This window comes from Armigeres subalbatus, chromosome 2, assembly GCF_024139115.2.
Source record: "Armigeres subalbatus isolate Guangzhou_Male chromosome 2, GZ_Asu_2, whole genome shotgun sequence".
Lineage (NCBI taxonomy): Eukaryota > Metazoa > Arthropoda > Insecta > Diptera > Culicidae > Armigeres > Armigeres subalbatus.
In genome coordinates, this window is record NC_085140.1 from 464947307 (window position 1) to 465019395 (window position 72089).

Sequence of the window (72089 nt, forward strand, 5' to 3'; positions counted from 1 at the left end):
CCCACCTTTGGGTTTCCGCGCCGAGCACTCAGCACCAGACTCGGCGACAAGGAGATAGTGGTCAAGTTGGTACTCCTGATTTTTTGACAACTGATGTCGATTGGTTGTGTGAGTGCATCGGTGTCAAAAAATAGAGCTTTTAGCTGAAAATTTAATTGTCAAATGCACATTTTGACAGCAATATAGATGTATGAGTGAATAAAATGTGCAAATGCTCTATCGCGGAAGCAGTCAGACAAGTGTTAATGGTTTCAGTGACGAAACGAAAAGTTTCAATGCAAAAAGCAATAATACAGAAAATAAATTGTGATCCGAGTGCTCCAATAGAAGCTGTTCCGCATACAGGAAAATGCTTGCGGCGCGTTAGAAAATATTGATTCAATTTCTTTTGAGTCAAAAATAATTGCAAGCATTAGCTAGTTTTTCGCAAGATTTTTTATCCATAGTTGCCAGCATCCAGGTGCTAACATATATGCGTGGAAATCATTGTTTAGTTTTTAGTAAACCACCAGAAATTTGCATCACATGCGGGTGTTCTAAACAGTTCTTACTTTTCTCGAAAAATGTATTTGATGCTAGTTTTTTTTTTCCTTGTTGGGTACATTTGTTGATGTTAGTTAAGCAGGAAGGTATTCGCAACTTCACCTGCCAAATATTTTTTGCTAAATTTGTTTCATTTTAATAATGTAATCAATATATGTTATCATAATATTGATTCCAGAACTAATATTTCTAGTGCCTATCATTTAAATGCCCTAATTTCCTATTGAGTTAGAATTTCAGTTTTATATCTATGGATGGGTTTGTATCCATGCTTTCACCGAAGGCAAAATTAATAAAAATTACTCGAGCTTTTCTTTGCATCCTCTGCAGTGATTTAACGGATTTGCAATATTTTTCGCGATTAATTTGTCACAGGCCTAGCGGCTTCCCAATCATCAATTAGCAGTGAATCCAACAAGAATATGACCAAATATCTCGATCTTCTCCGGTATCCAAGGATGTTATCGATCATTTAGTTATATGCGTTTGATCATTTAGTAGTTTGTCAATAACTCATTCCAGAGGCTAAATTTCAATACATATATGTTGTATGGTGGATTTCTAGAGCAAAGGTTTATCTACAACTCTGCCTAACAGTTCGTTCAATTAATTTCAATAATACCGGAGCTACAGCTCTAGTAGCAGTAACTTATACTAAATGATTGAAATTTTGAATTGATTTTTTTTTATCATTTAGTATAAGTTACTGCTACTAGCGCTATAGCTCCGTTATAAGTTAAATTCAAGCATCGACTTGTTAGTTGTAGAAAAATCTTCGCACTATAAGTCCACCATATAACACATTTTGAAATTTAGCCTCTGGAGTAAGTTATTGACAAACTAATAAGTGATCGAACGCAGATTACTAAATGATCGATAACATCCGTGCCGGTATTCAGTGCTTTGAACATAAATTTTCCAAAACAAAATGAGTTTTCTTTTCAAACCCTGGCAAAACCAAAGAAATCTATTGATATTTCACAGAGTTATGGTCATTTGAATTTTGATAGTGTTGACCGAGTTTTAAGCTTTTCATTCATCTCACCGGAGACACTGAAATCAATGAAAGTGCTTCCATCTGTTGCACAAAAACTCAACCATTAATTCTATTCTTGAAGGTTTTGGTTTACCGTGTATCGTGTGTGTAAATAAGAAAAAAGAAAAAGAATACAAACGCACACCATCTGTATTTGAGATTGATTCGTGACTTCTGTTTACACATATTTTTTGGTAGGGTAAAGTGCCCAATAGTGGACCCCCAACCAATAGTGGACCCTCCAGACATTTTTTCATTATTACAGCACAATGGAAACATTTTGCTATGAAATTCCATCGGGAGAACCTACCTTACAATCCTATGATTTGATTACATGCATTGAAAATGCTATGGAAAGTAAAACTAGTTGAATTTTTACAATTTTATAAAAAATAAACACAGGAGTGTCCATTATAGGAATATTTTGGGGGGTCCATAATAGGGAAGAAGAACGTCCCGAAACGAAACATGAAAATCAAATGAAGTGTCGGCTATAGGGAAGCAATTTCCTATTATGGACCTCCAGGGGGTCTACTATAGGGCATATTTAGTCCGACTTTACAATGTTAATTTCAATGAATAACGTTGTGTATTTGAGTGTTTTATGTATGTATCGTGAAGAGGAGATGCAGAGCTTGATATTAGATAATACGCAAAATAAATATTTTGAAAATTTCCACTCCTTTACCAGGAAGAGAAAAATTTCGCTACTAGGGGGTCCACTATTGGGCATTTTACCCTAGCTTCTTACTTTTTTCTTCAAAACTCTGTTCTCCTCCTTCACGATAACAAGTCGCTCAATAGGAATAATAACTCGTTCCACATCAAATGCGTAATCATGATCGTGGACCAAATTCTTGTCGCGATTTTTCCTTGGATTTTCGTTAGGTGTATTTGCTGATCCATGTCGACATTTCCCAATTCAACTTCTCTAGTAACATCAATTCGTTTTATTAGTACTCTTGGTCTAAATCCATTGGAGTTGCTTTTCGATCGATGAAACATGTTTTTCCATCGGAGTTGATAGGGTAAAGTACCCAATAGTGGACCCCTAACCAATAGTGGACCCTCCAGCCATTTTTGCATTATTACAGCACAATGTCAACATTTTCCTATGAAATTCCATCGGGAGAACTTACCTTACAGTCCTATGATTTGACTACATGCATTGGAAATGCTATGGAAAGCAAAATTAGATGATTTTTTACAATTCTATAAAAAATAAACACGAGAGTGTCTATTATAGGAATATTTTAGGGGGTCTATATTAGGGAAGAAGAACGTCCCGAAACGGGACATGAAAATCAAATGAAGTGTCGACTATAGGGAAGCAATTTCCTATTATGGACCCCCAACGGGTCTACTATAGGGCAAATTCAGTTAGACTTTAAAATGTAAATTTTGACGAATAACATCTTGTATTTGGGTGTTTTATGTATGTATCGAGAAGAGGAGATGCAGAGCTTGTTGTTCGATCACAAGCAGAATTAATATGTTGAAAATTTCTGCTTATTATGGCAGGAAGAGCAAAATTCTGCTACAAGGGGGTCCACTATTGGGCATTTTACCCTATTATTACTGCTGGATATGCCGGGAAAAGCGATGGAGCTGCGAAATGCATTAAGCTAAAATGGATTTAATAGCTGGACTTTGTTATCATTGTTTTTATAAACCATTGAGATTTATTTCTGTGATTTGTAGAAGCAGAGTTGGCGAAATGCTTCACAGATTTGACTGTTCTTAATGATACCCGGGGTTTGACAAAACTCGATCCAGGGTCTCACATCCCTAAACATAATTTAATTTACGCACTTCATTAAATAAAAATAAGATGGGTAAACAGCTTTCCAGCTCAGTGTTAAAGAAACTGTTTTTGGCCATCGCCTTGTATGAGTTGTTTGCACGGTGCAATGGCTTGACATTTCTACAAAAGATGATCGATTAAAATTAACAGTGTACTAGTTCGGTTTTTGTTCACTTGCGGCGCTTATCGTGTCTCCGTAAAATCAAAGAAGTCGGGTATCTTGTTGCTTCTAGCCATCTTTGTTGACATCCAACACACAATCTAGTCGCCAGTATTTCACAAATTTAAATGTGCGAATGAATAGGACGGTATGTACACGAACAGCAGGAAGCGTCGAATCTCGGTGTCAGCGTTGTTTTGTGCGGTTTCAAAATCAATCTTCAGTTTAGTACATTGATATTCAATTTGAAAGCTCAAAATATGAATATCATTTCATACTGTAGTGCATGGATTTAACATGTTGAAGTCAGATTCTTAAAAGATTTAAATCTGCTTAGTATATAAAGTAAAATAATAATCATTAATCGGTGCAAATCAACCGCAATTCCAAATATTCATTTCAACCCCGGTAGATATTCATTTTTTACGTTCGATTTCAATCGACTGTTAAGGATCGGGTGGATAATTTGGTATGGAAGTTTGACAGCATGCTGCGAGATATTCATGCCTGCATTGTCGAGCGTCTGATCAAAACGTCGATGCAACTGATAGTAAAACGAAGATTTTCGTCCTTGAGTATAACCTTGTTTTTTTTTCTCTCAGTCGATTCTTTGACTTTTTTATTGTCAAATTTCCCAAAGAACCGTATTATTTGATGCCTCTAAATATTTTTTAAAATTAAAACAACAAAAAATTAAAAATACAGTCGCCTCTCCACATCTCGATATTGAAGGGACCATCGAGATAGGGAAAGATCGAGGAATGGAAGGAAAATTGAAATGGATACTAGATCCAAAAAAGCTCGTTGCTATGAAAAACGACAACAAAACAAATGCCATTTCTTGTTGTGGATCTGTTTGTTATTGTCCAAAGATGGTCTAGTAGCCTAAAAATTTGAACATATCGACATGAGGATAGTGAATCCTGAACAAAATATGATCAGAGCCCATCGAGATAAAGAGATATCGAGATAGGGAGGATATCGAGATGTAGAATACCCAAATGTATGTAGATTGAAGGGACCAAGGAAACCATCGACATAGGGAAAGATATCGAGATGTAGAACATCGAGATGTAGAGAGTCGACTGTATATAGCAGCCAAACGAGCTGCAAAATTGGGCCAATGTAAGATGAAAACCGGCAAAAAAGTGTGAGAACAGAGAGCGAGTATAAAACGAGATGTGAATGCATAATATTAAGTATTAAATATTCAACAGCAACCTCTTAGCTTTCCAAATGTTTCACCGTGTATCGATATGGTGCACCGGCGGTTCAACGCGCAACATCTAATTTGTTATACATATTAGTAAAAAAATGTCTACCAGATTTTACTACAACATTTGATTTTCCGTTGGTATACGATTAACTTTAATCGATTATGTGCACAAAAACCCGACTTAATCCACCTACAGTGAACGCAACCCTTCTTACACTTTTGAATGGTTGTGTGTGCCCAGTGCATATTACAATTTCTATGCATATGACCTTCAATTGAATGTAAAATAACTGATATTATCATGCTTTTAACGATTTCAAAATAAAAAACCCAGATTAATCCACCTAGCGGTGATGATGCCTTTCTCGTGCGGTAAAAAATAGTATTTTGGGCATTACTTCTGAGCCCATCGTCCGATCGGGCCAATTTTCAATAGGAAATAATGAGACAAGATTCTGCGTCGAATGCAACCTGTTGCGAGGAAATCGGTTCAGGGTAAGTGCATTAAAAGTGAGCTAAATTTGTTTACGCTTTTCTTTCTGAAAAAAGTATTTTGGTCATAACTACCAAGCCCATTGTCCGATTCATCCAATTTTCAATAGGAAACAATGGGGCAGAATACTGCGTCGAATGCAGCCTGTTGTGAGGGAATCCGTTTAGGGTAAGTGCATTAAAAATGAGCTAGACTTTTTTACGCGCTTTTTTATGAGAAAAAGTATTTTGGCCTTAACTCCCAAGCCATTGTCCGATCCGTCCAATTTTCAATAGGAAACAATGGAGCAAGATACTGCGTCGAATGCAGCCTGCTGTGAGGGAATCCGTTTAGGGTAAGTGCATTAAAAGTGAGCTAGACTTTTTTACGCGCTTTTTTATGAGGAAAAGTATTTTGGCCATAACTTCTAAGCCCATTGTCCGAATCGGCCAATTTTCAATAGGAAACAATGGGGCAGTATACTGCGTCGAATGCAACCTGTTGCGAGTAAATTGGTTGAGGGTAAGTGCAAAAAAAGTGAGCTAAACTTTTTGCTTTTTTGGTGCGCACATACACACACACATACACACACACACACACACACGCACACACACAGACATCACCTCAATTCGTCGAGCTGAGTCGATTGGTATATAACACTATGGGTCTCCGAGCCTTCTATAAAAAGTTTGTTTTTGAGTGAACATATAGCCTTTACGTATACTTAGTATACGAGAAAGGCAAAAGGGATATTTCTGGAAATTTAACAATTTAAAAAATACAAAAAGACTGCAGATTTGATTTGCCGCCTTAAATGGCAATATTACAGCTTCTGTTTAGGCCCAAAAGAGTTCAAATCGGGTCATAGACGGCTGAGATATTGGTGTGACAATTCTTCATTAGTAGTCTGAAAATATGTCTCATATTCGTATTTCACAGATATCTCTGAAACCGAATTTCCAATTGCAGAAAAAAATGAATGGGTCCAATGACAAAAACATAGCTTTCGTTTAAAGACAAAATCGCACAAATCGGTCCAAGGACGACTGAGATCTTGATGGGACATATTTTACCAATGTGTGAAGTTGATACGTCTAATGCTTTATGTTCGTATTTCAGAGATATCTCCGGAACCCAATGTCTAATTGCAAAAACAAAATACAATGGGTTCAATGGTAAAGTCATAGCTTTCGTTTAAAGATAAAATCATGCAAATTGATTTACAGACGGCTGAGATAATTATGCGACATTATTTTGTTAGTTTTCTGAAAATGCACTTCATGTTCGTATTTCTCACATATCTCTGGAACCAAATGTTCGATTGCAAAAAATTGAACTCGTACAATGACAAAGTCATAGCTTTCGTTTAGTGTTAAAATCGTGCAAATCGGTACGACTTGGGTCTCCGAGCCTCGGATAAAAAGTCGGTTTTTCAAGCGATCTTTATACCCTTCTTAGGGTGTAAGAAGGGTAAAAAGGGATATTTCTGGAAATTTAACAATTTTTAAAAAATACAAAAAGACTGCAGATTTGATTTGCCGCCTTAAATGGCAATATTACAGCTTCTGTTTAAGCCCAAAAGAGTTCAAATCGGGTCATAGACGGCTGAGATATTGGTGTGACAATTCTTCATTAGTAGTCTGAAAATATGTCTCATATTCGTATTTCACAGATATCTCTGAAACCGAATTTCCAATTGCAGAAAAAAAAAATGAATGGGTCCAATGACAAAAACATAGCTTTCGTTTAAAGATAAAATCGCACAAATCGGTCCAAGGACGACTGAGATCTTGATGGGACATATTTTACCAATGTGTGAAGTTGATACGTCTAATGCTTTATGTTCGTATTTCAGAGATATCTCCGGAACCCAATGTCTAATTGCAAAAACAAAATACAATGGGTTCAATGGCAAAGTCATAGCTTTCGTTCAAAGATAAAATCATGCAAATTGGTTTACAGACGGCTGAGATATTCATGTGACATTATTTTGTTAGTTTTCTAAAAATGCACTTCATGTTCGTATTTCTCACATATCTCTGGAACCAAATGTCCGATTGCAAAAAAAATTGAACTCGTACAATGACAATGGAGTGAACATATAGCCTTTACGTATACTTAGTATACGAGAAAGGCAAAAAGGGATATTTCTGGAAATTTAACAATTTTTAAAAAATACAAAAAGACTGCAGATTTGATTTGCCGCCTTAAATGGCAATATTACAGCTTTTGTTTAAGCCCAAAAGAGTTCAAATCGGGTCATAGACGGCTGAGATATTGGTGTGACAATTCTTCATTAGTAGTCTGAAAATATGTCTCATATTCGTATTTCACAGATATCTCTGAAACCGAATGTCCGATTGCAGAAAAAATGAATGGGTCCAATGACAAAAACATAGCTTTCGTTTAAAGACAAAATCGCACAAATCGGTCCAAGGACGACTGAGATCTTGATGGGACATATTTTACCAATGTGTGAAGTTGATACGTCTAATGCTTTATGTTCGTATTTCAGAGATATCTCCGGAACCCAATGTCTAATTGCAAAAACAAAATACAATGGGTTCAATGGTAAAGTCATAGCTTTCGTTTAAAGATAAAATCATGCAAATTGATTTACAGACGGCTGAGATAATTATGCGACATTATTTTGTTAGTTTTCTGAAAATGCACTTCATGTTCGTATTTCTCACATATCTCTGGAACCAAATGTCCGATTGCAAAAAAAATTGAACTCGTACAATGACAAAGTCATAGCTTTCGTTTAGTGTTAAAATCGTGCAAATCGGTACGACTTGGGTCTCCGAGCCTCGGATAAAAAGTCGGTTTTTCAAGCGATCTTTATACCCTTCTTAGGGTGTAAGAAGGGTAAAAAGGGATATTTCTGGAAATTTAACAATTTTTAAAAAATACAAAAAGACTGCAGATTTGATTTGCCGCCTTAAATGGCAATATTACAGCTTCTGTTTAAGCCCAAAAGAGTTCAAATCGGGTCATAGACGGCTGAGATATTGGTGTGACAATTCTTCATTAGTAGTCTGAAAATATGTCTCATATTCGTATTTCACAGATATCTCTGAAACCGAATTTCCAATTGCAGAAAAAAATGAATGGGTCCAATGACAAAACATAGCTTTCGTTTAAAGATAAAATCGCACAAATCGGTCCAAGGACGACTGAGATCTCGATGGAACATATTTTACCAATGTGTGAAGTTGATACGTCTAATGCTTTATGTTCGTATTTCAGAGATATCTCCGGAACCCAATGTCTAATTGCAAAACAAAATACAATGGGTTCAATGGCAAAGTCATAGCTTTCGTTCAAAGATAAAATCATGCAAATTGGTTTACAGACGGCTGAGATATTCATGTGACATTATTTTGTTAGTTTTCTAAAATGCACTTCATGTTCGTATTTCTCACATATCTCTGGAACCAAATGTCCGATTGCAAAAAAATTGAACTCGTACAATGACAAAGTCATAGCTTTCGTTTAGTGTTAAAATCGTGCAAATCGGTCCACGGACGGCTGAGATCTTGATGTGAGATTTTTGTAACGCACACACATACGCACACACGCACACACGCACACACACACACACATACATACATGTGCTCAGTTCGTCGAGCTGAGTTGATTGGTATATACGACTTGGGTCTCCGAGCCTCGGATAAAAAGTCGGTTTTTCAAGCGATCTTTATACCCTTCTTAGGGTGTAAGAAGGGTAAAAAACATAAGACATCCCTATTTTTTGTTGTGATGACATCTTGAAGTGTGTGTGTTTACCGATCCTCATATTTTGGGTAGTTTCGTTTCAGCGTGTATCGATCCTTTTGGACACGGATGGCGCCACATGCGGTGTCGCCAAAATTTCGTGAGAGTGAATCATATTGTTAATATAGTATATTTGCTGTCAACTACGAAACGAAATGAAAACAGAGAGAATTTTCTCTCTGGCAAAGAGAGCGTGACGCTTGTCTGTTTTGTTTTGTTGAATTTCTCCCTGCATCCCAATTAGAACGAAAGCTCTCTCGTAATAATTGTTCGTAATAAATTCTTTATGACTCTTTTTAGCGGGTATCTTTTGACAGCGCAAAATGTATGGAATATTACGTAAATAATGACATCATAAAGCATATTTACCCTGAAACGCCAATTATTATGTCATTAATGGCGTAATCTGAATAGGCTATTAAAGTTGAAAGCGGACTCGATGTTGATTATTGCCATTATACTTTATCGGAGCATTCGCACCAACACAGTTGTAAGTTTCATCGCTGGCAACAGAAATTGTACTAGATAACGACACGATTAACTGTTGTTAACGCTCGTGGTCATGATGGTGTTTGCGTTTGTTTTGTGTCATACATTGGAAGGGGAAAAGAGGGGTTTCATTGATGCTTCAACATGCTGTTTGGTTTGGGTGGTGTGGAGTAATGGTGAAGTTTGGGTGATTTCAAGGGCAAATTTGAATATAGGTAGTTTTCGTTTTATACATCTCCTCATTTCCATATTATATTATGTAGGGACACGGCAGGTATTTCCGTCCATCGTCGTAGGGGCTAAAACCAACGAAAGCAACGTACATTTGCTAGAACTCCACTATAGCAGAACGTTTCTCCTGAGCTTATGATTTGGTACGTATGAGTTGTACAAAAAAGCGTCTCTTTTATTGGTTTTCGAGACTATGACGAACAGACGAAAATACCTGCCGTGTCCCTATGCGGTTTTATTAGTCTTCTATTTATATTTAGGAATCGTTCAAAAATGGCATCGTTGCGTGGTGGGGGGTGTCGTTGGTTGAATAATCTTAAATGTATTTAACGTCATATTTAAGTCGGCCTTGAGAATTATTGGCTTAATTTTCAAAATGTTCGTGTACATTTCACTCCGAAATCGAACCTATTATAGAAGTCTTGGAGACCCATGATGTTATATACCAACCCGACAAGTTAGTCATAACAATTATATCAATATGTGTTACAAATAACAATACTTGAAATAATTTTGTTATAAATTCTTTGTCAAAAATGGATGAAAGAAAATTTCACGATCGTCATAACTTGATTATAACGTAATGTATTATGCTTATTTTACAGAAAAACAAAATTGCCAAAATTTTTGGTAGATACACGCAGAAAAATGTATTGTAGAAACAACAATATTCTGGGTCAAATTCAACAATAAATATTGTTAGCTCAGGGCTAACAATATTTTCCATTTGACTTAATCCATAATATTGTTGTTTTTACAATCAAAACATTGAGCTGCTATATTGTTGAATCAACAATATGATTGTTGAAATAACTGTGACTGTATTGTTGATTCAATATATGAACACGATAAATTCAACAATAAAATATTGTTGAAGCAAAATAACACATGAAGGCGTTCTTTCTTATTTTTCAGGTAAAAGTAAGCATAAACAAATTAAAAGTTGTGAGATTTATTTTATTTTTCCAATCAGTTAAGCCCCAAACGCAATATAACGGAACGGTGACGGAAACGGCAAATTTGACAGAAAATATATGGGCTAACTGTCAAATTTTCCGTTTCCGTCGCCGTTCCGTTGTATTGCGTTTGGGGCTTTAGTTTCAGGGTGTTTCAGGTATTCATATTATCGTTCATATTATATAATATGGCATTGCGAATTTGCCTTGGAATTTGCTGCAATGCTGTTATTTGGGTTAAGTTGATATCATTGAAGAAAACCCTGAGAATGAAATGTTCTTATTTATGAGATTGTCGATAATTATAAACCCAAATTATACTTATCCACCTTTACTTTTCGATGCCGGAAAAGCAGGAATAACTTCCCCCGAATGTTTCCGCCCACAATTCAAATTTCTATATGTGCATATTTCGCCCTGAAAATGCAAAAAAAAACAACGTTAAATATTTTCTGAACATTATTTTTATCGTTCAAACTTACGTGTATAGTCAATAAATTGTTGACTTCAATCCCCGCCTCAATTATATTTCACTTAGTTTTATTAATTTGCTCTCACTTTCTTTCTATTTTTAAAAACAATTTTTCCTCCAACGAAAAAAAAATACGCGTTAAAAAATACACGCTTAATATAATTTAAACAAGCTCTGATCAATCACGAATATTGTTAAAATTACAATCATATTGTTGATTCAATACACTAATAAAAATCCAAATGTACAATTTATTGGGATAAATCTTATGTTTTATTAGATATCATGAGCATTATTTTGATATGTGTAAAAATAAATGTCATAACAAAGCAGTTATCTTTTATGAAATTATTCATAACGCATATAAGCGTTACACATTTTATATATGTTTGTGCCGATATACAAAATATGTTTGCCATCTAATAGTCGAGATTTATATATTTTCACATATAACTCTCATGTTTAAGCAATGCAGAAGCAAAATGGCGTCGACAGAACACGTTCCATCGATAGAGCTGAGTGAGCTAGATCTTCCAGCCGAACTTCTTAAAATTTTCGAAGGTGTGTTTGGTTGGAGATGTAAATTTTCTTTTCATAAATTGATCCTTTTTTTGGTTTTCAGCGAACAATTTTACTGTAGAGAGGCTGGCTAACATTTCTCGCGACGAGCTGCTCGAAACTCTCCAAATAGACGAGGAAGTTTGGAACGTCGATGAAATTTTCCGCCGCATAACAGAATGGCGAAAGACTAACGTGAGTATGAGCCACATAAATTATTATTCCATAATATTATCATTTGGAATATTATGCAGGGATACGATCTAGTTACATTTTCAAATGTGTATGTAGAGGAATGGGACGGCGAGGAAATATTAGTAGAAACAGAGGAGCACATTGTTACTACGCCACCGGTAGACAGTGAGATTGGCCTAGAGGAATGTACTGAAATCGCTAACTCCGACGCTGTTCCCAACGTTCCGGAAGCCAACGACATCAGCAACGAAAGCAAAACGAAAATCGTACTATGCCGGACACCAACGAATCTTACAGAACCGAGCTGTGAAAGACAGATCAGAGTACTTCAAGTCAAACCTAAATTCGAGAGCCAACAGGAAAGCAAAACACCAGCGACTGTAGAAGAAGTTCGCTTTCCATCGCGTAATACAACATTGTTTGTCGGAGATACCAGTAGTCTTCAATCAATCGAAGGTACCAAGGGTCAAACTTTTTCACACCAAATACTAGCGCCTGCAGAAGGAATTAGCTGTTCGCGGTTAACCGAAATAATCCCTCGAGTACACAACGAGAATTATTCACCGCGATATCCGGAAGCTGAAGTCAAATTCTTACCACGTTTCACAAAATTTCCTATAGAAGAATCGGGCTTTTCGAGGGCAGTCGAAGGTGGAAAAACTCACCTAGCTCAATGCCAAGGTCCTGTAGAGGAACCCCGTTGTTCGCAAGCCGCTGAAGTAATCCACATTAAAACAGAAAACCACAAGAATTCGGAAACCAACGCGTCCAGTGCCCCAGTGACACAACCTGGCTGTTCACGATCCTCCGGAGTAGTCCACATCAAGACCAATATCCAGAACAATCCTTATAAAATTTCCAGCGGAGCTCGATCTGTACAATACAAGATAGCATCACCTATCCAGGAACCAAATTGTTCCAACCAACCAGAGAAGAAAGTCCGGAGTAGACCTGATTTACAGCACGATTCAACACCAACAACAAGCGGTAATGCCTGCCACGTGCAAATCGCACCACCCGATCTACCAGCGCCTGCAGAAGGACCGAACCATTTATCAGTCACCGAAATAGTCAACATTAATACCGTGAGTATTGGAGGCAAAACCCAATCTGTACCAAGCAATACATTAGCATCTGTAGGAGAATCGAGCAATTACGGAAACGATGTACAAATAGTATCAAGCATCACACCAGCGCATGTAGGAGGGCCGAGCTGCTCAAAAGCATTGGATCAAGTTGGCCAAAAAATATTGATAAAAGCTGTTCAAAGATTCAGTGTTCAAATCTTGGTTGAACTATTGAACAGAACTATTACAGGGAAGGAGATTTTGAAGCGAGGAGCACGAGGTCCTCTATCAAATGAAAGTCAGCGGGAGCTGGTTGGAATTATCGCCGATTACCATAATAGCTTGGGCATTGCGGTCAAAGAAGAAGTCCTTCGTGACTACAGTGAAGCAATAATAACTCAATTCAAACACGAAACATTGGTATGTATTGAATTTCCAACTCAATTATTATTCATACTAAAAATTAAAAACCTTTCCAGGACACGTACTTTGTAGCACGAAGTGGAAAGCGAAAGAACCACGGTGGTAAACTTTTTAATAGAATAACTAACCTGAAACAAAAGTTAATCAAACGAGCGTTTAAAGAAGAGGAACATCTGTATGGGAAACAAAATCAGATTGATCCATCTACTGTGAGCAACCCAGCAGCAAAGGAAGCAGTATTGTGGTTGGAAAGAAATTATCGTCCATGGAGCACGGTTTTAGACAAATGGATCGAGTCTTTTGAAAGCCGAAAACCCAAACTGCTGAACTGTGCAAACGTCGATGAGATTCTCACAACACATCGACATTATTCCGATGAACATGGATATCAGATTGTAAGTAAATTCTATACACCAAGGTACAGTCTGTAATCGCATATTTTCCCATGAACAGGTAATCCAGCGAAGATGGGACATATATGCGATTACAGGTAGTATATCTTTTTTTTTCTTTTAGCAGACATAATTCTCAATTCTACTTACCTAATTAAATTAGCGTCAAACCACTTACTTCCGTTATAGGTCAAAAACACAACATCGACTCAAATTAATATGTATTAGGTTGAAATGACTTTTGCTTGAACGCTTTTTGATCAAATGAATTGATCATTCAATGTGGTTCCATATAAAAAACTTATGATACATAATGCTAAATTCGTAGCCTAGCGACAAGATATGCAAGTATTTCAAAAGCTGCAAAGCAAAACCACGTTGTCTTGAAAATCATCTCGACTTCACTATAGGTAAGGGAGCATCCATAAATTACGTAACGCTTAGAAGGGGGGTTTACCGAAGTATGACAATCGATACAAAAACTTTCAATGATTCATACAAAAAGTGTGACATAGGGGAGGGGGCTTGAAAATGGTCAATTTTTGCGTTACGTAATTAATGGATCCTCCCTAATATCAGAATATACTCTAACGATGCATCATTATTATGGTTCCAGTCCAGTTGAAAATCGAATTTCGAACTCGCGAAAACCGATTTTATTCGCGTTCAACTTATAGCGCATCATTGCGCAACTAGTGCACATTGTTCGCAACCAGATGCGCAGTAATGAAACTTGCGACTAATAGGAGAAAAATTGATTGTCGTGAGTTCAAAAATTCGGTTTTGAGCTGCACACATAATACTTTGTTTTGATTCATAAATTATCATTAATTTAATTGTTCCCTATTGTGTCCTATTGGGTTATTGATAGCATTGCCGAAGATTATACTGAAAATGTTCATGGGATAAATTTTCTGCCCTTCTTGCCCATTAGGAAATTAATTTAATTCTTTTATTTAAGGAAAATTAACAATTTGCAACACTCTGCTGGACCACCTCTAAATCATTTTGTATGAATTCTAAGTTGGTGCTACGCCGACAATAATAAAACATTTCAGAATTTAATTCAAAGCACAACCAGTCAGTTACAATAAATACAACCCAGGCAACAAACGTATAGGCGTAGGAGGCGTAGGAAGTAAAATCATCTGTCGACTGGCTTCAATCATAACATAAATTTAGTGAATATCTTTTTCCATTATGAAATAAATTTTACTTACTTTTTCCAGCGATTCATGGAACACATTCTAAATTCTAATAAGTAAGTCTACATTGGAATAAATTAGCGTTTTGGATATGGCTTAGATATTACTTAATTACTATTTTCTTTTAGATTATTGTGACGTTTTTTCTTGTTTTTGCTTTGACTTACACGGAGAATAAATTATATCTAACATAATTTAATGGGGTGATCGAATATTACGCAACGCAACATAAATTAATAATATTCAGATTTTATTACGAATTTACTCAGAATATTTAAAATGAAATGTTTTTGTTTAAATACTTGTTACACGTGAGCCTGTTGATTTGGCAAAACTAATTTGATTTTTTGTTATGAACTATTCATGCATTCATAATATGTTTCAATTCGGAAAATGATTGATCAAGTTGTTTGACATGAGTTCCGGAGTTTATTATGTACTATCAAGAACTTTAATGGGTGCGAAAGACTTAAATGCTTAAAAACTTAATTTTTGCGTTATATTTGAACAAACCATTAGAACAATAAATCTCAAGCTTTTGGATAGGCTCTTTTGGATTTCCATTCCTTATATTTAATAGCATGCTTATTGTGGTAGTATGGATACAATCAAACAATTCATTTAAAAAAAAAATCGGTGCATATATTTCCTCGACCGTTCGATGGATGTTTTAAAATAGTGGTTAACATTTTACTCCGAAGCCAGATAAAGTTACTCTTTATCATATAATAAATGGCGTAATCTTAATAGGCTATTAGCATGATTATTTTATAATTTTAAAATAATGAATATTAATTAATTTATATATAATACATTTTTATTGTCCTCCTGAAATAGGTTGAAATAGATTTCAAATTGTTGAAATTAGGTGACGACAATGGTATCACTAAATGGAATCAGTTTTTACCTAAGATCCTCAAGTATCTCGATCAACCCTTCAAAGATAATGTATCATCGAATCTGCTAGATTTCATCAAATCATCAGACGCCGATAGAGGTAGTTGCACCCATATTGTACCAATGTTTTAAACTCTAATTGAATATTTTTAAAATGTTATTCTAGATTCGACCATCTCGACTGTTCTTCTTTTGCTGAATAATGTTTTGAAACCAACTAAAGTGACCAAAACATATAAGCCATCAATTCTATCACCGCAGGGAGACATCATCTTTTTTGCGGAATCAGATCATCAAGTGACCCAGAAGATCAACGACTTTAATGCAGCGTACGAGTCACTAGGTCTTAAAACCGTCCCAAAGTTAGTATTCAGAGGCAAAGATATCACGTCGTTGAGTGGCAGATACGAAGTACATTATAAGTCTATTGTATACGTACTTGATACGGCAGAAAGAGCCATCGATGTTCTAGTGAAGCTCAGCTCAATTTTCGGATTGGAATATTCAAAAATTTGTAGACTGGTATGGAATTTCATTTGTTCTTTCATATATGATTTAGCTGTACCAGAACAATATGAATCCATCAACAAGCTCAAGCGATACTTATCGCAATAACAATATGTTCCACTGTATGATTGAAGGCTGCACAGTCACTGCCATGAATGTTTACGTATACTTTGACCATCTAACCATATTACATAAGATCCCAAGGAACTATCGATATGTGTGCACATTCCCACGATGTTCCCAAATACTATCCAATTGGTATGTGTTTAAAAGGCATGTGCTAGGACACGTTGATCGTCAATATCAAACGACTGAAAAACAGAAAACTGTTCGCGAAGACTTATCCGCATCCGCTGATGTTGGAATAACCGCAGGGCAAATTTTTACTACACCAGACGCAACAACTGATCATGTAGAGTTCGCAGAGGATAAAGTACAAATTACATCATATTCAGAAAACATGAGAGATATTGAACAGGCAGCTTTAGAGTTTACGTTAGAGCTCCACAGTGAAACGAATTTGACCCGAAATGATATTCAACACATACAGAGAAAAGTTAAGACATTAAATTGCAACATTGTTGAAAAGATTGAAGGACTATTATCATTTGAAACAAGGGACCCTCAAATTGAATTTGAATTAAACAAATATATACAAAAGCTCCAGAATCCATTTGATCTTATTGAAACGGATTTCAAATTTTCAAATATTTAGAAGAGTTGAATATTTTTCGTTTACCCTTAACAGTTAAAGTACATGGAGAAAAACAACAGACAACTTAGACTTTCCTGAAGACGAAATGAAAAGTAACCTTGTAATGATGGATATAGAATTCCAGCTAAAATCATACTTCAGTACCGCAGATATTCTTAAGCTCACAATTGAAAACACTAATCAGCTCGAGAAGAACAAAGATATAAGTAGCATTGTAAATTGACAGCTATGGAAAACATAACACAGAAATATCCTGATGACATATTATTGCCACTATCATGCTATTCAGATGATTTTGAAATAAATGATCCTCTTAGCGCGCATAACAAACGGCACGTAATTTGTGGTACATACTACAGTTGTCCTACTATTCCTGAACAACATAGCTCCAAACTTAACAACATTTTTGTGGCAGGCATGATGAAGAAAGTGGATATTAGTGAAGTAGGTTTGAACATGTTACTCGGGCACATTGTACATCGCTTCAAAGAGATAGAAGAACGAGGAATCATGTTCGAAACTGATGGAAATCAGGTGAAGGTTAGATTTATACTTGTCCTACTACAGGGTGATAATTTAGGTCTACATCAAATGCTGAATTTTTTGTCATTTAATGCTAATTATTATTGTCGCTTTTGTCGAAGGTCTCGTGAAGAATGCCAAAGTGATGTTGAAGAACATTGTATGTTTCGTAGAACGGTACAAAATTACGAAGAAGATGTAACTCTCCAAAGACCATCAGAAACAGGCCTCAGGGGTGGTACAGTTTTCAATGATTTGCCATCTTTCCATGCAGTTACGAACATAAGTGTAGACCCAATGCATGATTTTTACAGCAATGGGGTTTGTAGCTTTGGTCTCACTGCTGTATTGAATTATTGCATTTATGAAAAACGATTCCTCTCGTTGAGCAAGTTCAATGCGCAAAAAACAATGTTTAGCAGAACTGCGTTAGATTCATCACTTAGGAGAATGGGTGACATTACAGAAACATATTTGTCCAATCAGAAGTGCAAAAGTGTAGTCATCAGAGCAACCGCTAGTGAGATGAAAGCGTTTGTCCACTATTTTCCATTGATAATGGGTCCATTTATTCCTAAGCATGATGAAGTTTGGGAGTTTTGTAAAATTTTGATAAAATTGTCTGATAAAATTCTCTCACCAAGTTTTACTGAAAACGACATACAAGAATTAAATGATCTCTGTAAAATGCACCACATCCAATACCAAAAGTTATTTAATGAATCTCTTAAGCCTAAACAACATTTTGTATGTCACTATGGCTCAGTCATTAATATAAGTGGCAGTGTTAGCAAAATGATGAACTTTCGATACGAGGCAAAGTATAAAGGGTTTAAGGAATATTCACGACTGGTGACATCTCGCCAGAACATTTGTTTTACGCTATGTGTTAAAGTAGCACTTCAATTTAGTAATGACTTGTACAAGAAAACATTTTTCCATCATCCTTCCGAAGCCAAGTTAGCACTTTTCAATTTTGAATCAAAGGAATATTTCAGTAATATTTTACCACCATATCCAGTTAAAATTGAAGAAGTAAAATGTACCGACACTATTAAATTTAAAGGCACTGAATTCAAGGTTGGATCGTACGTTACCGTTACAGAAATACTAAGTGTTTCATTATTTGAAATTATCGATATATGGATAACTAAAACCAACAATCCCTACATAGTAGGACAGTTATGGGAAACAGCTGGGTTTGATGATCATTTCCTAGCATATGAAGTCATTGACAAAACGAAGAACTGTAAAATTTTTAGTATTGTTAACGTCGATGGACCACCATTAAATATTCATAATGTAGTAGATAAAATGCTGTTCCGTAAGAAAACGGATTTTCTTTCAATGAATTTGTAATCAGTATAAGCACAATAAATTGTATGAGTGAGAGTATAAATAAGTATATGTAAATATATTGTACAATAAATAGTTGCAGCTAATAAAGCGTAAGTTTTTTAAAGAAAAATCTATTTAGACAGTGGCCTCATTGCTTTCCTCAACGTTTATTATTCGTCCGCTTTTTAATCAAATATCTTGATTTTGTACAATAAATTAAGACATTTGGTTGAAATGTGGCCGAGTAATAAAAGTCAGGGAAGGGTATGGGGGCGCTGCCTAGATGGTTCTTCCCCATTCTTCCCCGATTCTTCCCATTCTCACATTTGGCTCAGAACTAAAATATATGTTCGTGATACATGAGTATTAATTGATAAAACGCATAAACAATATAATCTGCTTCATAATGATAGTTATAAATATCACACATAAATTTTATTTGCGGTCATATACAAATCAATAATATCTGCACATACAATTTATTTATTCTGGGTCTAATGTTTTCTATGTTTCGCAAACATAATATATATTTGTGAAGGCTAATTGCAAAAAATTATGTGGTTTCCCACATAACAGGTATACGGATAATTTCCTCAGTGTAGGAAAATATTGTAAAATCAACAATCGATTCTTTTTGATTTAATAATAGACCGATTGTTAAAATCAACAATATATATTTGGTTTAATCGTAAGAAACTATGCTGCGTGTAGGAATTGGAAAAAAAACGAAGTTACCACCTTCAGTATATCTTGATTTAATCGAGAAAGGCATCGTCACCGCTAGGTGGATTAATTTGGGTTTTTCTAACATAGAGGAGTTAAGCAGAATCGGATGAAACATTAAAAAAGGAAGCTTTTCAAAGTGACCTGGGGACTTATTGACCGCAGAGCACAGACAAATAATAGTTGACTTGTACAACTAACCTGAGATTTCATCAATAAATTGTCGGTTTCTACCAGTTGCTTCGAGACAGAAACGGCCGTCATGTGGATAAATTCGTTCAAAAGAGAAACGCAACGATCATCTGCAATTATAAGTTCATGTTTTAGTTTTTTAATATGTTTTTCAAATTATGTACGGCTACAAAAAAGCAGCACTCGCTCAAACCATCAATCTTTTTCAACAGTAAAGATTTTGTCAAACCATTGCCGCCGTCTGGGGTCTGCTTATGGGTTACCTTTATAGACCTATATAGACGTATCCAAGTAAAAATAAGAAGAAGACAATCGACAGTGTCAACTTTGACAGATCCTGCAGCACAGCATGTGAAGATAATTTTAATTTTAAATTCTTGACCAAATGTAATTAAAATCTGATTGATGTACGATACTACGGAAAAAGATCTTACATGGGAATAAAGAATTGGTTAACTCTGTGAGATAGTAGTTGGTAGTCCTAACGTATATGCACGACGTCTAAAAATTTATATTTATGTATAAGCATTGCCAAGGATAGCTTATCCGTCTTCATTAGTTTGTAATATCGAAGCAAATTTTGATTATCCTGTAAAATTCGCAATATGGAATGAATATCATTAGCATCTAGTTTTAAGCATACATCAGTTCAGGTCAATCAGATGAAGATTTTCCCGATCTACGACTACTCAGGTGAAGCGCAAAAAAAAAATCTATGGGAACGTCAATGTAAATGTCTAAAAAAACTCAATTCTAATGATTACATATATTCAGTCAACTGAAATCAATTATTCAATATAACAGTCGCGGAACGTTGTGAAATAATTTAGATATTTCTCGCTTTTTTTGGCAAATAACTAAACATTTTGTACCTCCCGATCAGGTAATAAAAATTATATGCATCTAACGACCCCTCACCTATTGGAGCACGTGCTCATTCTTTTTTTCCGTTTTTTCCGTTTTTTTCAACTGAAATGCAAATGCCAAAAAGCACGTGGATAAGACTACCTTAAGGCTGCCTTACACCTCGGGAAAATTTTCCGCAGGATTTTGGACCCCGTGCATTTTAAGGTAGCCTCACACTTCGGGAATTTGGTCCGCGGATTTTTTAATAATGTATTTTTACATATGCGATGTTTTCGGGATTTGGGCACGGAAAATCAAAATCCCGGCCCCCTTTAAAATACACGGGGGCCAAATTCCGGCGGAAAATTTTCCCGAGGTGTAAGGCAGCCTTTAAATGGGGCCGGGATTTTGATTTTCCGTGCCCAAATCCCGAAAACATCGCATATGTAAAAATGCATGGGAAAAAATTTCGCGAACCAAATTCCCGAGGTGTGAGGCTACCTTTAAGGTAGCCTCACACCTTTGTCTTGCTCAAACCAACAGCGAATACTCTAGCGACTACTTTAACGAACACTTGGTGGAACGGCTATCTAACCGACCGTGTCTACCTAGCAAGTAAACGCACAATATGCAATTTCTTTCTGCATGCTGTTGTCTGTTTAACCCTTAAAGGCGCAAGGCGATTTTTTTAGAAATCGTCGGAAATATTTTTAACGTAAATAACCATTGAAATTATTAACATTAAACGTATTTTCGGTTTGTTGTTTTAAAACAACATTGCGCATTTAAGGGTTAACAACCTTTAGCACTCACTTTTGCGCACATTCACACCAATATAAATACAACATAACATAAGAAAAGTTATTCATGAAAAATGATCCGACAGTACACACAAAAAAATCGTTACCAATTCAAAAACTGTAATATGTACTGCAGGAACCAACTAATTGTTGAAACAAGAATTTTTTTTTCTCAGAATGAAATATATTTTTATCACAGACAAACAGACATAACACTCTTCAAAAGTCCATCGTTCACTGATTTACTGGTCAATTCAAATAATTATTAGTTGGCCAATCGATCACTCATGGCGCGCGCATCGTTTTTGCTCGCGTTTGACGTTTGCTCACTACCGCCATCTGGTTCGTGCTTTGCCCAACTAACGGAAATCAACAGATGTCGTAAGTGCTTGAAGGACGATGAATTTTATAAGTAATTGTTCAATGTGTTATGTCTGTTTGTCTGTGTTTTTATGTTCAAATATATTTTTCAATTCAAATCAACAAGATACTTTTTTAAACAACAAAATATGTAAGCTTTCATTTCAAGTTATTATTATTAAATGTTATGTTCAAATTGATTTTTTTTGTGTTTAAATAAATGTTCTGTTTTTAAATATTTTTTCTCATTTTATTTAATGTTACATTGATAATAACCGAATAATAACAGAATATTATATAAATTCTAAACTTTTTCCATATCGCATATCAATCAGATTTTAATTACAGAATTTATTATAAGCAATTAAGGCTGTGAACCATTCCACCGATTCGTTTAACTTTTAGTTAAAATTTGACACTTCGATGGTTATTTTCCTATCGTGGTTAAAATTTTACTCCTAAGCCGACCCATTTGAGTTTTGACAGATTGATAGTTATTCGGAACGAAATGGATTTGGCGCCAATTTTCTCGCGAACAAAGTTTAACTATCGAACTGTCAAATCTAACCATGCTCTGTAGCAGGGTTATTTTTAACCACGGCGAAATAACCATCGAACTGTCAAATTTTAACTAAAAGTTAAACGAATCGGTGGAATGGTTCACAGCCTAAGTAGAAATCAAAGTTAACACCGTCGTTTGTCTTCTACTTATTTTTACTTGGATTCGTCTGCACGGAGAAACTCAATATACAGAGAAACATATGTACTTTTAATGCTATCTCTTTCTCCCTGCAGACAAATGTATCCATTTTTTGATGTTCGGCGGCATAACTCATTAATAGGTTATGCCGCCGAACTTCAAAAAATGAGTAAATTTTTCTGCAGAGAGAAAGAGATAGTACAAAAAAGAAGAAGGAACCGAAAGATGATATTTGAAAAAAAAATGCACCAGGAAGCATACACTGACGAAAATCCAATCATATCCGTTATGTGTGGCACACATAAATTTTGACTATAGCATTTCCCACATAAACACACACACAACCCTCATGGAAACACGCACATAACCCTCATTAACTGATAACCTTTATGTGGATTCTCCTATAGCGAGTGGTTACACAGAGAAAAAAAAAGTTGGGTTTCCAACATTTTCTAATTTTAATTTAAGAGTATGGAAAATATTATATTTTTTAGTGATAAAACATTTTAGTCAAATACTGAATTGATTGATTTGAAAGTTGTTATTTCCACAATTTTCAATTGTTATTTCCACAGTGAAATATTTCAAAACAAGATTGGTAAATCAATCAAACTGATTCATATATGTCGTATTTCTTTATTTTTATTTATAAATTGAAAAAGGAAGAATAAAGAAAAAAACATTCCTCACAGTTTGCACCAAAGGCCGAGTAAGTTTAATTTGCGGGGTTTTTAGTTTGATTTTAATGGAGATTTATGTTTTTTTCAGACGATTGCATGAAAGGAGACACACTGATAACTGTTTACCCTTGCGTGTGCCACACATAGGACAGCCACCTCTTTCGCTACATCGGTCTTCAGAATCCAACTGGGTCAATGAATGCTCTAAATTATGCTTACGCAGAAATTATAGGCATTCAAATATTTGCATAATGTCTGACAGTCAAGCAGCTTTGAATGCTTTAAAATCAGCAATATGCAACTCTAAACTCGTTTGGAAATGTGTTCAGTCACTCCAAACTTTTGGTAGTCGTCATAAAGTGAACCTGTATTGGGTTCCTGGTCATTGTGGCATTGAAGGCAATGAACAAGCTGATATGCTGGCCAGACTTGGTTCATCTCGACAATTCATAGGTCCCGAACCATTTTGTGGTGTATCTGCGTGTTCTCTTCGAATGGAACTCAAATCTTGGGAACATTCTAAAATAGAGGTACATCTGGAAAAACACCTTGATCGCGAGGCAGTCTAAACGTTTCATCACACCAAACGTATTTATCACTCGCAAAATTTTAGATCTTTCAAAAAAAGATCTTAACACATACACACACTACTAGAAATCCACACATATTTATTGGCAGAAATCCATAGATTTAACTTATGATGTATATCAGTGCACACATAACCATTCTCCACGCGACCTACTAATAATATATATATCCAGATAAACTTTATGTGTGGTCTCGAATTAGCAATTATTTAATTTATGTGTGGTTCTATATCGATTACCGTGGATAATCAAAATTCGGACACACTCAAACTTCGGACGCTTCAATTCGTATGGGAAATTTTCTGAAATATTTCATCGAAATGTTTCGTCGAGCTGGATAGGAAAGACTAATAGTTTTCGCTTTTTTAGTATAATTACATTTTCATAAGACATGTTGAAACAATGCGACGAAATGATTAAAAGACAGTCTGTACTGTGCAGTGAAAATTGTTTTCAATTATTCTTCCCGATACTGTGTAATCAGGTGTCCGAAGTTTGAATATTTTTGTCCGAAATATGAATTCAACCCCGTTGGTGTCCGAGGTTTGAATCGAACAGAAGCCGGAAATCATCATGAATTGCAAACATTCTTCGCAAAATCTTGCACATGTTAAATACGTAGTTCAAAGATGAATACTGTACTTAGTAATTGCAATGGTGATTTAAACGGTGTGATTTAAAATGTGGATAAACTGGATGATCAGAAAGTGCTTAAGCGTCCGAAGTTTGAGTTTGCACGGTATATTAGGGTGGAGCTATTGCAAAAAATTATAACGGTGACACATATATCTTATATACACTGAGAAAAATTATATAGTAGAAACTACCATTTTAAGGGTAATATTGAGAACAGTACCGACGTTTTTCAACCGAAGTGCCAATCGTCTTAAAATTACTAAAATGTGGTCTATCTTACGATAAAATTAGTATATTCAACCGCCTCCATGGCTATTCTTACTGAAAATATAGTAAAATTGCGTGGTAAAATCAACTATTTTGTTTGAGTCTATGCTAAATAACAATTTTTATGGTAAAATTGAAAACAATATCAATCAGATTTACTACATTTATGGTAAAATTAAGCGATTTGTCCCTTCGGTTGAAAAACGTCGGTATTGTTCTTAATTTTACCACAAAATTGTAATTTCTACTACAAAGTTTTTTTCAGTGTAGATATTTTTGGCAGTGCAGGCCTTATAACAGGCCATTGCCCGCATGGAAGGATATCTAAAAGAGAACAGGAATCTACCTGACTAAGATGCAAACCACATTAGTCAAGATTCATTTTCATCTTAGGCTCGAACCAACTCTCCTTTAAGCCTTTTTATGTGTGTGTGTGTTTACCCATACACCAAAACTCTGCTGTGAACCGAAGCGGTTCTGTCAAAAATTTTCTCATTACCTTCTACGTAGTCTGCGGCGTAAGCGCTGCGCGCATGATCTGCATCACCATTTTATTTAATTCGTTTTCGCCAGTGAATGTTAAATTAAATGTGCATTGCCGTCTGATTAAATAATTAACAAAGGAAATAAAACACCCCAGGTAACCAAAATAGTTTTGTTTGAATATTTTTTGTAAAATCTTAATTAACTATTATGAATTCTCTTTCATTTTCTAATGGCACAGGAAGTATGAAATTGCCGAGCTGCGGAGCCATCTTCGAATCCATGCTGATCCGAACTTTTGACGACTTTAACGTACGTCCACACAACACCGTATTTGTTTAGGACTTTCAGGAGAACTATCTGGTCCAACATGTTTGTAAGTGGGACGTATTCCGGTTGCATCAAATAGTAGATGGAGAAGAACTAAGTTCGCTTCAGTGATGAAGAATGAGGAGGAACCTTTTGAAGGGATCGTCCGTACAGAACACATGTGGACTGTGTAGCCAGAATTTTTCCCGGATAAAAATCATGGATCACGCTAAAGATCATCAAAAATTGGAAGAACTCTTTGCCTGTCGACAATGCTCACGAGGGCTTCCCAGCACAGCTTGTCCACCATATGTAAATACGCCGGAATTAGGTAGCTATGAAGTTTCACTTCCTTCTGTCCCAAGCAGATAAACAAATAACGGATTCGTTTTTTTTTTCAGACCATGTGACCGTTCATTCATCCAGTCAAATTTAGTCATATAAGCCAGATAACAGACAAATACGATAAACAAAACAAGTAAACCAAATAATACTAACAAAATAAATAAGACAAACAAGACACATAATTAAGTTTTCCTCGGTGTTTGCCCTATTAATCTTACTTATGTGTCTTGTTTGTCTCATTTATTTTGTTCGTCTTATTTGGTTTACTTATAAGGTATTTTAAAGTATGAAACGAACATTTAATTAGAATTTATTATTGCAAATTTTGCGCCGTGTTCGACTCCCATGCAAAAAATATTGTCCCACCAAAATATGTTCCCACCAGTTTCTCCATATATGGATGACGTCTCCACTGCAAGAAAGAGCTTTTTAGGGTGTGTGAAAGGGTGCAAGAATGATGTTTTGGATTGTGCTTTCGCTAATTTCTATACAATTAGACGTGTGAGCATTTGTTTTGGTACTTCGATAAATTTGCACGATAGTCTATTCTTCGGTGAGAAAAGAAATATTTAAAAGCATTAAATAAAAAGAAAAAATGGTTCGAATTGCTTCTAAAAATAATAAACATCCGAAAAATAAATAAAAATGAAAAGAAGAAGAATCAAGGTACCCATATCTCCGTCATATCTAGCAAAAATCTAGAAGAATGGTAGCCATGTCTAGTCCATGATATCTCTGCGTTATCTAAGAGAATCTATCTTTCAAATTGCTATCGGCTCAAACGCTCGCTCGAAATTTGTTCTAGACATCTCCGCGATATCTCTGAGACAAAAGTTGAGTCTCCTAGATATTTTTCTTCGATGTCTAGAACCTGTCACACCTCAAATCCGCCTCAAATGCAACAACCGTTTAAACCGGTGTCTACCTTGAGTTTTAGACGAGCAAACCGTTTGAACCGAAAGGATCTTCTAGATAAAGTAGAGATATCTCTTAGACATGAGAACCACAATTCTTCTAGACTTTTGCTAGATATGGTTTAGATATTGGTACCTAATGATTCTTCTTCTTTTTTGTTGCTTTTTATGCTTTCTTTTGTACAGTGAAAACATGGAATTATTTAAAATATTAATTAGTGAATGTTTCTTTTTATTTATTGTTTTTCATAATATTCAACAATATAAAATATTCATTTACTGTTTTCAGGCATTTATCTAGCGTATATCGAGCTCAGCTCTTAAGAATTATTCATAAAGCATCCTCCAAAATTCATAGAAGTTTCCTGACGGTAGAGGAAGAAAATGGATTGCTCATTGAACTCAAGGATTCCTTAATGAATTCCGGAACAAATTCTAACCGTTATCTGCGGAAATTTCTTCGGGAATACTGCTGGTTTTCCTTCTGGAACACTTCAGAGATTTTTTCGTAAATCCTGTGAGGATTCCTTCAGGAGTTTTTCACTTTTTAACTGTGGACACTGTGGGGATTCCTTCGGAAGTCCTGCTGGGAATATTTCTGGAATCCTGCAATGATTCTTTCGAGAATTCTGCAAACATTCCTTCGGGAATCCTTCGTGGATTTCTTTGAGAATCCTGGGGGGATTACTCTGTGAATTTTGTGGCAATTCTTTCGAGACTCCTGCGGAAGTTTCTTCTGGAATCCTGCTGGTTTTCGGAATCCAGTGAGGATTCCTTCACAAGTTCTATCAGATATACTGCGGTGATTCCTTCGGCAATGTGCTGGGATTCCTGTGATGATTCCATCGAGAATTCTGCGGGGACTACTTTGGGAATTCTGTGACGATTCCTTCGGAAATCCTGTGGAGATTCCTTCGGGAATCCTGCGGGGACTGTATCGGGAAAACTGATGGGATTTCTTCGGAACTTCTGCGGGATTTTTTCGGGAGTCCTGCTGGGATGACTGTGGACACTGCGGGGATTTCCTCGGCAATCCTGCACAGCGCACTACGGAGATTGAAAAATGGCGTCGAGAAAAAACCGCGAGGGAAGTTATTTTGACAGCGCTATAACCGTTTTTGCCGTTTCGGTTTAGCTCGTCGAATTTATTCCATAGTTGAGGGGATCGACGAAGGGTGTGCTTTCGGCTAGCGGTTTGAAAATGGTGATTATGCTCAAATGTGCAATGGGTAGAATGAAACCCGTGACACATTCATGGGTTGGTGTCTTAATGAGGTAGATTCCTGTGAGATGCTCGATTCCTTTCCATGTGGGCGGTTTAAATTTGAGGTAGAAACGGTTGTTGCATTTGAGGCATATTTGAGGTGTGACAGGTGCTAGAAATCGAACATAAATATCTAGGAGACTTATTTTTTTGTCTCAGCGATATCGCGGTAGATTTCTAGAAGATCTTTCCGAGTGGGTGCCCGAGCCGATATCACTTGAAGCTGTTACACGTAAAAAAATAACCTTATATGTTATGGCAAAAAACCATTTTCGAAAATACTTATACTCTTCATTATGCCACCTAATGAATGATCCCATATCAAAAAGCTAATAACATTCATAAGTCAATGAAAAGTATAAGTTTCTGAATGTATGTGACTAATGCGATGTATAAGTTTTTTCTTATACATGTCATTAAGCGCCTGCTTTGGCAAAAAAGTATTAGAAATCTTAATGATATATAACATTAATTTTTTTTACGTGTAGGATGACGAGGGTCGGTGTACCAATTGTCGCCATACATAAGAACGAATTGCTAGTGGATTACGACTGTGAAATTTGTAACTTAAACATCGCCTATGAAGTAAAACTGTCAACGCTATTACACAGAAAAAACAAACATTATTTTTACAAATATTTTGAGCTTTCTATTTAAAAAGTAGCTAGTTTTCTTGAAAATAAAAGTTTTATTTTCGGAATCGAAAGTTTTGTTTTTGGAGAAAAATTGTTTTTCGTCGGGTTCCAGTATAAATTTAAAAGTTCATCTTTTCAATCAAAAAATTGTTAAACGATCATTTCCCCAGACGAAAACATATCTTCTTTGACAGATAGTAGTTGCGCAAGAAAGAGAGGAAACATGTTTACATGTTCAGTTCGTTGTGGAATTTAGCACGGTTTTGTGTGTTTGTACAAGTCCCGGAAAAAAGTACGTCGAATAAAAATGGTACCCCCTAGAACATCAAACATCATTGCCAGAAAACACACAGACCGCATCGTGCTTTCGTGCTGTGCGGTTCTTTCTCTCTTTGCGGAAGGAAGTTTTTAATACTACCCGAAGCTATTTTAATTTCAACGGTGCTTCTTAGCGCTATTTGTACCCACTGATCCCGTTACGATCTTTGCAAGGACCCGTGCCTTCGTTTTACGTTGGACCCGTTTGCGGAAGTAAAATTCCGACAAGCGGTGGTAATCCTGCAGGGACACCGTTCTGGGAAAAACCTATTAGAAGGTCACGTCTCCACGCTCAGTAATGAGCATTAATAAAAACAAGAGGAAGGAGTCTCTGAATTCTCCACTTCCTTCAAAGAAACAAGGTTTCAAGACCGTCCTGCCAAAGCGCGGAAAAATAGAAGGAAGCTGGAGAATTCAGATATTCCTTCTAACTCTAATATCGGAAATAATTCTTCTCCAATCGAACTGAGCAATCAGTTCGATTTGATTAATGATGAAATTGAGCAAATCGAATCTACCTCTAGCCCAGGTGATTCGATTCATGCGAAAAAGCAAAGGATTCCGCCAATTGTGGTATCTGTTGCCGAGTTTTCTGGCTTCCGGAATGAGATTTTGAGTAACCTTCAGGGGATCAAGGTTTCATTTCAGATTGCTAGGAAGGGTGACTGCCGCGTTTTGCCGGGATCCTTTGACGATCGCAAACGTCTTTAACTATTTAACTATTTAACTGAGAAGCGCCATAAATTCTTCACATACGACGACAAAACTGAGCGATTGTTCAAAGTCGTCTTGAAAGGTCTCCCCAGTGATGACAAATCACTGGATGAGATTAAAATTGAAATTTCTCAATTACTTGGATTTTCACCAGTCCAAGTAATTAAGATGAAAAGAAATCCCACTCTGGTACTTCCCAGAGGGGCATTTCTCAAGAATTTTATTTAGTTCATTTTAACAAAAGTGAACTAAATAATATGAAAAGTTTGGAAAAGGCCTGTATTATGTCTCATGTCCGTGTTACATGGGAACATTTCCGCAGGCCTGGGGGAAATTTCCAAAACCCTACCCAGTGCCGTAAGTGCCAAAAGTGGGGTCATGGAACCAAACATTGTCACATGGATGCTAAATGCATGATTTGTGGTGGAACCTCTCACGCCAAGGACGCATGTCCTGTGAGAGAAGATTCCAATAAATTTAAGTGCGCAAACTGTGGGGCAATCATAAATCCAATTTCTGGGAATGCCCTTCACGCAAAAGTTTTGAATTCCCGTGCAAAATTGATGACGGAAATTCCAATCGGATCCCAGATTCGACGGGTAGAAATTTTTCAAACGCTCAAATTTCGAAACCGATTACCGGTCGAGCAATTCATACCCACCACAATTCACAAACAAATTTTGCCGCTCGTCAACGGGTAGCAAGCACTTCAGTAAATTCCAATTTTTCCAATGTACCTACGTATGCAAACATCGCTGCTGGTAGACCAAATTTCTCTTCTCAAAATGAGGTTTATACCCATGTCCCAACGGAAAATAATGCTCATGTTGCCGATTCAGGTAGCATGACTGCTTCCGACTTTGATTTTTTAACTGAACAATTGCATCACACGGATAACTTCGTAAACTCAATAATGAGTAAAAAACTAACCATTTTTTGATCTTATATTAAGCTGTCAGAAAATGTGGAAAATTTGACAACTTGAAATGGGTGAAAAAACACTCATTTTGAGAATGTTGACCAACTAGAAAAGCGTTTATTTTTTAACCCATAAATTGGTGAAAAAAGTCTTTGGAAGTTTTTGTTTAAAGTTAAGCTGCCAGTTGCGTGCTACGGCGTTGCGGAAATTTTAAGGATCATTGTGACCTGATTGTACGCGGGAAACATGGGGCAACTTGAACGTAAGTAGTTGAAAACATATTAAACTGAAGGTAAATAACCAAACAGTTCCTTTTTGAATTATTAGGATCGGAATCGATGGATGGCAAGATGCGGGCTGCCTACATAGAAGAAAAAAATATAATTGTATCAGCTCAAACTTTAATCGAATATTAATTACAAATTCATTACCTAAAATCAATAAATAAATGTGAGCATTTTATTCGTTGTACTTTTCCTTGAATCTGCAATAAATCCCATTTTTATTATTTTTCATTTTATCTCCATTCTCAAAATGAGAGTTTTTTACCCATTTTCGACAAAAATCAATTTGTCGAAATGGGTAAAAATGCCACATTTTTTGACATATATTGCGTTTACTCATTTATGAGTAAAACGTGGTTTACTCATTATATGAGTAGATCCACTAATACTTCAAAATGAGTGAAAATTTACCCTTTAATGAGTTTACGAGGTTCTCCGTGCACATGATTGATGCAATGTTCAAAGCAAATACCATTCCTGAAGCTGTTCAGGTTGGTATAAAGTACACACAAAAAATTGTTATCGGACTCCGTTTCAATGGATCTAAATAATTGTGTGAAAGTTCTAAATTGGAATGCCCGCTCTCTAAAGGGTAAGGAAGATGAATTATTCAACTTCCTTTCAGTTCATAATGTGCATATGAACAGACTTCTACCAACGGGGCGACTATCCCCGCCGGTGGGCCGCGCGGCGGCACTGGATTTTCGAATAAATTAAAACACCACTCAGTTCGGTGGTACAACTTAAACTCTTTATTCACTTACATTTAACTTACAGCTAACCTACTTTATGTTGACAATTTTATCTCTCTCTCTTTTCTTTACTTAATGACTCTCTCACGCATAACGGTTCATTTAGAACCTTGCCAAGTGCTGTATTTTGCTTAAAAAGCAAAAGTAAGCAGACTTAAAAAACAAAACCCTGTTGCTGGGCGCAAAACTCTTTTCTAGTGCGGGTCGGTGCCAAGGTAAACTGACTCCGCATAAAATATTGTGACGAATCCCCCTGAAGGAATTTAAGTAGTTGGGGTCGTCACATTACCCCCTACCCAATGAGTTGAAAGTGTACTTGAAAAGATCACTTTCAATTGAAAGTAGCGGGTTGAGTTATAACTTGTATTTAACTTGGTAGATCTTGCAGTTTTTTTCTACACTTTTCCCTTTTGGATAACTTTAAGTATTCAGAGCAATACAAAAATTCTATAAATGTACACCCATTTTGTTTAATTTCCTGGAGGGTGTTTTCCTCTCCCATAATATCCTTTTTAAGGAGGCATAATTCTCCTCCTGCAATATCTCTTTTTATTTCTTTCTATAGGAGGCATGACTCTTCTCCTGTAATATGTATCTCTTTTAATTTCTTTCTATAGGAGGCATGACTCTTCTCCTGTAATATAGTATTATTTCTTCAATTAATAAATCTTTCTATAGGATTATATCCTCCTTCATTATTTTCCCTTATTAAAATTTGGCAAACTAATGTGCCAATATGAACATTTTCATACGTTGTATATAAAACCCACTTTTAGAAAAATGTACCATGTTGTTGTTTTCAAAAATGGCACATGAAAAAACTGCAACTCTACCATATTATATGACTTTCGAACATTTATCCAAAAATTAAAAATGTGATGGCTCCCTTTTCGGTCAAAGGCCAAGCAGAGTCATCGCATCACCCCCTTCCCAATCAGCTCGTGGTGGAATATGAGGGTCCATTTCCCTTTCTGATGATGGAATGTGAGAGTCCATTTCTCTTTCCCAATATACAAGACAGCTAAGGTAATGGTTTTGATTAGAAAACCTATCTAGCCGTCATATAAAAAAAAGATTATCCACCAAACTAGCGCTTTAGGAGGATAGATTCCAATGTTTCCATCAATTCATATCTATTTGTGGCCATTAGAATGCATTGCATTATAGTAGTAATTGCGGCTTTAGCCGAAACGAAGCCGAAGCGCAATAGCCTGACGGAATACCTGCCGATTCCCTGTTCCTCCTTTGAAAGAAGAAAAAATTAGCAAAAGATTCCTTCTTTGAAAACATAGCGAAAGCCAAGGTCCAAAATATTCCGTTATTAAAAACAAAAAGGCTTGAGAGAGACTGAAATTCAAAATACAATTAGTAAAAATCCATTTTTTAAGAGAGAGAAAATTGTTCACAGTTTTTTGTGTTTCGAATAATTTCATAATTTTAATTCTTCAAAAATCTGTTCAAATTATATAAATGAATGATAAAACTCAATAAGCGACGGTCTCAACGTATCCTACACTTGAATTATTCTTGTGTTCTTTCATATCATGTAATACAGCTGCTTTTTACTTTCAAAATAAATTTTCTCGATTAAAAACACTTATTCTTATATGCTAAATGTTGGATTCAACGTGCTTCTGTTTCTTTGCAATTTCACTTGAACGCATAAAAAGATTCACTTTTACACACAATTTTTGTTGTTGAATTTAAAAAGATGTTTCACTAGTAGATAATAATAATAAACGATCAAAAATACGCGCAAACGAAACAAAATCCGCAGTTAAATTATTATTTAAAAAAAACTTATTATAAGACGTCCAGTTGTAAACCAAATGCATATTTTTCTCCGAAACTTATAAGAAAATCCTCGCGTTCAACCAATTAAAGTATCGCACTACACTTAGAAGATAAAAGAAGACAAAAGGCATACTTATCATTTAAATCACTTTCTCGGAAATCCTATTTTTTCGCTCCTCATACGCATTTTTATGGCATTGATCGTCACTTATGTTGAAGCTTAAATCAATGTTATTAAGTCCATCCATATCTGCATTCCAGTTTCTACTTGTTTTTCCCTTAATAAGTTTTGTATTGTTTTTGTCCTTATTGGTTTTTTCCTCCTCTTGCTGTTGAATTTGCTTCTTTTGTTGTCTGGTCACAACCGCAACGTGAGTTGAGTCCTTTTCCTTTTTGTTTTCTGGTTGTAGTCTGGATAGAAAGTCGGCTACAACATTGTCTTTTCCTTGTTTGTATCTGATTTCAATTTCTAGTCCCTGCAATTTCAGCCTTAACCTGGTTAAGGTTGGCGAGGTTTCCTTCAAGTGCCATAGCGAAATCAATGGTCTATGATCAGTGTAGACTATAAACCGCTGTTGATAAATGTAGTGTTTGAAATAGTTCACCGCCCACACAATTGCAAGTAGTTCTTTCTCAATTGTATGATATTTTCGTTCAGCGCCAACAAGACTCCTACTGGCGAATGCAATAGGTCTATTTATAGATTTTTCATTTGAAAGTACTGCTCCGATCGCATAGTCACTAGCGTCTGTAGTTAAAACAAAAGTATCATTGTAATTCGGCCTTACTAATAAGGTATCTGAAGTTAGAAAATTTTTCAGTTTTGTAAATGCTTGTTGGCATTCGCTGGTCCAATTGAACATTACGTTTTTCCTGAGCAAATCATTTAATGGTTTTCTTATTTCGGCTATTCTTGGTATGAATTTTCCATAGAAATTAATTGTTCCTAGAAACGAACGAACATCTTTTACTGTTTTCGGTGTTGGCATCTCTTGAATTGCTTTTATATTGTCTGTTACAGGATGTACTCCGCTTTTATCCACGATGTGTCCCAAAAATTTCAATTCTGTTCTTAAAATTTGGCATTTTGATGGCTCAATTTTCAAATTATGCTTACGAAGTGCCCCTAGGACATTTGACAAGTTTAGGTTGTGTTCTTCAACTGTTCGACCTGAAACTATTATGTCGTCTAAATAAACGAATGCTCTAATACCTCTTAGTTCATATAACACAGTGTTCATCAATCTTTGGAAAGTTGATGGACTATTTCTGAGCCCCATAGGCATTCTCGTAAATTCGAAATGTCCTTTTGGAGTGGAGAATGCTGTTTTTGGTGCGTCTTTCGGGTGAATAGCAACCTGATAAAAACCTGATTTTAAATCTATTGTCGAAAAGAATTTGCTATCACCAAGACTATCTAAAATTTCGTCAATCAGAGGGATTGGGTATACAAAGGGCTTTGTAATTAGATTAAGAGCTCTGAAGTCTACCACAATACGATATTTTTTATTTCCATCTGCATCCAAGTCTTTCTTCGGAATACACAAGACTGGTGCATTCCATGGACTTTTACTTGGTCTAATGATCCCTTGCCGCTCCATTTCTTCTATCTCTTTATTGATTTGAATTTTAGTTTTCTCCGGAAATCGATATTGTCTTTTGTTGATTGGGACATTAGTTGTAGTCTCGATCTCGTGGACAGCTGCATTTGTTACTGAAAGGGGATCCCCTTGAAGAAAGAACCCATCTTGGTGATTTGCCATAATTTGGGCTATAGTATTAAAATCCTCTGTTTTTAAATGATTCATGTTAAGTAATTTCAGTAATTTATTTGTTCTAACATTTCCGTGCAGTTGCTCATGATGATTATTATCTACAAGACTGCAGTCTAGTTTTTGATCTAAATTATCAAATCCATAAATTTCCTCGGGTGATTCATCTCTCGTAGTCTCTGTAGTAAATACTTCTCCCATTTTTCTGTTGAGTTCGGCAAGGTCCTTATTCACAAGAGTATTCTCAAAATATTCCTCTTCTTCTGTGTATATATCATTAAGATCTGGTATCTCTGGTTCTTCTTCGTTGCTGTCAACATGTTTCTGTAAACTGTCTCGGTCATCAATGTCCCTTAGGACGTAGTCTACCATGTTCCATCGTACCCGGTTATTTTTCTTAGTCTCTGCATTAGTCTTAAAAATGCCAATTTTAAAATTGTCCTCGATGGCATGTACATGCTTTTTCACAAAATTCGCGCCAATTATCGCCGAAACGCTAAGGTTTTTCACTACGTAAAATTTCGTTGGAAAGACTTTGTCTTCAATCTTCAAGTGCAGCCAAATGGATCCTATAGATTCAATTGTATTGCTAGTCACACCGCAGACCGTCATTTGATCTTTCGTGTTAATTGTTTTTGCGCCAGCTTGGATTGCCCTTTTGACACTAATTATATTCATTTGTGCCCCGGTGTCTAGGAGAAATTTTGTGGTTTCATGTGGGTTTTCAAGAGTACTGAGTTTTAGACAGAATCGATGATCCCATGTAAATTCTATTGGGTGCTTAATGCCCTTGTTTTCATTATATTTTTTTTCTATATTCTTATCCTTCCGGGCCGCTAACGAACTATTTCCCTGTTTAAAATTTTCCCTATTTTGCTCCGGGAATTTATCCGGAGAGTAGCAATCGGTACCAGCTCTCTGTTCTTCTACGTAGGTTGTAGGTGGTATACTTCTACACCAACAATATGTAGAATTATATTTTGATTTCCGGACATTAGGGGCGTATCTGGCAATATGTGCTACGAAGCGCCTATTTTGTATATTTTCATTACGTCGGGGATTTCGGACGAAATATTCGAAACCCCCGTTAATTAGTTTTTTCTTGGATACTGATTACTCGCGCGATGTTCTGATTGACTGGGTTTGTTTATATTCCATTGCAATCTATTATCATAGTTCCTGTCATATTCTCGTTGGTTATTTGGTCGATTCGAAACATCATTGTATTCATCAGAGTAATTCCGGCTATACCCAGGTTGTCCGAAATTCCTCTGATTATATTGATGATATCTCGGTGTTGAGATGGGGATGTTATTTCCAGTTTGCGCGTCATTTTTTTTAAAAGAATTATTCGAATAATTCGGTTGGTTCCCTCGATATTGGTTCCTGTTATCGTTATTATAATTTCTAGGATGATGATTCTGGCTAAAATTATTTCTTGAATTCTGACCGTTATCTCTTCGTTCAAAATTGAAATGCCAACTCGAATTATTAAATTTTTTCAAGTTGGTATTTTTAAGTGATTGCTTGCTTTGCGTGTTGAAGGATCTGTTTGATTCTGATATATTCAGCCTCTCTGCCCGTGCATTTATTTCTTTGATTTCGTCTCCTTCTTCGCACTCCTCTTTGAGCCAGTTAAGCAACTCGGGAAAAGTTTTATCTCTTTGCGATTTGCCCGCCTGTGTTATGCCTTTGTTCCGTAATCCCCCTAAGAAATGTTTCCTTAAGGATGATAACGCAAATGGACCTTCACCCTCAATCCATTTGTATAATTCCTCTCCTCTCGACTTGTATTCGTTAAAGGATTCATTGGGTCTCTGCAGGAGCGTTTCCATTTCCCGCATCAGCGCCCCACTGTTTTTCTGGGGTTGAAACTCTCTGATCAAATTCGCCTTAACTTCCGGCCATGTTTCGGCTTTTAGATTCGGAAGGCTTTGTAAAGCCTTTCCCTTCAATTTCATCCAAATAACGTTTAAAAGCGGCGTATGATCTAATCCCTCTACCTGAGTTGCAAAGAGATCTAGTTGAGCTATGAACGGCTCTAGATCTTCGTGTTGTCCATCAAATATCGGTATACACTGTAATGCCGTTATTTGCGAAAAAGCCATTTTGGGTATTGAACTATTCAACACTTTTCCAAGAGTTTGGCTGGTTTCTAAAAAGCCTTTCTTAATGTTATTAAGTTGTTGCTTAAAACCTGCGTTAGAGGATTCTGCTACTTGGTCTGTAGTATCTTCTAACCTCTCGTTTACTCGTGTAGAGGAAAGTGGCTGATTATCTAAATCGCCCGATTGATCCTCTATCGGTTCAAAAAATCTTGATGGTAAAATTACTTCTGTGTAGATACCAGTATCCGAATGTCTTCGTTTTGAGCTCTGTATGACTTCAGTTTGCTCTAATATTTTAAATGACTGATGTACTTTTGTCTTAATTGCATCTAGTACATCGGTCAGTTTATTCCAGTCCCTATCAGAAACACAAGATTCGTATCGTGTAATTAAGGTTTCGAATCTTTTTAATGACTCCTGTAACAAGGATTTTTTTGTATTTATTCCCTCCTGGGTTCTGGGTCGGTTCTTGCTTTTATGGAGATTTACAAACTCCCTCTCGATATATTCCTGGATACTGGTCAGCTCGGACCATGTGTGTTTCAGACTATTGTTGTCTGGGATCGACATCTGAATTTAGTTACACAGGGATGGTAAAAATCATTTTTGGTTGGTAAAAAAAAAGAGGTTGATCAGCACCCACACGCGATCTTAGTTTAAAATTATCAGTTGATACAAACTCGCCACCGAGTACGGATCGTTTCAAAATCTACGAATCGATTTAAATACAATATTTGGGATTAATAAAATAAATGATAACGAATGATAACAAACTGTACGTCGAGATGTCTATCTATCAGGCGTTCGTCGGATTGAATAGTTATTTTAAAATGGTTAGTAACCCTTGTAACCCTTGTAGTATATTCGTATTTTCAGAGACCTCGATATTAAATAATCCAGAACTAATTGAATCGGTCCTCGATTTGAATGAAACTCAATAGCGTACAATAATAACATGTATTTCACCTTGTGAAGGTCTAATTTTGTAAAATTAATCTCATTTAGCACTTTAAAAAGAGTGAGATTTATATGGTAGTAAATTTGAGAAAATGCACACATACGCACACATACATATGAATAAGTGATCTATTAATGTCTCAATACATGCTCATATTTGGTATCTAACTTCCACTGAATAAATTTTAGGAATCCCTTTTAATAATTTTTTTTTGTTTTCTTTCATGCTTCTGTACGTTTGTCAATCAATATCAGTTGTATTTATGAAACAAAACAGTAAAATAAGTATATTTGCATATAGTATCATCATTATATTTTCAATATTCAAGTGAATTTGTTTCATGTACCATACATTTTATGTCTTGGTTTATAAAATTCATTAATACATTAAAACGTAACACGCCTGCGTAACGCATTAAAAGTGAAATTAAGAACTATGATAAGGAATCAAAAAATTTTGAAACTTACCCACTTATGATGTTGTTTACCATCATTTTCGCCTGGCTGTCTTTTTGTTACTGCTGTCGTTGTCCCGGTGAGCTCGAATCCGTAACTCGACCAGAAAATTAAATCACAATTCACTGATGAAAACTGATATTCTTTTATAAAAACCGATGACCGTGATCGTTTCGTAAGAGCCACTTTTCAGTTGTGGTTAGTTGGGATCAATCTTTCCCATCATTTTAAAACAATTACACTCAGCGTTTTCGTCGCAATTGATTAATGATCCAATATTACACTCATGCTTTGCACAGCATAAGATCTTTTCGCGCTTTGTTGCTTCTTGTTTGCTCACTTAAACCTTTCGCGCACAAATTATTGATCTTCGGCGTACCGGCGCTTCGCTCGAAACGCTTTCCGCTGTCACCAGTTTGTACACTTTGTACGTTAGGGATTTTTCTTTAAATCACTTAACTCGCAGCTTTGCTACATTTCAACTCAGTTCTTTATTGCATCTTTCCCTTATTTATAACTTACATGCTAGCCCTACCTACCGTTATACTATACACACAACATGCGCGTTGTTGTACTAATTAAGTTAATGTCACGCGACAAAGAAAAACAAAGCTTCTCCTATAATAAAGCTCGACAAAGCTCAACGCTTTGTCACGTTTTATTATATGTCTATGTTTTATTATGTCTGTGTCGCGCTTCTTATGTGTTTATGACCAGAGCGGATGGCCCTGGTCGTGAAAATGTGACAAATAACTGGGGTTTTGGTGAATTTTACAAATAACTTTGGGTCTTTGGGTCTTATAAATAAATTAGGGTCTCTGCACATATTGCCATTATAACTGAAACGTATTTAAAACCAGGACTCTCCATTAAAAGAGATCCAAACTATTTTATCTACAGAAATGATCGTCTTGACAGCGCCTGTGGTGGGGTCGCCATTGTCATTAATAGACGTATCAAACATAAATTATTTTCTTCGTTTGAAACCAAAGTTTTTGAAACCTTGGGAGTTTCTGTTGAAACAAATTTTGGACAATTTTCCTTCATTGCAGCCTACTTGCCTTTTCAATGCAATGGGCAGCAAAAGAATTTGTTGAAAGCTGATCTTCAAATTCTGACTCGCAACAAATCAAAATTCTTCGTAATTGGTGACTTCAATGCTAAACACCGTTCATGGAATAATGCTCAAAGCAATTCCAATGGTAAAATTTTATTTGAAGATTGTTCTGCGGGATATTATACTATTCAATATCCCAATGGACCAACTTGTTTTTCTTCCAGTCGAAATCCTTCTACAATTGATTTAGTTTTAACGGATTCAAGTCAGCTGTGTGGCCAATTGGTAACTCATGCTGACTTTGACTTTGATCACCTTCCTGTGACATTTGAAATCTCACAAGAAGCCATTTATAATCCAATCAGCTCTACTTTTAATTATCATAGAGCTGATTGGGATTTATATAAAACATATATCGATAGGAATTTTGATGTTAATATTCCTTTGGATACCAAAAGTGATATTGATAATGCTCTCGTATCTTTGACAAATTTAATTGTCGAAGCCAGAGGCATTGCAATTCCGAAATGTGAAGTTAAATTCAACTCCATTATTATTGACGACGATCTTCAGCTACTGATCCGTCTTAAAAATGTGAGAAGAAGGCAATACTAAAGAACTCGCGATCCCGCGTTGAAAGTTATTTGGCGAGATTTGCAAATGAAATTAAAAACGTTTCGCTATTCTGAGAAATACCAACTTTGAGAATAATGTCTCGAAGTTGGATCCCAGTTCGAAACCCTTTTGAAATTAACAAAAATTCTTAAAAACCTCAAAAGCCAATTCCAGCGCTTAAAGAGGGAAATAAAATTTTATTAACAAATGGCGAAAAGGCTCAAAAACTTGCTCAGCAGTTCGAGAGTGCCCATAATTTTAGTCTAGGTCTCACTAGTCCAATTGAGGATCAGGTTACACGAAGCTTCGAAGACATTCTCAATCAAGAGAATGTTTTTGACCCTTCGTTGGGAACCAATTTGGATGAAGTGAGATCTATTACTAGAAAATTAAAAATATGAAAGCCCCAGGTGATGATGGTATTTTCTACATACTTATCAAAAACTTCCTGAGAGCTCTTTATCCTTTTTGGTTAATTTATTTAACAAATGTTTTCAATTGGCATACTTCCCAGATAAATGGAAAAACGCCAAAGTTGTTCCAATTTTGAAGCCGGACAAAAATCCAGCTGAGGCTTCTAGTTATCGCTCAATCAGTTTGCTTTCTTCAATAAGCAAACTGTTTGAAAAGATTATTTTAAATAGAATGATGGTTCATATTAATGACAATTCTATTTTTGCTGATGAGCAATTTGGTTTTCGCCATGGGCATTCAACCACTCATCAGTTATTAAGAGTTACGAACTTAATTCGGCTCAACAAATCTGAAGGATATTCGACTGGAGTTGCTCTTCTTGATATAGAGAAAGCATTTGACAGTGTTTGGCATGAAGGTTTGATTGTAAAATTGATGAATTTTAATTTTCCTCTGTACATCATTAAACTGATCCAAAATTATTTATCAGATCGCTCACTGCAGGTAAACTATCAGAATACTAAATCTGATAGATTACCTGTAAGAGCTGGTGTTCCCCAAAGCAGCATACTGGGGCCCATTTTGTATAACATTTTTACTTCTGACTTACCTGATTTACCACCAGGGTGTCAAAAATCTTTGTTTGCAGATGACACAGGTCTCTCAGCCAAAGGGCGTAGCCTTCGTGTCATTTGTAGTAGATTGCAAAAAAGTTTGGATATTTTCTCCACTTACTTGCAAAAATGGAAAATTTCCCCGAATGCTTCCAAAACTCAGCTTATAATTTTCCCACATAAGCCGAGAGCTTCTTATTTGAAACCTTCTAGCAGACATATTGTCAGTATGAATGGGGGTCCAATTAATTGGTCTAGCGAAGCTAAATATTGAGGACTTCTGCTAGATCAAAAATTAACTTTTAAAAATCACATTGAAGGCCTTCAAGCCAAATGTAACAAATATATTAAGTGCCTATATCCACTTATAAACAGAAAATCAAAACTTTGTCTTAAGAACAAACTTTTGATTTACCAACAAATTTTTAGACCTGCCATGTTGTATGCTGTGCCAATATGGGCTAGTTGCTGCAATACCAGAAAGAAGGCACTCCAGAGGATTCAAAATAAAATTTTGAAAATGATTCTGAAGTTGCCTCCGTGGTATAGTACCAATGAACTTCATAGAATTTCTAATATTGAGACATTGCAACAAATGTCCAACAAAATAATTTCCAATTTTAGACAAAAATCGTTGCAATCTTCTATTGCAACGATTAACTCCTTGTACCCTTAGTATAAAATAGGTTAAGTTTAGTTTAAGTTGAAAACATTGTAATTCCTACATGGTTCAATTCAACCAGAGGAAAAATTCTAACTGCCAAAGGCAATTGAAATGTATTAATAATAACTAAAAGCGTAACATAGCAAATAAGGATGATAGTGTTAAGAAAACACGGAACACCTAGACTAAGAGATGAATGCATGTATTAGATAATTAGCAAATAAAATTAGTTAAAAAAAAAAAAAAAAGAAAAAAAAAAAAAAATTGCCAGAAAACACCAAACAGCATTGCCTATCGTGCTACAAATCCGTAACGCTGATAATCTTACGATATCAAAAGGTAGGTGTTTTTTCACGAGAACAAAAAGTGTCAGGCGTTTTGATCATATAAATATAAGTCGAAGTACCAGGGCTAGTTTGCATTGCGATCAAAACGATATTTATGCTAGATTTCCCTTTCTTTTCTTATGCATTTATAGATACATATTATCACCGAGAGGAAATTAATGTTGCAATCCCCACAGATAACTACGAAGCGCACCTTCATCCTGTACAGGAGCTGAATCACGGACTGTGGGAGGTGCCGCAGCTTGCACCGTCTAAGAAATGAGGAAAAATGTTAAAAATAATGAAATAAAATGTAAAAGATATTCATTGTCATTTGATTATTTATATTTAAGATAGAAAAATGACTAAAGGGTACGAGAATGGGAGGGGGGTTTGCTTTAGTTGAAATAAAAATATTTTGCTCTATTTGTTACAGTATAAACATTTGCATTTGACAGTTCTACTATTTTATTTTGAATGTTCAAACTTTTAATTTCAGAGCGGCATGCCACTTTTGGACCATGGTTGTTGAAAAAGTTTGCGTACTTTTATTTTGAACATGCGGTACTCTCTACGAAAAAGAACCAACGCAACTTTTTAAATTTACCAATGGTTTTTTTAATTTTATTAATGAATTTTCTTTCTGTGTACCCATGACTGAAAGCCAATCCGAAAATAAAGTTACATAAGAACAAATATTTATTAAAAAATAAATAAAAAGTATGTGGTATGTTCCTTATTTGGCAAATCCCATTGTTTTCTTATGGGACTGGCCAAATTGGGACCACTAGTGCGGCAACTGGTGCAAAGAACATTCAAAATTAGGCAAAATCAATTTTTACAATTATTCTTTGCTTGTTTTGGAGGAAATCAAAAGGTGTTATCGTGTCATATGAATATGCTTTATGGATATGAATTGGCATATAGAGCACTAGTGCGACAACTGGTGCTCTAGTCACAACTGGTACACCTAGCCTATGTCGTTTCTGCGGCATACATGTAGAAGACGCAGAACATCTGCTATGCCATTGTCCGGCAATTGTTAGAAGGAGATTACAGGTCTTCAACAAGGGGCTCATACAACCTCGGATAGAACCTTCAGAAGTTTGGGGAACAAGTCCCAATATGGTACACGTAAAAAAATAACCTTAAATGTTATGGCAGAAAACCATTCGAAGATACTTATACTCTTCATTATGCCACTTAATGAATGATCCCATATCAAAAAGCTAATAACATTCATAAGTTAATGAAAAGTATAAGTTTCGGGATGTATGTGACTAATGCGATGTATAAGTTTTTTCTTATACATATCATTAAGCGCCTGCTTTGGCAAAAAGGTATTAGAAATATTAATAATAAATAACATTAAATTTTTTTACGTGTAGTATGATTCATCAGAACCATAATACCGCATTGGGATAAAGCTGGTAGTCAAGGTAATGCAATTGCTCTAAATAGTAATGATGCGTCAACTTGACAAAGCTTTATCAAATGGGGAATATCACAATAGATCTTACAAATGGTCGCAATGATTAAAATATCCAACAAGGAAAAAAAATAATTCAAGGAGCAGTTCCCCTATGTGTCGTATTCCAGAAACAAAATACGGTTTCAGAAGTTTTCGCTAATCAAAAAGCAGATTCTAAATACTTACGATTCCGCAGGCATCGTTAGCTCGTGATACGTCCTCTGAACAATGGCGTAGCCACGGGGGTGGTTTTGGGCATAAACCCCCCCCCCCCAGAGACAACATTTTTAGAAGAAATTTTTTTCAGAACCCCCCCCCCCCCAGACCAATTTTCTGGCTACGCCACTGCCTCTGAATAAAATTGGTTAGCCTTCCAAGCATTATCAAAATGTTGCCGCTGCTCAATATCTTGCCTTGGTGGGATGGAGCCGAGGCAGACCCTTGTAGAAGGCGGTGAAGGCAGTATCATTATCTGCTATTTTACACAAATCTAAACATTGCAACGCGTCGACTTGACTAGAGCAATCATTTTCGTGAACAAAAATGGCGTAAATAAAAAAAATGAAATTTCATCAAAGACAAAATGCAAACAAAAAATATGTACAGGCTATTCCGACTTGGTATAAAAATAATGCTGAATAATAAACTTTTTTATACTATGTAAGTTAAGGTAAGAATGGCGAAGATGATTGAAAAGGTTAATTTCATTCCCATACAAAATCGTGTTCCAAACGAGCAGGAGACCTGTCAAATGAGGCACATGTCGCCACTCTTAATTACATACACTCTGGTCCAAATAACTATCAATCTGTCAAAACTCAAATGGGTCGGCTTCGGGGTAAAATTTTAACCACGATGGGAAAATAACCATTGAACTGTCAAATTTTTACTAAAAGTTAGACGAAATGGAATGGTTCACAGCCTAAGGGCGAAGCCAGAGTATACTTAAATATACTTATACTTATAAGGGGCAAGTAGAGATGTCGTAAAATCTTGATTAATCGATTAGTAACTAATCGATTACTCTCGATTGTTGTCAATTATTGAATCGATTCATCGTTGAGTAGTAATCGATTCAAAATTAATCGATTATCACAACGATGAATCGATTAATCGAAGTAATCGACATCTAAGAATTGTCGTGAAATCCCGATTAATCGATTAGTAACTAATCGATTACTCTTGATTCTTGTCGATTATTGAATCGATTAATCATTGGGAAGTAATCGATTCAAAATTAATCGATTATCACAATGATTACTCGATTCACCCACAATGATAAGCGCAGCGGCGCGTTTTGACAGTTAACCCATATATTATCTGTCAAAACCTGCCGTTGCGCTCACCATTCTGGATGGGCCATAAATCAAGTTCAGCACCGAAATTTCGTCCTATGCTTTCTCATGCAATTTTTTACAACATCTTTCTGTTTCTTCTTCATGCTATATATATATATACATCAATTGGTGAAATCTGACAAGGAAGTGACAAGATGCTGTCGAAACCGAGGTCGAAACTAACGAATCGAAACGTTGTTAACATGATAATCACTTACTGATTTTTTGATGCAATCGTCGTTCAAAACATCCATTAGAAATAGTATCCTCATCGAAAGCTTCTTCTCCATATGTTATTAGCCGCTGATATTTAAGAGTATTGTTCGTGTCGATACTAATTAGGGGAGGAGCATCTGTCCCATCACTGATTTGAACAACCTGAAATTACACGTAAAAAAAATCTAATTATTTTATTCATTAGATTTGATTTATATTCATTATTAAGCAGACAAACATAAACCTTATAACTCATGAAATGATTTTAATATCATATTTGAATATGATGCATTTAGCGTGTTCATATGAAGTACTCCATAAAGCAATAGAAATTAAAGTTTTGCTTCATGGTAAAAATGTGTTCAGCTGAACTTATCCTTTCGTTATGGATTGGATTTCAAGAAAAACATGGCGCTTGAATGATTTCGGTAAGTGTTCTCATTAATTACTTCCTTACCTTAGACCAATTTATATAAGAAATTTTGATAGAACAAATTCATATCAACAGCCTTTATGGGGCCGTCCTTAGCCGTACTTAGCCGTTATTAAGATTTCTAATACTTTTTTGCCAAAACAGGCGCTTAATGATATGCATAAGAAGAAAATTATACATCGCATTAGTCACATACATTCCAAAACCTATACTTTTCATTAACTTATGAATGTTATTAGCTTTTTGATATGGCATCATTCATTAGGTCGCATAATGAAGAGTATAAGTATTTTCGAATGGTTTTTTGCCATAACATATAAGGTTATTTTTTTTACGTGTGGGGAAGACCGGTTAGCGGACGACTGTCATACTGAATGTTATCGTGGTAGTCCAATGAGAATAGATATAGGGGGAGAAAGAAGAACAAATGCAAGAGATTAGTGGATGTTGGAAAAGGTAAACAGCAAATGTTGACGTACATATTTGCACGGCTTCTTAGGGGCCCCACATACGCTCCGACGTGTTGTACAACTTTGACTCCGCCCCCAAGAAATTTGGTTCGGTCGGAGCCAAGTCGGACTGTCCAACAGTCGTACAACTTGCCCACAGACGGTCCGACCGAACCAAATTCCCTGGGCGCGGAGTCAAAGTTGTACAACACGTCGGAGCATGTATGGAGCACCTTATATAGATCAGTGCATGATGACGTAGGTTGACAGTTCACAGAGCTATTTCACCAGGGCTCCAGGAGTCTCCGGCGAAGCTTCCGATAAAATTGTCTAATCATTTTATTCGCATGTAGATGTCCTTTGCGATTGATTTTATGCTTATTTAGAATATCACTGAAATACTCGGATCAGAGCAATTTTAAACCAAAAATCTAGATTGCTTTGAGAATAGGTCGTATGTGCAAAAAAGAGATTCTCTTTGATCGCGCTCTCTTTCGCTAATATTTCGGCTAGTTTTGCATGTTTTGCTACATTTCCACTTCAGCATGACAGACAAAGCTATCGTCTTTGGATATCTGCCAAGAAATTCGAAGTAAACTTTTGTATAGTTTCGTAATAATCGAAAGAGAATAGATCCAAAGAGAGACTCTCTTTTGCACATACGACCTATTCTTAAAGCAATCTAGAAATATGAATTTCAATTTTCCTCTCATCGATTTTTCTACAACAAGCTCTGTGAAATGTCAAAATAAGTGAGATTAGGTTAGAGTTTGCATTTGTCTATGGGAGCTCGTTCGAATATAGTAGTGAAAGCTTTTTCGCCATACACGAAAGGCACGCACACAAAATATGGATTTCCATAGAGCTTGCTGACGTTTAATTATCTTTCTCTTTCAAGCACAAAAGCAGAATAAATGTTTCCCGATGAAAACAAATCCTATCCTGCTAAGAAAATTATTTTGAGCTTTTTAGTGGAATATCTTCACTTGTCATAAGACGAGTTTGTACAATCCCATTTAATTCCACCACTTAATTGTATGTAGACGGCCTTACTGTTGAGTTCGAAATACTATCCTGCCTACACGCTTGAAAGAGAAAGATGTTTAAACGTCAGCCCTTATACCTTCTATTTTCATCGGTGGTACTCTTCCAACTGTGCCCTTAGAAGAAGGGAAGTCAACGAATAGAACTGTCTTGCAACATTCGTCCTTTTCCCGGACAAAACTTGAATTGTGCATTTTGTTTAAAGAACTTACCTTCCCACATATTTCTTCTCCGTCATCATCTGATTCGGAAGCTTCTCCAGCTATCACATTTATGAATTTGGAACTCATTATTTATAAACACAACATTCATACAACATCAACTGACAATCAACTGCCAGTGGTTCATTACACTGCACTGTAAACCCAGCAATACTCATTAAAGAGTAAAAAATGAACTGTCAAAATAAAGAGTAATTTATTTTTGATAATAATGCGTATTTTGTGCCCACTTTCATGTTCCTTGTTTTTACCCATTAATGAGTGAAAAATAAGTTAAGTTTCTAACAAACGACTGGAGGAGCTGTTGGCAGAATGAAGAGTTTTTATTTTTTGGTTCGTCTTTTTCGTTCACTACTTTTACATGTAACTTGGTGAGAATTAACTCTCGTAATAGTTAATTAAAATATTTTTCTGCTTATCAAATTGTTTCTAAAATGTAATTAGATACTTTTACTTGTTGGACGTAACATAAGACGAGACCCTCCCCGCCTCTCCCACTGTCACAAATTCTAGACCCCCCCTCAAACCTTGGACGTAATTTTTGAACGATCCTTAATGGGTATTTTAAAAATTTCGATAGTGTGTAATTTGTGTCCTCTTTCAAGTTCAATAATTTTACCCATTAATGGGTGAAAAAATAGTTGTTTGCGGCAAATCTGCACGCTTAGATTGATTTACCTATTTATGGGTACTTAATTCACTCATATATGGGTAATTCCAATTATACCAATATTATTAGTGAAACTTACCCAAAAAATCGGTAAAATTTACTGATGTTCTGAAAACATCGGCTTTACCTATATTTGAGTAATCGCATTTACCCATATTTGGGTGAAAAAATAAAGATAAACAAATTCGACCGACATCGCAGTAGTTTGTCTCTTGTTTCGTCGAAGTTGAGAATATGTAATCGATCAGAAAGTTCTTCATGTAAGGCCGAATATAAGGTAACTATTTTGTTGTATTTTATTAAGATTGTTGTATTTTTGATATTTGTATTTTAACTCATCTTTCAGGTTGGAACTTCTCAACTATATCTTTTCAAAATCATCAGATCAGCAGCACCTCCTCGTTATCGGCGAATGACGAACAATCGCAGGCAGCAGGACCGGAAGCTAGTTCCAGATCCGTAGGCGGAATACTTCTGCTGACAGCTGCGAATCTCTGACCACTTAGAATATTCTTAAGAGGTACCAATGGAATCGATAATTCCTCCAACCGTCTAACAACTCCAACGGGAATGTTCGCTCCAATCTGCATGTTTCTCATCCTGTTCCCGATAAATAACCGTACTTGGAGTTGGAAGTTGCTGGATGACGAGGAGAAAAGGGAAAGGAAAAAACAGGCGACTTAAACGGAACGTGAACGCTGTCATTTCTTTTTGTACCAAGAACTAATTCCTAGCTGCTATTGGATGCTGCTACTAAAATAACAATCGGATTTCAGATTTTTTGAATTGGAGGCGTAAGTTGATTAGTGTTTAATAAAATGATTTAGGATTTATATATGATCTTTAAATTTTTCAGATCTATGCGGTCAGTCGCAACTATTCAATCGGATCATTCAGCATTCAGCATATCTGCGTCCGGGAGAGTTACCATCCGCCAGCTGTCACCAGTTGCATAATAGCATGCCGTTCCGCACCGCTTACTCCACCACACCACACTGACCCGTAGCTGCTGCTGAAGAATGTTACGGTTCGTTCGGGATTCCAGAATGGCAGAACTTCCACACTGAACTTCCTCACTGACACGAAGCTGCTGCCGATGCTGCTGCTGAAGGATGTTCCGGTTAGTTCGGGATTTGCTGCCATCAGCCACTGTTATATTAGTAATGCAACCAGCAAAATGAAAGTTGAGGAATAAAATTCAAACTATTTTATGAAAAACGCGGTAGTTAAAATAATAAAATAATTTGCATGTATATAACCAATCAAATATTTTACTTATATTTATAAGAATAATTTTTATTCAATAATATTTTCAAAACAAGAACAGGAAAATATCACCCATATTTAGGTGAATTTCACCTATAACAGAATACTCATAAATAGGTAAACATTACCAAAATTCCCATGAACCACTTGTACTCAAATATGGATAAATGGTACTTCACCCATAAATAGGTATGTGCACTTTTTCGAGATTATAGGTACTGTTTACCCATATTTGAGTGAACTGAACTAAGCGTGTGCATAAGACTGCCGACACGAAAAGTTGATTGAAGTTAAAGTGAGAATTATTTTAGTTTTATTTGGTTTGTATGTTTTAATATAATATACACGGAACCGCGAAACAACTCACTTTACGGTTCCTTTCACTCAAATCCGCCCTTGCGCGGAGAAGCCAAAATAAGTAAAATGCGAACAATCTGGAGAGTACTTTGCCTTTACTCCCGTGTTGAGTTTTACCCACTATGAAGTTTCACTAACTCAAATTTATGTTATTTTCACGCACTCGAGACTATGGTGAAAACAACTCAAACTTGGCTTCTTCCACGGAACAGCACACGTTGGGTCGATGCAGCTCTCTTTGTTTTTAATATTGTCGGCGTAGCACCAACTTAGAATTCGGAAGTCGGGACTTCCGAACCGAACTTTATTCCGAAGTTTTATTTGTCAAACTAATTGATGCGTTGTCTAGCGCATCTTTAGGCGAATCCAGCGCACTACTTCCGAAGTTGGGAAAGTTGCCTGTATCTGGAGAAAAATCCAACTTCGGTATAAAAAGCGGTATAAATTTATTCCGGATAGACAATATACACTCAGAATTGAGAATAAACGTGGATAGTTTTTATTAGGGATCCTATATTAAGAGATGTGCGAATACTTTTCCAGACGATTTAGCAACGCTGTTACTTTCGTAAACAAACGCTGCCAGCACTTGCCGCAGTGAAAATGTTTAGGCTTGCACATGACTTTACATTCGAAGACACTTTTTGATTATTTTGTCTATCCTCTAGCAGTGCATTTTCGCTAAAATTAAAGAGCAATACGAATGAACATAATGTAAGGCATCAACTAGACTACCTTTACTTACGAAAGCAAAACAAATTGTTTATTCGATAAAACTTTTCATAAAATCTATTTCACCAAAATCGCAATACCTTTCGATCTGCAACAATAACGATGTTCATTTGGCTCAGATTTTGACAGTTCTCAATGCTCGATTGGCTCAAGATGGCCGCTTTCGCATATCTCTGAATGTAGGATCCCTAGTTTTTATTTTAATCATTTTAAGAGTAAAATCAGCAGTGATTCAAATCGTTCGGGGCTGTCAGTTTGAATATGAATCTGAAACATTGAATTTCCCAGCAGCTGTTCTAGATTCAGTTTTATACCAGTCAACTGTCAAAAAATAAAACTGGTATAACGCTCCGTTCTATTTTCAGCAGATTTGAACCACGATTGAATCACGAGATTCAAATATTTTTCAATTGTATTGGTGTATGGATGCGTCATTTTATCTACGGATCAATCCACTTTGCAATTCCGGCGCCTTTCTTGGCAGTAACATAATGATTTCAATTAATTGAAAATTTGAAAAACATGAATAGAACACTGCTGGGGAAACTAGCGCGCTTGTTCTATTTTGCTCCAGATGCAAACTTAAGTCGAGTCAAGTACGAGACACTGAAGACGGCCTTACTGTTGAGGTCGAAATACGTATCTGTCAGGATACAATTAAGTGGTGGAATTCAATGGGATTGTTTAAACTCGTCTTATGACAGGTTCTTCAACAGATTAATCTAATTTTATTTTTATTGAGATGAATATAGAAACCGGCTAACTTTTCCGCCGGATGATGGTCCCTGTTGTATGGCATTACAAATGCTGGGTCTTTAGCCACTAACCCAGCCTTTTACCATCCTCCCCGTGGTGATGGCCGGGATACGAGCAACCTTTGGGAAGATCAAGTAACTAGCCCCGGTGGGAACTCCTCCGGAGGTGTTAACCTGATCGAGCGTCATGGAAGCGTTAGGAAGATCAGGTAACTAACCCTGGTGGAAACTGTGGTTGTATTCTTACAGGGAGGGGCGTTTACTCCTCTCCGGAGGTGTTGACCGGATCGAGCGTCTGTGCACCACGTTAAAGGCTGCCTTACACCTCAGGAAAATTTTCCGCCGGATTTGGTCCCCGTGTATTTTAAAGTGATTTTGATTTTTCCGTGTTCAAATCTCGAAAACATCGCATATGTAATGCACGGGGAAAAAATCCGCGAACCGAATTCCCGAGGTGTGAGGCTACCTTAAGGTAGCCTCACACCTCGGGAATTTGGTTCGCGGATTTTTTCCCCATGCATTTTTGCATATGCGATGTTTTCGGAATTTGGACACGGAAAATCAAAATCCCGGCCCCATTTAAAATACACGGGGCTCAAAATCCTCTGGAAAATTTTCCCGAGGTGTGAGGCAGCCTTTAAGGGCGGCTGATCCGAGGCTGATCATCGTCCAAATGCCAGCGAGCAAACCCGTGACCAACATTCCCAACTAACAACGTGTACTCCAAAGCAGACCTTATTGAAGATGACAGGCGTTCGAGTCCTGATCCATCCTGGAATTTTTCGGAAATGTGAAACCAAAAAACAATTTACCGGAATTCTGAAAATAAACATAAGTTTATATATTGTTCCCGGAAGTTGTCCCTTATCAATCAACGACTTACCATCAGTTTTAAATAGTTGATTATTTCGATATTGTCCGAAGGATTCCGCAGCAGGAACGGCAGGAAGAGCCGGCAGAAACACTTGTTTTTACAAAGTCAAGAAAAATCTAATTTTAGGTAAAAAATAACGTCATAGTTTTAAAACGTCAAATACTTAAAAGTAGGTAAAAAGAAACGAGAATAATCGCTAATTTTCACCGATATTTCTAGTAAACATCCATTACCTAATTTTAGGTAAGGGTCTGTTCACAAATTACGTAACGCAAAAATCCGAGTTTTTGACCCCCTCCCTCCCCATCGTAACAAAAAGTAACATTTCTGGTACCCCCTCCCTCCCCCATGTAACGCGTAACTGTGAAAATTTTAAAGGCAGATTTTTTTTCTGCGCTGAAGCATTTGGGTTTTGGTATGTTTTAAACACTGTTAGGGACGGCACATGATCAAAAATCAAGGATTTTAAGAATGCAGCTAGTAGAAACGAAAATAGAATTTGCGATCATAACCATTTACATAGTTTAGCGGAACTGTGGTGTCGAGAAATACAATATTCGCTTGGTATTTTTACGCATATCAGTCCCGCTATGTTAGTATTCTTGATTTCAATAATGACTAATGTTCGATAACGATAAACAGCAATTACTTCAATCAGTGATTAAAAAAAAAGACATTCAAATAATTTTTACTCGCGTTATGCGTAACATTTGGTAGTACCCTCCCCCTCCCCCACCTTTTAGTGTAACAAATTATAACACAAGTTGGACCTCCCTCCTCCCCCCAAAAGCGTTACGTATTTTGTGAACAGACCCTAAAATAAAAACCTAAAAACCGCACTACTACTCGCATGGAAAGAAATCGAGCATCTCACAGGAATCTACCTTATTAAGACACCAACCCATGAATGTGTTACGGGTTTCATTCTATCCATTGCACATTTGAGCATAATCACCATATTGTTTTCAAACCGCTAGCCGAAAGCACACCCTTCGTCGATCCCCTCGCCTAAAATAAATTCGACGAGCTAAACCGAAACGGCAATAACGGTTATAGCGCTGTCAAAATAACTTCCCTCGCGTTTTTTTCTCGTCGCCATTTTTTGCCTTTCTCGTACAACAAAGTTGTACCGAAAGGCTATCATTTCACCCGAAAACGAACTTTTATGGCATAGCGAAAGCTCTTATGGCATAGCGACAGCTGATTTCGAAATACTCTCATGGGTTGAGCTTACCAGGCTCAAGAAGTATCCATCAAGCATCAAAACCAGAAAATTATTCACATCTTCTTAAAATATCTCATGTTTCATCAAAGTTTACAAATTCTAGCACTTTATGGCATAGCGAAAGCTGATTTGGAAATACTCTAATGGGTTAAGCTTACCAGGCTCAAGAAGTATCCATCAAGCATCAAAACCAGAAAATTATTCACATCTTCTTCAAATATCTCATATTTCATCCTATTTTAAACATTCTAACTAACGCCTTATGAATCTTCGACTGATCATTTCACTAACAGTTCCTCTTATACGCAGTACCGTTCCGATTAGCCATGCGTCGATGGACGATGGTCTCTCGACTCCGACGTCCATGACACCAATTTTTTTTTTAATTATTCATAAGGCAACATATTGAAAATCATACCTGTTTCTTTCTGCACTCTCATTGCAAATTGTAAATTTCTTCAGATTTTGCCAATAAAAATGTGTGGATTTTCATTAGTGTACTCTTTTTTATACTGAAGTTGTATTTTCTCCAGATACAGGTAACTTACCCATCTTCGGAAATAGTGCGCTGGATTTACCTAAAGATGCGCTAAACAACCCATCAATAAGTTTGGCAGATAACACTTCGAAGAAAGTTCGTTTCGGAAGTCCCGACATCCGAATTCTACTTTGGTGCTACGACGACAATATCAAAACCCGATATGTACACAGAAAAAAATTGCATGGTAACAATTACTATTTTGTAGACTACGCCATGTTTTCAAAACAACCACAAATTTTCAGTAAAATTAACCATGCATTCGGACAAATTAACCACTGATTCAGTGCTTGTAACAACATTCCACCAGGACCACAGTTAATTTTTACTGCGCGCATGGTAAAATCAAACGGGTTTGTTGTCTGCTGAAAATCGTCGGTGCGTAGTGCGTAATGGTAGTTTCGACCGCAACATTTTTTGCGTGTAGTTATAAACTGGGTGGTGCGGATAGAATCGATTTGGTTGTCAAACTGAAGCCAAAATTTTCTATTGTGCCGGAGCCAAACATTGAAGATTGTGGTTATTTTCGTTTCTGATCTAATATTGAGAAGTATTGTTATTATTTTGGGAAAAATAAAATAAACTTTGTTTGAGTTTTGTATTCTTTGTAACAAATATTCTCACATTATATTTCGAGTGGAAAATTAGTGGAATGCAACTAAAAGCATTCGTTACGAAATTTCACGAGATTCAGCAGCTGATCGGAGCATGAATGTCTGTAAACAATCGTAAAGTCATGTAGAGTCTAGCGCATTTGTGCGCTCTCATGCAGCGTGGAAAGAGAAATTGAAGAGCGGGAAATGTTTGACAGCCGAGTAACTGCAAAATAATTTTGTTTATGGGAGTGATTTCAAAATTCAAAATTTCAAAAGCGGCTCTATCCGCAGTACCCAGGTTATAAATACTTTTTTGTTTCTTTTTTGATTTTTGTTTTTCACTGAACTGTCTGCATCCTGTGGATCATGTGATGAAAAACACAGGATGCAGACGATTCTGGAGTGAAGAAGGAAAACGAAGGAGCTACAACACATCTTGGAAACAAAGCGAGGATCAATGGATACAAGGAAAGAACAATACAAGCAATCATCAACAAGAAGCAGAGGAACCTACGGAAAAACGAACTGACAACACTAACACCGATCGATGAACCGCTGAAGAGGGTATCGGTCCCCTATGATCGACACATCACCCACCAGCTACACCATCGACTGAGGAAATTCGGCATCGATTTAGTATTCTCCAGCAGAAGCAATCAACTGAAGACACTGTTGGGCTCCACAAAGGATAGAGTAGAAATGTTAAATAAGGCCGGGGTTTATCAAATTAATTGTTCACAGTGTGATAAAGTATATGTAGGTCAAAACAAAAAGATCGTTAGATGTAAGGTTCAAAGAACATATTGCAGAAGTAAGTAAGGCTAAGAGGGAAACTGATAAGGGATTAAATTATGAGTTTAGGTCTAAGGTAGCTGAACATGTATATCAGGAAAATCATTCAATTACGACATCAAACATTAAAATTTTAAGAAATGTCTCTTCTCCGTGGAAACTTGATGTCGCTGAGAGCTTGGAAATCTACCGACAGGTACAAACGCGGTTGTTGAATAAAGATCAAGGAAATGGTAGCTCCTGGCTCTTCAAGTTTATACCTAAGCATTAAGCGCATCAAGCGAGTAGAAATAAGCACCGTAGTAAGATAAGTACCTAGATAAATTATTATACCTACGCATAGTATAAATAGTGTAAGCTGCGATCATTTTCTTCAAGTCGAGTCAAGTACAAGACACTGAAGACGGCCTTACTGTTGAGGTCGAAATACGTATCTGTCAGGATACAATTAAGTGGTGGAATTCAATGGGACTGTTCAAACTCGTCTTATGACAGGTGAAAACATTCCACTAAAAAGCTCAAAATAATTTTCTTACTTTTTTGCATTTGTGAAGCATATGAATCATAAACCCATTCACATTCTGCTTAGGCTGTGAACCATTCCACCGATTCGTTTAACTTTTAGTTAAAATTTGACATTCCGATGGTTATTTTCTCATCGTGGTTAAAATTTTACTCCGAAGCCGACCCATTTGAGTTTTGACAGATTGATAGTTATTTGGAACCAAATGGATTTGGCGCCAATTTTTACGCGAACAAAGTTTAACTATCGAACTTTCAAATCTAAACATGTTCCGGAGCAGGGTTATTTTTAACCACAGAGACATAACCATCGAACTGTCAAATTTTAACTAAAAGTTAAACGAATCCGTGGAATGGTTCACAGCCTTAAGCACACATCCTCAAATCTTTTGTTCCAAAACTACTAATATAATTTTCTGCAATAAACAAATATATGTGACACACAGCTTTTACTCAATCCCACTTTTATTATGCATCTCGAGATAAAATAGAATACTGCGATTTCCTGCTGGTTGCTTCTCAGGTAATCGAACGGTCACTAAACACAACAGAGTCAATGAAAATCTCACCCACCGTAATGCACTTGCCATGATAAACACTGTCCATGTACTCAGTGACTCCGGTTGCCTCTCACTAATACAATCGAACACTGCTGTCATTTCGCGAAAACCACGTGGTTTTGTTTTGAGCGGGAAAATTCTGCCTATCTTTTAACACGGCGGCTATCTTGACGTTTACCTTCGCAGTCGAGCCTGCGAGTGTAAGACCGCCGCAGCATTCTAGAAAAAGATAAGCGCGACAATACTCAATACATCATACAAACCATCTACAACCCTTTTCGTAAAATAGTCTGGGCTCATTCACAAATTACATAACGCCCTGAGGGGTGGGTGGGTACCCAATATTCCGTTACAAAATGTTACGGCTTGTCTAGGGGGTGGGTGGGTTTGTTCAGTTCTGTTACGGGTAACGAATAATATAAGAAAAATGAAGTCATAATTAAATTCAAATTTGACAGCATTATTTACTATTTACTATTTACTAGAAAGTTAAAGTAGAGTTCATTAAAAATATCAATTAATAAATATTTTTTTGTGAATTTTTAGTCCGACGTTACGCGTCACCGAAGGTGGGTGGGTATAGAGGAAATGTTACAAACAAGTCACAGAGGGTGGGTGGGGTTCAAAATGTTTTTTTGCGTTATGTAATTTGTGAATGAGCCTTTACGTCATTAGACTCAATTTCACTAATTTATATTAAAATTCTGTTTAGTCTAGCCTTCAATAAATCATCATCAATACTGCACCTGTTCCAGAATATTAATGTATTGTAAATTAATAATTAAATTTTATAAAATACATTCATTTACAAATAATATCGTAATCAGCCCTGGTTTAGTCGACACTTTCGGTAAGTCTTCAACAGCCCTGTGCTGAAACACAACACCGAGCAAAACTTCGCAACGGAACAGGAACGGAACTTATGCCGGGATGCAGCACTGTAGTCGACAAAAAAAATCAGAAGGGTTATATACAAGATACGACCGCCCGACGTAAACTACGTTAACCTTTTGTCTGTGCTCTGGGGTCAATATGACCCCAGGCCACTTTGAGTGGCTGCCATTTTTTTAGTTTTCAATCGAATCTCCTAATTTTTGGTAGTTTGGTGAAACTCGCCGAGATCTGTCTCCTAGGTGCAAATTCGCTTGAATTTTTTTGAAAATATGCGCTACAGTGTACTTTTTTCAAAAAACTTACGTTGTCTGTGCTCTGGGGTCAAATTGACCCCAAATTGAAATAGCTATAACTTTTTTAATGTTTGGCCAATTTTGGATTTTTGGACCTGTTTCGAAAGAAAATTTAATTATCTTTCAGGTCGTTACCAAAGATTGACTATAGGTGGGCGGGTACATCGCGGGGAGGGGTTTTCGTAAAATAGGGTACAAAAACAGTGAATTTTCATGCTTATTTTACTTATATCTGAAAATCCAACCTATTTTGAACTGCACCTTTTTAAAAAGGTTATGCAGGAAGGCGTGTGCTTTGACATGATGCATTGACTAGTTTAGAGCTTGGTCGCTAGGTGGCGGTATATTTGAATTCATTATTTTAGACTACTCAAGTAATTCCGATATATGGAATTTTCCTCATGGTAAATATTCTTATCGCACAAATTTGAAATTTGTAAAGATGACGTCCTTAACAAAGTTCGTCTGTTGGGAATGGACTGTCATGTGACGGAATAAATAATTAGGAAATTTACAAATAGGCGGCGCTAGTGTACTTGCAATATTCTAGCATATATGAAATATTGCTTTAGCTTGAGATCCCTCATACCTACACCCAAGTTGTATTCGGCAACACTGTTCAGGATGTCTAGCACGACAAAGGGGTGCTCAAAAAAATGAGCACTCTTCCAATTTTTAAATGTGTGCGATAAGAATATTTACACTGAGGAGAATTCTATATATCGGAATATTATGAGTAGTCCAAAATCATGAATTCAAATATACCACACCCTGGCGGCCGAGTTCTAAACTTATAAACGCCTCATGCCAAAGCACATGCCTTCCCGCATAACCTTTTTTTAAAAAGGTGCAGTTCAAAATGGGTAGGATTTTCGAATATAAGTAAAATAATCATGAAAAATCACTGACTTTGTACCCTTGTGCCCTAAAACCCCTCCCCGCGATGTACCCGCCCATCAATAGTCAATATTTGATAACAACCTAAAAGATGATTAAATTATCTTTCGAAACAGCCCCAAAAATCCAAAATTGGTCAAACATTAAAAAAGTTATAGCTATTTCAATTTGGGGTCAATTTGACCCCAGAGCACAGACAACGTAAGTTTTTTTGAGCACAGACAGAAGGTTAAACAAATCATAAAATAATTATTTTGGTTAGAGCTTAGAGTGATTGAAATTTTGACTTTTGCGCTCCCTTATGCTTGACCGATAACATTTGCTGTTTTGGTGTACCACCTAAATATTTACTGAATTGGTTAAAATATAACTGAGCACGAACAGTTTAAGTTTGTTTGGAAATTACTTTAGAAATCGCCCTGTATCATGTGAGAGATCGTTTCGTGAGGCGGATCGTTAATTATTTAGGGGAGATCTTCCAGCGCCGGACACAAGTACTAAAGGAAGCTATTGAAAAGGCTTCTAACGGCAAGGAATATCAGATCTCCATGTGATAAATTTGGGAATTTGGATTAGGATGTAAAAAATGCTGAAGAATCAAATAAGCTCCACTAACAATTTTTAATATTCACAACTTAAAGCACGTGAATAATATTACTATTCTGAATGATGTCTTTACTCATGTAACATGAACTTAGTCACATTTGAACATGATGCAATAGTGTCCGGTACTAGGAGACATTTGTCTGAATCGTAAAATTTTTCACCAAAATTCATCGTCGAAAAACGTGTTCAAATGATCAAATATAGTTTGTATGAATCATCAATGGTCAATACTCATATTTCATGTTTCTTTCTTCTATCTATTCTTCCTTTGAGGCAATATAACTCACGAAGAGGATGACCGATTTGCGAGATTTCCTCACTAATCGATTCGTATTGGGATCAGCTGTGTTTCTATATGCAAAAGCTCAGTAAATTTTAAAGGAAAAGTTGGGAAAATTGCCAAATACAATATTAGGGCGAGTTTGGAGAAACCCTAATGTTCGGAAAATGATCTAGAGTGCGGCGTCGCTCGCAATCAACGCAAAAAATGACATTTCGAACGTTGAACGTAAAAACCCAAGCAACGCAGGGTACGTTCTGCTAGTATGGTGTAAAAGGAAACATAATCCGGATAGTTAAAGTTTTTTTTGTTAAATGGCTTATGTATCCGGCACTGGAGGATCTCCCCATAAATATAATCAACCCGAAGATTATAGAATATTGCTAAATATGTAAGACGATTGTTGTTGCGAACCGATCGGATTTTCGTAAGCAAAGTTATAAAGAAAATAGAAATGCTCATTATTTATATGTTATTCTTTTACGTGCTCAATTGAATTTCCCACGCAGGGCCGGATTTATGGGGGGGGCGAGGGGTCCGTGGCCCCGGGCCCCCACAAATCTTATGTACCAAAACCAACCTTATTGGATATAAAATTGCTGGAGAGTTGCCGATTCGATTGATAATAAAATCTCGAAAATCCATTAAAAGATAAAGGAGCTATTAGCGTTTGAAATCTATCCTAATTTCGTGACGGTCTCGAATTTGGAAATTTCCGTTTTACACCCTGTATCAGAGTCTTCCCCTTAGACGTAGTTTACGTCAAAACCATTCGATCGCTTCTACTTGTGACTCCGATTACTTGCCTGTTGCCTCCTCTACAAAATTTTCACTTTGGCCTGAAGAATGTTACGGTTCGTTCGGGATTCCAGAATGGCAGAACTTCCACACTGAACTTCCTCACTGACACGAAGCTGCTGCCGATGCTGCTGCTGAAGGATGTTCCGGTTAGTTCGGGATTTGCTGCCATCAGCCACTGTTATATTAGTAATGCAACCAGCAAAATGAAAGTTGAGGAATAAAATTCAAACTATTTTATGAAAAACGCGGTAGTTAAAATAATAAAATAATTTGCATGTATATAACCAATCAAATATTTTACTTATATTTATAAGAATAATTTTTATTCAATAATATTTTCAAAACAAGAACAGGAAAATATCACCCATATTTAGGTGAATTTCACCTATAACAGAATACTCATAAATAGGTAAACATTACCAAAATTCCCATGAACCACTTGTACTCAAATATGGGTAAATGGTACTTCACCCATAAATAGGTATGTGCACTTTTTCGAGATTATAGGTACTGTTTACCCATATTTGAGTGAACTGAACTAAGCGTGTGCATAAGACTGCCGACACGAAAAGTTGATTGAAGTTAAAGTGAGAATTATTTTAGTTTTATTTGGTTTGTATGTTTTAATATAATATACACGGAACCGCGAAACAACTCACTTTACGGTTCCTTTCACTCAAATCCGCCCTTGCGTAGAAGAAGCCAAAAATAAGTAAAATGCGAAAAAAATCCGGTGAGTACTTTGCCTTTACTCCCGTGTTGAATTTTTACCCACTATGAAGTTTCACTAACTCAAATTTATGTTATTTTCACGCACTCGAGACTATGGTGAAAACAACTCAAACTTGGCTTCTTCCACGGAACAGCACACGTTGGGTCGATGCAGCTCTCTTTGTTTATAATATTGTCGGCGTAGCACCAACTTAGAATTCGGAAGTCGGGACTTCCGAACCGAACTTTATTCCGAAGTTTTATTTGTCAAACTAATTGATGCGTTGTCTAGCGCATCTTTAGGCGAATCCAGCGCACTACTTCCGAAGTTGGGAAAGTTGCCTGTATCTGGAGAAAAATCCAACTTCGGTATAAAAAGCGGTATAAATTTATTCCGGATAGACAATATACACTCAGAATTGAGAATAAACGTGGATAGTTTTTATTAGGGATCCTATATTAAGAGATGTGCGAATACTTTTCCAGACGATTTAGCAACGCTGTTACTTTCGTAAACAAACGCTGCCAGCACTTGCCGCAGTGAAAATGTTTAGGCTTGCACATGACTTTACATTCGAAGACACTTTTGATTATTTTGTCTATCCTCTAGCAGTGCATTTTCGCTAAAATTAAAGAGCAATACGAATGAACATAATGTAAGGCATCAACTAGACTACCTTTACTTACGAAAGCAAAACAAATTGTTTATTCGATAAAACTTTTCATAAAATCTATTTCACCAAAATCGCAATACCTTTCGATCTGCAACAATAACGATGTTCATTTGGCTCAGATTTTGACAGTTCTCAATGCTCGATTGGCTCAAGATGGCCGCTTTCGCATATCTCTGAATGTAGGATCCCTAGTTTTTATTTTAATCATTTTAAGAGTAAAATCAGCAGTGATTCAAATCGTTCGGGGCTGTCAGTTTGAATATGAATCTGAAACATTGAATTTCCCAGCAGCTGTTCTAGATTCAGTTTTTATACCAGTCAACTGTCAAAAAAATAAAACTGGTATAACGCTCCGTTCTATTTTCTGCAGATTTGAACCACGATTGAATCACGAGATTCAAATATTTTTCAATTGTATTGGTGTATGGATGCGTCATTTTATCTACGGATCAATCCACTTTGCAATTCCGGCGCCTTTCTTGGCAGTAACATAATGATTTCAATTAATTGAAAATTTGAAAAACATGAATAGAACACTGCTGGGGAAACTAGCGCGCTTGTTCTATTTTGCTCCAGATGCAAACTTAAGTCGAGTCAAGTACGAGACACTGAAGACGGCCTTACTGTTGAGGTCGAAATACGTATCTGTCAGGATACAATTAAGTGGTGGAATTCAATGGGATTGTTTAAACTCGTCTTATGACAGGTTCTTCAATAGATTAATTTATTTTTATTTTTATTGAGATGAATATAGAAGCCGGCTAAATTTTCCGCCGGATTATGGTCCCTGTTGTACGGCATTGCAAATGTTGGGTCTTTAGCCTCTTACCCAGCCTCTTACCTACCTCCCCGTGGTGATGGCCGGGATACGAGCAACCTTTGGGGAGATCAGGTAACTAACCCCGGTGGGAACTACGGTCGTATGCTGACAGGGAAGGGGGGTGGGATTTGCTCTTCTCCGGAGGTGTTAACCCGATCGAGCGTCTTAGAAGCGTAAGGAAAATTAGGTAACTAACCCTGGTGGAAACTGTGGTTGTATGCTTACAAGGAGGGGCGTTTACTTCTCTCCGGAGGTGTTAACCGGATCGAGCGTCTGTGCACCACGTTAAAGGCTGCCTTACACCTCGGGAAAATTTTCCGCTGGAATTTGGTCCCCGTGTATTTTAAAGGGGCCGGGATTTTGATTTTTAGTGTCCAAATCCCAAAAACATCGCATATGCAAAAATGCATGGGGAAAAATCCGCGGTTCAAATTCCCGAGGTGTGAGGCTACCTTAAGGGCGGCTGATCCGAGGCTGATCATCGTCCAAATGCCAGCGAGCAAACCCGTGACCAACATTCCCAACCAACAACGTGTACTCCAAAGCAGACCTTATTGAAGATGACAGGCGTTCGAGTCCTGATCCATCCTGGAATTTTTCGGAAACGTGAAACCAAGAAACAATTTTCCGGAATTCTGAAAATAAACAGAAGTTTATATATTGTTCCCGGAAGTTGTCCCTTATCAATCAACGACTTACCATCAGTTTTAAATAGTTGATTATTTCGATATTGTCCGAAGGATTCCGCAGCAGGAACGGCAGGAAGAGCCGGCAGAAACACTTGTTTTTACAAAGTGAAGAAAAATCTAATTTTAGGTAAAAAATAACGTCATAGTTTTAAAACGTCAAATACTTAAAAGTAGGTAAAAAGAAACGAGAATAATCGCTAATTTTCACCGATATTTCTAGTAAACATCCATTACCTAATTTTAGGTAAGGGTCTGTTCACAAATTACGTAACGCAAAAATCCGAGTTTTTGACCCCTCCTCCCCCCTCGTAACAAAAAGTAACATTTTTGGTACCCCCTCCCTCCCCCATGTAACGCGTAACTGTGAAAATTTTAAAGGCAGATTTTTTTTCTTCGTTGAAGCATTTGGGTTTTGATATTTTTTATACACTGTTAGAGACGGCACATGATCAAAAATCAAGGATTTTAAGAATGCAGCTAGTAGAAACGAAAATAGAATTTGCGGTCATAACCATTTACATAGTTTAGCGAAACTGTGGTGTCGAGAAATAAAATATTCGCTTGGTATTTTTACGCATATCAGTCCCGCTATGTCAGCATGCTTGATTTCGATAATGACTAATGTTCGATAACGATAAACAGCAATTACTTCAATCAGTGATTAAAAAAAGACATTCAAATAATTTTACTGCGTTATGCGTAACATTTGGTAGTACCCTCCCTCCCCACCTTTTAGTGTAACAAATTATAACACAAGTTGGACCTCCTCCTCCCCAAAAGCGTTACGTATTTTGTGAACAGACCCTAAAATAAAAACCTAAAACCGCACTACTACTCGCATGAAAAGAAATCGAGCATCTCACAGGAATCTACCTTATTAAGACACCAACCCATGAATGTGTTACGGGTTTCATTCTATCCATTGCACATTTGAGCATAATCACCATATTGTTTTCAAACCGCTAGCCGAAAGCACACCCTTCGTCGATCCCTCGCCTAAAATAAATTCGACGAGCTAAACCGAAACGGCAATAACGGTTATAGCGCTGTCAAAATAACTTCCTCGCGTTTTTTTCTCATCGTTATTTTTTGCCTTTCTCGTACAACAAAGTTGTACCGAAAGGCTATCATTTCACCTGAAAACGAACTTTTATGGCATAGCGAAAGCTCTTATGGCATAGCGACAGCTGATTTCGAAATACTTTCAAGGGTTGAGCTTACTAGGCTCAAGAAGTATCCGTCAAGCACCAAAACCAGAAAATTATACACAACTTCTTCAGTTATCTCATGTTTCATCTAAGTTTACAAATTCTAGCACTTTATGGCATAGCGAAAGCTGATTTCGAAATACTCTAATGGGTTGAGCTTACCAGGCTCAAGAAGTATCCGTCAAGCACCAAAACCAGAAAATTATTCACATCTTCTTCAAATATCTCATATTTCATCCTATTTTAAACATTCTAACTAACGCCTTATGAATCTTCGACTGATCATTTCACTAACAGTTCCTCTTATACGCAGTACCGTTCCGATTAGCCATGCGTCGATGGACGATGGTCTCTCGACTCCGACGTCCATGACACCAATTTTTTTTTTTTAATTATTCATAAGGCAACATATTGAAAATCATACCTGTTTCTTTCGCACTCTCATTGCAAATTGTAAATTTCTTCAGATTTTTGCCAATAAAAATGTGTGGATTTTCATTAGTGTACTCTTTTTTTATACTGAAGTTGTATTTTCTCCAGATACAGGTAACTTACCCAACTTCGGAAATAGTGCGCTGGATTTACCTAAAGATGCGCTAAACAACCCATCAATAAGTTTGGCAGATAACACTTCGAAGAAAGTTCGTTTCGGAAGTCCCGACATCCGAATTCTACTTTGGTGCTACGACGACAATATCAAAACCCGATATGTACACAGAAAAAAATTTCATGGTAACAATTACTATTTTGTAGACTACGCCATGTTTTTAAAACAACCACAAATTTTCAGTTAAATTAACCATGCATTCAGACAAATTCACCACTGATTCAGTGCATGTAACAACATTCCACCAGGACCACAGTTGATTTTTACTGCGCGCATGGTAAAATCAAACGGGTTTGTTGTCTGCTGAAAATCGTCGGTGCGTATTCTTAAATTAACCCTCGGAATGGTAGTTTCGACCGCAACATTTTTTTGCGTGTAGTTATAAACTGGGTGGTGCGGATAGAATCGATTTGGTTGTCAAACTGAAGCCAAAATTTTCTATTGTGCCGGAGCCAAACATTGAAGATTGTGGTTATTTTCGTTTCTGATCTAATATTGAGAAGTATTGTTATTATTTTGGGAAAAAATAAAAATAAACTTTGTTTGAGTTTTGTATTCTTTGTAACAAATATTCTCACATTATATTTCGAGTGGAAAATTAGTGGGAATGCAACTAAAAAGCATTCGTTACGAAATTTCACGAGATTCAGCAGCTGATCGGAGCATGAATGTCTGTAAACAATCGTAAAGTCATGTAGAGTCTAGCGCATTTGTGCGCTCTCATGCAGCGTGGAAAGAGAAATTCGAAGAGCGGGAAATGTTTGACAGCCGAGTAACTGCAAAATAATTTTGTTTATGGGAGTGATTTCAAAAATTCAAAATTTCAAAAAGCGGCTCCATCCGCAGCACCCAGGTTATAACATGTTTTGATCTATGCTTGAAGTTTTTTATTTGTCTTTTCTGACATTGATTGTTTTTTCATTTTAATTTGTTTTCACTTGAATCGTCTGCATCCTGTGGATCATGTGATGAAAAACACAGGATGCAGACGATTCCCCTGAGTGAAGAAGGAAAAACGAAGGAGCTACAACACATCTTGGAAACAGCGAGGATCAATGGATACAAGGAAAGAACAATACAAGCAATCATCAACAAGAAGCAGAGGAACCTACGGAAAAACGAACTGACAACACTAACACCGATCGATGAACCGCTGAAGAGGGTATCGGTCCCCTATGATCGACACATCACCCACCAGCTACGCCATCGACTGAGGAAATTCGGCATCGATTTAGTATTCTCCAGCAGAAGCAATCAACTGAAGACACTGTTGGGCCCCACAAAGGATAGAGTAGAAATGTTAAATAAGGCCGGGGTTTATCAAATTAATTGTTCACAGTGTGATAAAGTATATGTAGGTCAAACAAAAAGATCGTTAGATGTAAGGTTCAAAGAACATATTGCAGAAGTAAGTAAGGCTAAGAGGGAAACTGATAAGGGATTAAATTATGAGTTTAGGTCTAAGGTAGCTGAACATGTATATCAGGAAAATCATTCAATTACGACATCAAACATTAAAATTTTAAGAAATGTCTCTTCTCCGTGGAAACTTGATGTCGCTGAGAGCTTGGAAATCTACCGACAGGTACAAACGCGGTTGTTGAATAAAGATCAAGGAAATGGTAGCTCCTGGCTCTTCAAGTTTATACCTAAGCATTAAGCGCATCAAGCGAGTAGAAATAAGCACCGTAGTAAGATAAGTACCTAGATAAATTATTATACCTACGCATAGTATAAATAGTGTAAGCTGCGATCATTTTCTTCAAGTCGAGTCAAGTACAAGACACTGAAGACGGCCTTACTGTTGAGGTCGAAATACGTATCTGTCAGGATACAATTAAGTGGTGGAATTCAATGGGACTGTTCAAACTCGTCTTATGACAGGTGAAAACATTCCACCAAAACGCTCAAAATAATTTTCTTACTTTTTTGCATTTGTGAAGCATATGAATCATAAACCCATTCACATTCTGCTTAGGCTGTGAACCATTCCACCGATTCGTTTAACTTTTAGTTAAAATTTGACATTCCGATGGTTATTTTCTCATCGTGGTTAAAATTTTACTCCGAAGCCGACCCATTTGAGTTTTGACAGATTGATAGTTATTTGGAACGAAATGGATTTGGCGCCAATTTTCTCGCGAACAAAGTTTAACTATCGAACTGTCAAATCTAACCATGCTCCGGAGCAGGGTTATTTTTAACCACAGCGAAATAACCATCGAACTGTCAAATTTTAACTAAAAGTTAAACGAATCCGTGGAATGGTTCACAGCCTTAAGCACACATCCTCAAATCTTTTGTTCCAAAACTACTAATATAATTTTCTGCAATAAACAAATATATGTGACACACAGCTTTTACTCAATCCCACTTTTATTATGCATCTCGAGATAAAATAGAATACTGCGATTTCCTGCTGGTTGCTTCTCAGGTAATCGAACGGTCACTAAACACAACAGAGTCAACGAAAATCTCACCTACCGTATGCACTTGCCATAATAAACACTCTTCATGTGCTCAGTGACTCCTGTTGCCTCTCACTAATACAATCGAACACTGCTGTCATTTCGCAAAAACCACGTGGTTTTGTTTTGAGCGGGAAAATTTTGCCTATCTTTTAACAAGGCGGCTATCTTGACGTTTACTTTCGCAGTCGAGCCTAAGTAAGACCGCCGCAACATTCTAGAAAAAGATAAGAGCGACAATACTCAATACATCATACAAAACCATCTACAACCCTTTTCGTAAAATAGTCTGGGCTCATTCACAAATTACATAACGCCCTGAGGGGTGGGTGGGTACCCAATATTCCGTTACAAAATGTTACGGCTTGTCTAGGGGGTGGGTGGGTTTGTTCAGTTCTGTTACGGGTAACGAATAATATAAGAAAAATGAAGTCATAATTAAATTCAAATTTGACAGCATTATTATTTACTATTTACTATTTACTAGAAAGTTAAAGTAGAGTTCATTAAAAATATCAATTAATATTTATTTTTTTGTGAATTTTTAGTCCGACGTTACGCGTCACCGAAGGGGGTGGGTGGGTATAGAGGAAATGTTACAAACAAGTCACAGAGGGGTGGGTGGGGTTCAAAATGTTTTTTTTTTGCGTTATGTAATTTGTGAATGAGCCTTTACGTCATTAGACTCAATTTCACTAATTTATATTAAAATTCTGTTTAGTCTAGCCTTCAATAAATCATCATCAATACTGCACCCGTTCCAGAATATTAATGTATTGTAAATTAATAATTAAATTTTATAAAATACATTCATTTACAAATAATATCGTAATCAGCCCTGGTTTAGTCGACACTTTCGGTAAGTCTGCAACAGCCCTGTGCTGAAACAAACACTGAGCAAAACTTCGCAACGGAACAGGAACGGAACTTATGCCGGGATGCAGCACTGTAGTCGACAAAAAAATCAGAAGGGTTATATACAAGATACGACCGCCCGACGTAAACTACGTTAACCTTTTGTCTGTGCTCTGGGGTCAATATGACCCCAGGCCACTTTGAGTGGCTGCCATTTTTTTAGTTTTCAATCGAATCTCCTAATTTTTGGTAGTTTGGTGAAACTCGCCGAGATCTGTCTCCTAGGTGCAAATTTGCTTGAATTTTTTTGAAAATATGCGCTACAGTGTACTTTTTTCAAAAAACTTACGTAGTCTGTGCTCTGGGGTCAAATTGACCCCAAATTGAAATAGCTATAACTTTTTTAATGTTTGGTTAATTTTAGATTTTTGGAGCTGATTCGAAAGATAATTTTATTATCTTTAGTTACCAAATATTACCTATAGGTGGGCGGGTACATCGCGGGAGGGGTTTTAATAGGGTACAAAAACAGTGAATTTTCATGCTGATTTTACTTATATCTGAAAATCCAACCTATTTTGAACTGCACCTTTTAAAAGGTTATGCAGGAAGGCGTGTGCTTCGACATGATGCATTGACTAGTTTAGAGCTTGGTCGCTAGGTGGCGGTATATTTGAATTCATTATTTTAGACTACTCAAGTAATTCCGAAATATGGAATTTTCCTCATGGTAAATATTCTTATCGCACAAATTTGAAATTTGTAGATGACGTTTGTTGGGAATGGACTGTCATGTGACGGAATAAATAATTAGGAAATTTACAAATAGGCGGCGCTAGTGTACTTGCAATATTCTAGCATATATGAAATATTGCTTTAGCTTGAGATCCCTCATACATACACCCAAGTTGTATTCGGCAACACTGTTCAGGATGTCTAGCACTACAAAGCGGTACTCAATATAATGAGCACTTCTTCCAATTTTAAAATGTGTGCGATAAGAATATTTACATTGAGGAGAATTCTATACATCGGAATATCTTGAGTGGTCTAAAATAATGAATTCAACAATACCACACCCTGGCGGCCGAGATCTAAACTTATCAACGCCTCATGCCAAAGCACATGCCTTCCTGCATAACCTTTTTAAAAAAGGTGCAGTTCAAAATGGGTAGGATTTTCGGATACAAGTAAAATAATCATGAAAAATCACTGTTTTTGTACCCTTCTTCACTAAAACCCCTCCCCGCGATGTACCCGCCCATCAATAGTCAATATTTGATAACAACCTAAAAGATAAATAAATTATCTTTCGAAACAGCCCCAAAAATCCAAAATTGGTCAAACATTAAAAAAGTTATAGCTATTTCAATTTGGGGTCAATTTGACCCCAGAGCACAGACAACGTAAGTTTTTTTGAGCACAGACAGAAGGTTAAACAAATCATAAAATAATTATTTTGGTTAGAGCTTAGAGTGATTGAAATTTTGACTTTTGCGCCCCTTATGCTTGACTGATAACATTTGCTGTTTTGGTGTACCACCTAAATATTTACTGAATTGGTTAAAATATAACTGAGCACGAACAGTTTAAGTTTGTTTGAAATTACTTTAGAAATCGCCCCGTATCATGTGAGAGATCGTTTCGTGAGGCGGATCGTTAACTATTTAGGGGGAGATCTTCCAGCGCCGGACACAAGTACTAAAGGAAGCTATTGAAAAGGCTTCTAACGGCAAGGAATATCAGATCTCCATGTGATAAATTTGGGAATTTGGATTAGGATGTAAAAAATGCTGAAGAATCAAATAAGCTCCACTAACAATTTTTAATATTCACAACTTAAAGCACGTGAATAATATTACTATTCTGAATGATGTCTTTACTCATGTAACATGAACTTAGTCACATTTGAACATGATGCAATAGTGTCCGGTACTAGGAGACATTTGTCTGAATCGTAAAATTTTTCACCAAAATTCATCGTCGAAAAACGTGTTCAAATGATCAAATATAGTTTGTATGAATCATCAATGGTCAATACTCATATTTCATGTTTCTTTCTTCTATCTATTCTTCCTTTGAGGCAATATAACTCACGAAGAGGATGACCGATTTGCGAGATTTCACTAATCGATTCGTATTGGGATCAGCTGTGTTTCTATATGCAAAAGCTCAGTAAATTTTAAAGGAAAAGTTGGGAAAATTGCCAAATACAATATTAGGGCGAGTTTGGAGAAACCCTAATGTTCGGAAAATGATCTAGAGTGCGGCGTCGCTCGCAATCAACGCAAAAAATGACATTTCGAACGTTGAACGTAAAAACCCAAGCAACGCAGGGTACGTTCTGCTAGTATGGTGTAAAAGGAAACATAATCCGGATAGTTAAAGTTTTTTTTGTTAAATGGCTTATGTATCCGGCACTGGAGGATCTCCCCCTAAATATAATCAACCCGAAGATTATAGAATATTGCTAAATATGTAAGACGATTGTTGTTGCGAACTGATCGGATTTTCGTAAGCAAAAGTTATAAAGAAAAATAGAAATGCTCATTATTTATATGTTATTCTTTACGTGCTCAATTGAATTTCCCACGCAGGGCCGGATTTATGGGGGGCGAGGGTCCGTGGCCCCTGGGCCCCCTACAAATCTTATGTACCAAAACCAACCTTATTGGATATAAAATTGCTGGAGAGTTGCCGATTCGATTGATAATAAAATCTCGAAAATCCATTAAAAGATAAAGGAGCTATTAGCGTTTGAAATCTATCCTAATTTCGTGACGGTCTCGAATTTGAAATTTCCGTTTTACACCCTGTATCAGAGTCTTCCCTTAGACGTAGTTTACGTCAAAACCATTCGATCGCTTCTACTTGTGACCTGATTACTTGCCTGTTGCCTCCTCTACAAAATTTTCACTTTGCCGAGAAAAAAGTCACGAATTTTCCACAAGCTCTACCAAACCAATCACTTCATAAACACTTACCAGTTTACCAACTAGCGCCATTGTCGGAGTTCTTATTTTCCATTAAAAACACACAACTATTTTCAATTCTTTCATTTCCGTTTTATTTTCATTTTTTTCTCTTTTTTTTGTTCATCGCACGAACAGCACAAATAACAACACTACACTTCATGACATCTGTCTCAAAACTGACTATCCGACGGACGTCTTGATCGACGACACTCAGTTATCATTCTCTCTTTTTAACTCAAGCTCAAAGTCAGGCCTCTCCTTTTTCGATCTAATCTTGGGCTACACAGTAAAGAATATAACAACAGTTTCAAGTAATAATCGGATTTTATGCTATTGAACTTATTATTGTCTTCACTATACATCTCTTTAGGTATTGAACTCAAACTAAATTCAATTTGATTTAATATAGTTTATCTTATTCCTACAACAGCATGCAAAACCTCTCAGTTATTTATTTATTTATTCAGACTAAGGCCGAAGTGGCCTGTGCGGTATATAAGAGTCTTCTCCATTTGGCTCGGTCGATGGCTACACGTCGCCACCTGATCGATACACCTTGCCCGCTGCGCACCTCGCCTTCTTGTGCCTGTCAGATCGTTGTCGACAACCATTATCAACGGATTACTGTCCGACATTCTGGCTACGTGCCCTGCCCACCGCAGTCGTCCGATTTTCGCGGTGTGAACGATGGATGGTTCTCCCAGCAGCTCATCCAACTCGTGGTTCATTCGCCTCCTCCACGTACCGTCCGCCATCTGCACCCCACCATAGAT

The 72089-nt window shown here is 36.6% G+C and overlaps 1 protein-coding gene and 3 long non-coding RNA genes across 4 annotated transcripts; all 4 read left to right on the forward strand.

Moving 5' to 3' along the window:
- Nucleotides 1-300: 300 nt before the first annotated feature.
- On the forward strand, nucleotides 301-13830 carry LOC134216972 (uncharacterized). Its single transcript, XM_062695726.1, has 5 exons — nucleotides 301-460; nucleotides 11632-11717; nucleotides 11779-11909; nucleotides 11969-13396; nucleotides 13456-13830. Exons 2-5 carry the CDS (start codon nucleotides 11639-11641, stop codon nucleotides 13828-13830), a joined length of 2013 nt encoding a protein of 670 aa, XP_062551710.1. The 5' UTR covers nucleotides 301-460; nucleotides 11632-11638.
- Nucleotides 13831-14402: 572 nt separating this feature from the next.
- Nucleotides 14403-17022, forward strand: LOC134218384 (uncharacterized). Its single transcript, XR_009981342.1, has 3 exons — nucleotides 14403-15052; nucleotides 15834-15993; nucleotides 16060-17022. It is a non-coding gene; the product is annotated as an uncharacterized LOC134218384 (long non-coding RNA).
- An 8236-nt stretch (nucleotides 17023-25258) lies between these two features.
- On the forward strand, nucleotides 25259-26453 carry LOC134218385 (uncharacterized). The gene is made up of 3 exons (XR_009981343.1): nucleotides 25259-25406; nucleotides 25491-25889; nucleotides 25960-26453. It is a non-coding gene; the product is annotated as an uncharacterized LOC134218385 (long non-coding RNA).
- Nucleotides 26454-48377: 21924 nt separating this feature from the next.
- Nucleotides 48378-49890, forward strand: LOC134218387 (uncharacterized). Its single transcript, XR_009981344.1, has 3 exons — nucleotides 48378-48598; nucleotides 48668-49115; nucleotides 49178-49890. It is a non-coding gene; the product is annotated as an uncharacterized LOC134218387 (long non-coding RNA).
- Nucleotides 49891-72089: the final 22199 nt, after the last annotated feature.

What these genes read in the sequence shown, in the direction of transcription:
- LOC134216972 (XM_062695726.1), top strand. Translation starts at nt 11,639, where the DNA reads ATGGCGTCGACAGAACACGTTCCATCGATAGAGCTGAGTGAGCTAGAT. An exon ending in ACTTCTTAAAATTTTCGAAG is followed by an intron (nt 11,718 to 11,778) that starts GTGTGTTTGGTT and finishes TTTGGTTTTCAG; the next exon opens with CGAACAATTTTACTGTAGAG. An exon ending in AATTCAAACACGAAACATTG is followed by an intron (nt 13,397 to 13,455) that starts GTATGTATTGAA and finishes AAACCTTTCCAG; the next exon opens with GACACGTACTTTGTAGCACG.